The sequence below is a fragment of the Engystomops pustulosus genome, chromosome 3, assembly GCF_040894005.1.
Source record: "Engystomops pustulosus chromosome 3, aEngPut4.maternal, whole genome shotgun sequence".
Classification (NCBI taxonomy): domain Eukaryota; kingdom Metazoa; phylum Chordata; class Amphibia; order Anura; family Leptodactylidae; genus Engystomops; species Engystomops pustulosus.
Genome location: NC_092413.1, coordinates 27,948,573 through 28,020,661, shown reverse-complemented (window position 1 = coordinate 28,020,661; position 72,089 = coordinate 27,948,573). Strand labels below are relative to the sequence as shown.

General features: G+C 42.6%; 2 protein-coding genes across 6 annotated transcripts; one reads left to right on the top strand and one right to left on the bottom strand.

The window, feature by feature from the left end:
• Positions 1-34,541: 34,541 nt before the first annotated feature.
• On the bottom strand, positions 34,542-55,635 carry LOC140121116 (uncharacterized). Of its 5 annotated transcripts, none has more exons than XM_072140366.1 (11): positions 55,513-55,635; positions 52,599-52,734; positions 50,061-50,094; positions 46,008-47,942; positions 45,750-45,890; positions 45,571-45,636; positions 44,980-45,071; positions 44,823-44,887; positions 43,677-43,828; positions 43,229-43,381; positions 34,542-34,877 (listed from the first exon to the last, which is right to left on the bottom strand). In XM_072140366.1, the coding sequence occupies exons 2-11, from the start codon at positions 52,701-52,703 to the stop codon at positions 34,579-34,581; spliced, it is 3,042 nt and encodes a 1,013-aa protein (XP_071996467.1). In that variant the 5' UTR covers positions 52,704-52,734; positions 55,513-55,635; the 3' UTR covers positions 34,542-34,578. The 5 variants fall into 5 exon arrangements, with proteins under 5 accessions (XP_071996467.1, XP_071996465.1, XP_071996466.1 ...); XM_072140369.1 differs by adding an exon at positions 37,648-37,719 and having other exon boundaries at positions 34,725-34,859; positions 45,750-47,942; XM_072140367.1 differs by adding an exon at positions 37,648-37,719 and having other exon boundaries at positions 34,743-34,877; positions 45,750-47,942.
• On the top strand, positions 38,760-40,694 carry LOC140120772 (posterior protein-like). Its single transcript, XM_072139716.1, has 2 exons — positions 38,760-40,125; positions 40,675-40,694. Exons 1-2 carry the CDS (start codon positions 38,760-38,762, stop codon positions 40,692-40,694), a joined length of 1,386 nt encoding a protein of 461 aa, XP_071995817.1.
• Positions 55,636-72,089: the final 16,454 nt, after the last annotated feature.

The following is a 72,089-nucleotide window of genomic DNA, read 5'->3' as shown; positions in this document are numbered from 1 at the left end:
ATTGAACTAAAGACATTTTGGAAATTGATGTAAACTAACTAATAAATGTCATATTGCAGCTCAAACTAGTGGTCCTTCAACATTGAGGCTTATTTACTAAGGGTCCACGGCCGCACTTTCTGAGATTTGCGCCGCTGTCACACATATTTAACTGGGGATTGTGTTGCGTTCGATTGGATTGTGGCGCGGCTGTATCGGCTTTCATGTGACAGTAATCAGGGGGCGGGCCGTCAGATGATCCAACTGATTCGGACTGAGCGTGAGATTTAACTTTCAAATTGTGTCGCAAGACCAAGCACTTACATGCACCAGGAAGAAGAAGGTGAACGCCAGCGAGGAAGCGACACATTCAGGAAATCGGGTGCATGATCGTAGTGAATCGGGCAATGCACTTTCTGGGAACGCGTCAGGACTGGTAAGTAAATGTGTCCCATTGTGCTAAAGAAATCTTGAAAATGAATGTGATATTTTGTGGCTGTAGATGCGAGATTTTCCATCAGGTCACTGAAATCTCGTTTCTGTGATTTTCTGCGATGAGGTGTTCTTGGACATTTACAGTGGACGCTCCAACAGTCATCAGACATCTTATATGTGTATTATTATGGAAATGCTCAACATCTCATGAACTAGAGCTGCTAGAGAGAAGTGGAAGGTATTTTCAAAATCAGCAGCTCAAAAATACCCCAAATCAGGTGAAAAACTCCAGGCACCATGACATTTTTTATTTTTTTGCTACCCAATGGGGCACATTTACTAGGGGTCCTGCGGCCGCGATTCCCTCGGGTTTTCCCGAATATTTGCACTGAATTGCCCCGGGTTTTGGCGCATGCGATCGGATTGTGGCGCATCGGCGCCGCAACAGAAATCTGGGAACTTATCCGTCGGACAACCCGACTGATTCGGACAAACCGCGGAATTTAAAAAAAGAATTGTGTCGCAAGATCAGCACTTACATGCACCAGGAAGAAGAAGGTAAACTCGGCGCAGCAGAGACACCTGGTGGATATCGGACGCACGACCTTAGTGAATCCCGGCAGACCCGAATCCTTGTCGGACAACGCGCCGCGTGATCGCGACTGGACCGGGTAAGTAAATGTGCCCCAGTGTTTTTATTTTATAATTGACCTCAGGTCATGTTGAAAAAAAAAAAAGAAATAATACTTACCTCTTTCCTTATCATCAGAGCACTGAGGTTTCTGCTTTCTCTTCTTGGTGTTCTGAGGCTCAATGGTGGCGTCATGTTGACAGCGTGAATCAACTACATCCTGATACATAATCTCTGGCGGGTGTGTGATGTCCATACAACCTTACTGCTTAGCCTCTGAATATCAACGGAGACCTCCAGTGTAGGTGAGTCTTCCCTACAACTAAGTACTTTGTACAGCCCAAGCTGCACGGATGATGAACAGGCAGCTAATACTGGGTGACCTCAGATCAGCGGCGTGCAGAATTGTGAAGACATCTTTGGAATAAACATGGTTATAAAACAGGCCATAACTTAGGATCAGTCGAAGATATAAAGCTACAGAGCCAAAATAATGGTGGAACATTTTATGTAGATGATTTTACCACTTGGGTGGAGATGTTCTTTAAGAAATACTTCAAAGCAACTCCTCAGTTATTACTATAAGGTCGGAGCAACTCGGAGGCTTTTTGTAATGATGCAACTTACTGATTGATTGTAAGTACTTAGCTGGAGAGGCTGTTTATAGGAATATATTTAAAGGAAACCTACCACTGCTAATGGTAGGTATTAGCTGTAAACACCGGGCACCAGCTCAGGGTGAGCTGGTGCCGGAGCTTACCTTTGCCAGTGTTTTAAACCGCTATATCGCGGTTTAAACACATTTTGATGAACAGTTCCGAGGTAGCTTCAGAGCTTGATGCGCGCGCCTCCATAGGAAGTGCCGGAGGCGCTCATGGTGAGCTGGTGCCCAGTGTTTACAGCTAATACCTACCATTACCAGTGGTAGGTTTCCTTCAAAGGAAACCTACCATGAAGATTTTGCTATCCTAATTTAATAATCCTGCAGCATAACCTAATTTGTTAAAACCATTATTTTAGCAAGATGTAAATTAACAGCAGAGGCCACTGGGGCTTGAAGCAGCCTTTAAGGGGTGTTCCCATTTCAGCAAATTAATGTTATTGTTTGTATAATGAAAAGTTATACAACTTTCCAATATACTTTCTGTATCAATTCCTTACAGTTTTCTAGATCTCTGCTTGCTGTCTTTCTATAGAAAGCTTCTATGATTACCTCCAGTGGACAGAAATCTGACCATGGTCACACAGGTGCACGAATCGTTAGTATCAGAGCCGTGTGATATAACTAGCTGTGCACCTGTGTGACCATGGCCAGATTTCTGGCCAGTGGAAATAAACAATGAAGCTTTCTATAGAATGACAGCAAGCAGAGATCTAGAAAACCGTGAGGAATTGATACAGAAAGTATATTGGAAAACTGTATAACTTTTCATTATACAAACAATATCATTTATTTGCTGAAATGGGAATACCCCTTTAACTCCCAGTCACCGGCCAGGCTATACACGGCTAGTAGCCTCTGCAGTTTATATTTACATTTTACTAAAACAAAGTTTTTAGAAGGTTAGGTTCCAGAATTGTTAAACTACAGATTAGGGCAGAGACACCCAGGAATAATCTACCATCACATTTACTTCTCATAGTGGCTTTCTCATGGTAAATTCCCTTTAAGTGGAACTTAAGGGTCCGCGGATCGCATTTTCATCAGACTTCCCAACGTTTTCGGGGATTGCACAGCTGGGACAGTTATTTAGAAGGATTTTGGAGCAATTGCGCCGGCTTTCATGCGACACAAATCGAGGGGGGGCGGGCCGTCGGACGATCCGACTGATTTGGTCTGAGCACGGTATTTAACTTTAAAATTGTGTTGCAAGACCAAGCACTCACATGCACCAGGAAGAAGAAGGTGAACTCTGTCGGACCTGAGCGGGGAAGCGACACATGCAGAATATCGGGCGCACGATCTTAGTGAATCGCGGCAGAGTGCATTAGCGTCGGAACAATGCACTTTGGGTGAACTCCTCGGACAGGTACGTAAATGTGCCCAAATGGATATTTGCTATTTCCAACCATAGTAGCTATGTAAGTTACTATAGTAGTAGTAATAACTATGTAACATTGAATCTTGAGCACAGCAGCTTCAACACTGTTAAAATTAACAACTACTGTATGCTTTAAATTGTGTTAAAAAAAAAAAAGTTAAAAGATAGAACGTAATATAAAAATGTTCCTTATAATATTGCAAAAAAATTACTATGGTTTGGATGTAAAAAATGGGGCTAATTGCTTATTATACACTGTCCAGGAACCCCCTCCCTATAATACACTGTCCAGCAGTCCCCTCCCTATAATATACTGTCCAGCAGCCCCCCTCCCTATAATACACTGTCCAGCGGCCCCCTCCCTATAATACACTGTCCAGCAGACCCCCTCCCTATAATACACTGTCCAGCAGTCCCCCTCCCTATAATACACTGTCCAGCAGCCCCCTCCCTATAATACACTGTCCAGCAGCCCCCCTCCCTATAATACAATGTCCAGGAGCCCACTCCCTATAATACACTGTCCAGCAGCCCCCCTCCCTATAATATACTGTCCAGCAGCCCCCTCCCTATAATACACTGTCCAGCAGCCCCCCTCCCTATAATACACTGTCCAGCAGCCCCCCTCCCTATAATACACTGTCCAGCAGCCCCCCTCCCTATAATACACTGTTCAGCAGCCCCCTACCTATAATACACTGTCCAGGAGCCCCCTCCCTATAATACACTGTTCAGCAGCGCCCTCCCTATAATACACTGTCCAGCAGACCCCCTCCCTATAATACACTGTCCAGGAGCCATTATTCCCCCACTCTTTAAAATATACACTGTATGAGGCGGTGGTGTGATGATGTCATCACGCCACGGCCCCACTGTAAAGTGAACACATGCCTCTGCATCTTTCCCTGAATCAATTCTATGTGTGTCTCATTGACACACACATAGAATTGATTGTTCTTTCCTTGTCTTAGCCTGCATCTGTCACCCGACAGGTCTTGTGGATAGGGGGAACTTACGAAATTGGTACAACCAAGATCAATGGTAAGATTACAATCCAGATTGATGTTTTACAATGCAACCAGTTTTTGTTGCAAATAATCCAGGTTAGGATCATGTAACACTACTGCTCCTTCACTCCGTTCCTTCCCATTGTTAAAAAAGTAAAGAATAAAGATGTAACAGAGGTTTAACGGATCACTTAAAAATCCCATTGACATCAATGTAAATTTTATGTCATCCATTATGTTCCGTTTAGGCAGGGATCTATTATCCATGCGTTTTTTGGATGGGAAAAATCACGGAGGCTGCAGTACTTTTCTCTGTTTCAAAAAACGAATGGATAACGTATCTGTTCCAAAATATAACGGATGACATAAAATTTACATTGATGTCAGTGGGATTTTTAACAGATACGTTAACTTCCATTCTTTACTTTTTTAACGGGAAGGAACAGTAGCTTTAGATTTTTTGAACTTTATATAGGGAATAAAGAAAATAATAGTCACCAGGTATAGAAAAAAATTATACAAAACAAAGAAATCTTTTCTCTGGTGGCGATTAGACCCGGCTGTATTTTATGGCAGTGCAGTGTGATTATGTGAAATTTATAGACTCTTGTTAATTCCAGCGATCCCTAGGAGTTATAGGGTTATAGTCTGGGACGGATGCCACCACTGTCAGACACATGTGTTAGGCAGCAAAGTATTTGAGGGGTCATTTCAGTTTTCCAGCGATTAACTGGATATTCTAGCTTCCTACTTTTAGGTCATATTCATCAGTTATACACAGACATCACTGCTTACCCGGTACATAGAAATTCCATTTAGACGGAAAATTTGGAAATAATGATGACATTAGAAATGTAGAACTTTTTAGCTAGCATCCTAAAATCTAAATAACGGATTTGTATATAAAAATATAAAAAATTGTGAATTATCATGGCAAGCATGGAGCAAATGTGTAGGCGCAGACTGGAGGGTGTCACAACTGGAGGGGGGAGTAGGATGTAGCGCAGATGCAAGAGGCAGCTTGACTCGCACAGTGGTATATGTAACTACAATGGTAGCAGCCATAACAGCCTCTATGGGGTCCGCAGTGTCAGGGGGCCCTGTCATCCAACCGAGAGAACGGAGGATGTGCACTATTGTATACATAATGGGGCACATTTACTAAGGGTCCGCAGACTGCATTTCAGTCGAGTTTCCCGACTATTTCCGTTTAGCCCTGCATTTAGGGGTTTTTGACACACGCCGACTTTCATGCGACACAAATCAGGGGGGCATGGCCATAGGACAACCCGACTGATTCGGACTAAGCGCGGGATTTAAAATTCAAATTGTGTCGCAAGACATGCACTTACATACACTGGGAAGGTGAACTCCGGCGGACCTGAGCGGAGAAGTGAATCGCGGCAGACTTCATCCTCGTCGGACAACGCACCTTGGGGACCGGGTAAGTAAATGTGCCCCATTATGCTGCACATTGTACACCATAATATGTATATAACATATATGTGATGTATATGCTGTATGTGTTTATGTATGGTATATGTCTGTATGTGTTTCTATATGTGATGTATATGTGCTCTATATGTGTGTGTGTATGTGTATAAGAGTGTGTAAATGTGTGTGTGTATGAGTGAAGAACCGTATGTTTATGTCTATCGGAATATAAATGTATGTGTATTTATGAGTGTAATATGTATATTTTTAAGCATGGTGGGGGCCCCATTCTCTAGCCTGCTATGAGGCCCTGTCTCTCTTAGTTACACCCCTGCATGCATAGTAAGATTGTAAACTCTTCTTTATGTGGATCTGCTGCCAAGATTTTTTAGCCAGAAAAAGGGTGCCAATTAGTTAAATGGATGCCATGGGAACCTGTCACTAGCTGTAAAGGGAACCTGTCACCAGGGACCAGATTGTAAAAGCTCATGACACCTGCAGTGCAATAATGCCTCTCTGCCTTTTCTAAGCATTTGCATTACAATATAATTGTGTGTTATAACTTACTCTTGCATCCTGACAAAATCCTGGGGTAGTCACGGGGGCTGAGCTTTGATTTGGATGCATTTCAAAAAACAACATGTGCCTTGTCTGAGCTGCAGGGTGCCTCCATCTTTGTGCTCCTGTACAGCTTGTCCCTCCCCCACTGATGTCATCACACCAGTCTGTGACCTCTGAGAAGGAGCAGGAGGGAGGAGCTGTACAGGAGCACAAAGGTGGGGGTCAAGCTCTGAGGAGTGAGTAACACAGACAAGTCACATGTGGTTTTTTGAAATGCATCCAAACCAAAGCCCAGCCCCTGTTACTACGCCAGGATTTTCTCAGGGTACAAGGTATGTTATAACAGACAATTATATTGTAATGCAAATGCTTATAAAAGGTAGAGGTGCCAATTTGCACTGCTGGTGTAATGGGCTGCCGCAACCTATCTTTAGTGAAAATTAAGTCCTTGGTGACAGGTTCCCTTTAATAGGGAAAACACTGGTGATAGGTTCCCTTTAAGTATGAGCCTAGTTTAGTTTGTTCTTTGCACTGTTTTAGGAAGCGTAAGTTGTCTCTTCCCTAGATGAGGAGACTAGTTCTGCCAATGACATATCATAGTTAGGGGGCCCAGTACAGATTTTGCTTTTAAATTAAGTCCCTTAAAGGAGTTGACCCCTTTAATCTACTTTTCTGGAAGTTTTTTGGCAGGTTAACAAACATTTATGTTCCTGACCTTCACACAGAATTCTCCCGATCCTAATGATCCCGCAGCCTCTTCACCTTCTCCTGTTGTCTTGCAGTCCATCCTTCCTTACTAGAGGGACACGTGATCTTCCTCCCGTCCTCTGCTCACTCTTGTGTCCATCCTCTGTTAGAAGTGTTGAGAGCTGTGACACACTGCGCATGTGCAGAGCTAATCTCGGTAGATCCAAGCTGCCGAGACGCCCACTGACCTCGCCCCGGTCAGGGATGCTACAGACAACCAAGGAGAGAACCAAAGACCCAAAGAATGGAACGGGTGTGTGGGTTTATCACCAGAAACTGGGACTGGTGGGAGTATTGACTTTATTTGAATCCAATGGGAATATACTGTATGTAAAGATTTCATGTGGTCAACCCCTTTAAGTCATTATAGAGTTAAATTCATTCAGTGATGTGCAGCCTCTTATGTTGTGACAAAATTTCCTTGGACATATCATGTAGTTCTCCCAACCTTCATTATAGGTTCTATTATTCACAGATCACTGGAAGACAGGACAATGAACTTTGCCAGCTAAAAGCAGGACATGATAATTGTAGTGTGTTTCCAGCTGGAATTCATTTCACAGAGCCATAAAATGTTATCTCTTTGGGTGCGGTCACACGTCGCGTTTAACGCATGCGTTTAAAAACGCATTGGAATAGCTGAAGAGTGATTTGCCTAATTAAACACCTCTTAACACTTGTGTTTACAAAACGCATGTGTTAACCGCGATGTTAACGCATGCGTTAACAATGCGTTAACAACCGCATGCGTTAACCGCGATGTTAACGCATGCGTTAACAATGCGTTAACGGTTGCGTTTTGTAAACACAGGTGTTAGCAGCTGTTTAATTAGGCAAATCACTCTCCAGCTATTGCAATGCGTTTTTAAACGCATGCGTTAAACGCGACGTGTGACCGCACCCTTTGGGTTTAAAGATAATTTGCTTTTTCCCACCATGTGACAAAATTCTAGCAGTCAGAAAGCAGAGCAAACAACTTGTATAGTACACAGATGCAAGACGGTATGCAGGGTAAGCTGAAGACCAGCTGAGCAACTACTGGACCCAAGCAATGATAGAGAGGAAGGAGAAGTAGCAGACTTTATAGAAAATGTCCAATGAGCCCTGAACTTGCAGGTCAACAAGCAAATAACAAATTACTACATTTATGTAGTTGGTTAACATAGATCTACAGTTCTACAACCTATATAGCAAAAATTATGCATTACACACCATTGTAAGTACATTGTTAAAGGAAATCTATATATTTGTATTAAATTATATAATTAATTATATAATTAATTAAAAATTAGATTGTAGCCTTATCTACTAGGGACCTTTTTCATATGGGACCGGACACATCAGTATGTCTAATATTGATGTGGCATACACTTTTTGCTTTTTAAATAATAGGAAATTACACAGGATGCAGCTTTTTTGGCAAATCAAAAAAATTTCTGCCACATCTGCAACCCAGATACATGATATTCAAATTTCCGACATAGACACAGGCATATGGTAAGGTTTGTTGTTAACCTAACCATGTAAACTTCTTTATTTATATACTAGATAAATATTTGAAGATTTTTCTTTTCTTATTGGTTTGATTCTTTTTAAAACTTTGGAGGCTTTTTTTTCCTTTGCAGTTTGTCAGCCTCAACTTTTTTTTTTCATTTTTCTTTCATTTTCCTATCCAGGGCTTAATTCTTTTTTTAGATTTTTAGTCTAGATTTTTTATAACATGTAAGCCATAATTAATTTTTGAAAAATTGTTATAACTGTATAACTGACTCCATTGTGCACGGTCTTATGTGGATATAAATTTCAAAAATTCTTACTGTTTATTGAGCTTTATGTAATGTAAAATGTAACACACAGGGAAGCAGCACTCTGTGGCCTATGAAGCTTTAATCACCTTTGGTACATAGCTCAACTCCGTAATGGAGCCATTTTCAAGCAAATAAACAGTGTTACATGGTGGGTATTTATCCCCCACAGGATGTGACATCAGAAGTGACATCATCATGTAACGTCCGGCCAAGACCATGTTTGGAATGATTGAGCCACACCCTGCTCTCTGCAGTTCAGCTCTGTCCAGCAAAGGGTTACTAGTCTGACGGGCAGCTTCTCCAGTCGGTTGCTGGTGAAAAGTCCAGGATCTGCTTTATATACCTGCCCAGTCCCATCGGATGACGCTGGTTATATTACATATCTAAGCTTGTTTCTCGCTGGTGTTATCGCTTATTCTGGCTAATGTACCTTCGACTACACCTCTTGGAATCCGATTCTGTACTGTTTACACTATTTCTGTTGTGACCCAGACCGCTGACCACACTTTCTGTGTTGTTATTAGTCTTGTTTCGTGTCTGCACTGTGGCAAAGGGAGGGAATGTCCTCGTGGTTGTCCCGTATCACCTAGGACACTGGGCAGGTGACAGCTTTGGGGGGTTCAGCTTAGCGTTCACTGTCCTAACTGTCCTTTCCTGTGCCCCTTGCCACCTTACACATCAATAGTAAATTTTGTGTCAAATAAGACCTCAATATACAGTATATACAGGCGGTCCCCTACTTAAGGACACCCGACTTACAGACAACCCATAGTTACAGACGGACCCCTCTGCCCCCTGTGACCTCTGGTGAAGCTCTCTGGATGCTTTACTATAGTCCCAGACTGCAATGATCAGCTGTAAGGTGTCTGTAATGAAGCTTTATTGATAATTCTTGGTCCAATTACACCAAAAATTTTGAAACTCCAGTTGTCACAGGGGCAAAAGAAAAAAAATTGTCTAGAACTTCCATTATAAAATATACAGTTTCGACTTACATACAAATTCAACTTAAGAACAAACCTCCAGACCCTATCTTGTATGTAACCCGGGGACTGCCTGTACAGTGATATAGACCAGTGATTTTAAAACTTTTTTGAGCCGCGGCACACTTTTTATACTTAGAAAATCCTGGGGCACACCACCAACCAAAATGACACTAAAACAGTCATATTATACATATAGTTAATAATATAGATTATAAATTTATTTTACTCACTCATTGTGAAACCTGGGCCTGTTTCGATAAACACAAAAGGGATATCCTGGCAGGAATGGTGGAAAGACACACATGAAGCTCTTCCTCAACAGTTCTCAGTTTCTCCCTGTTTTTAGTATATGGTGCTGATTATTATGTGGCTCATATACTACAAAATAAAGGGGTACAATGAGAAGTACTATGGCCATGAGGCCAGAGTACAAGTGCCAGCTCATATACTCAGCATATGAGCTGGTACTTGTAGTACTCCAGCCTCATGACTATAGTATTTCTCATTTTACATTTCTCATTGTTATATGCAGTATACTGCTGGACCAGCAGCTCATATGCTGAGTATTTTGCCAACAGTTCATATACTCAGGCAAAAGCTCATATAGTCAGCATTATTGGTGGGCATTACCTTGGCGGTGGGCAAATGCGGGAGTCTCTCCGCTCTCAGGATGATGCGCCGGCCTCGGTGACGTCATTTTGTCGCACGAGGTTCAAAGCTTGCACATGTGTTATTGTACACGTCTCCTACATTGTAAGAAGCCGTGACTGCGCATCGCTGCGCATTGCCGGGAAACAAAACACAGGGGGCACCATAGTTTGGGGAAATTTCCCCGCGGCACACCCGACCATGTGTCGCGGCACACAGGTTGAAAATCACTGATATCAGAATCTGCGGTGGTTGGATAACCAAATGTTACATACCAGGGGAGAGGGACTGGTCACAAGTACCCAATGATTGCAAAGCATAGCCCATCGGAGTCCGTCACCAGCTAACAATGACATTCCTTGTGACAGTTTTTATATTAAGGGTTTTTCCCATAAAAGAGAGTTCCCAGATTTGAATCCCCTACTGATGTTTTCACAATAAGGATCATTTTTAACCCTATACTTAACAATTTGACTCTATTTTATTCTTGTTTCCACTCCTATAACTCAGTGATAATCAGTGTGGGCGGGGACTCTCTAAGCAAACACATTGGGGCTTCTCCCCAAAAGTGCATTGTCTGACGATAATGTACTGTGCAGGGATTCACTAAGATTGTGCGCCCAATATCCTGCTGGTGTCGCTTCCCCGCTCAGGTCCGACAGAGTTCACCTATTTCTTCCCGATGTTTTCGATGTGTTCTTGATCTTGCAACAGAATTTTAAATTTAAATCCCACGCTCTGTCTGAATCAGTTGGATCGTCAGACGGCACGCCCCCCGATTTCTGTTGCATGAAAGCCAGAGCAGCCGCGCCACAATCCGGTCGCGTGCGACACAATCCCCAGTTAAATACCTGTCACAGCGGTGCAAATACCGGAAATGTTGGAAAATCCAACAAAAGTGACCCACGAACCCTTAGTAAATAAGCCCCATTGGCCCACATTTTTCAAAAGCTTGATCCAACTGTGCACTGGAACGCCCCTTTTGGTGCACATTTTTTCGGTCTTGTCTGACACAGTGTAGCTATGAAACAAAACTGCTGAAAGCACTTCTTCAATGAATGTGCAAGCAGTTTGCTTTTTCTTTCTAGTGCATAGTCAGAGAGAAAACACTTTAATAAATGTGGGCCATTAAGATCCCTGTGTGTTATGAGATGCTGTGTGCTGACTATGTGCTTAGATTATTAGGGCACCGGGTTTATCTACACTTTTATTAAACTTCTGAACGTTGTACTAGTATCTGACACATAAAAAAAGAGAGATGAGATCAGAGTCATGACATAATAATACACTCCAGCTCTGCTATCTCACCTTTAACACACACAGCTTTGCTATGCCTCCCCCTCCCCTAGGATAAAGACCTTATCCTGTCTGTAGTTTGTAAAGTAAGTCCCTGCACACTGCTGCTTACCGTCAGGAAGTGCCTGTGTCTGAACTGGTCTTGTAATGCAGGGGGAGGGGTAGGACGCAGAGAGCACTGCAGTGTGCAGACAAGAGAAGCTATTCATGAGAAGAATGTGACCATAGTCAGAAGATTGTAAACACCAGGACTGATAGAGACAGGTTGGAATTATATCTGTTTACTGCTATATTTTTGTTGATAACAGGGAATTAAAGAATATGTTAATTTGTTATCCTGGATATACTTAAGAATCTTGTCTTTGTGGATATACCCCTTTAATCCTTCCTTATCTATCAGGTGTCTGTGTGAGTACTAGATTGAGTGCCCATTTATACACCCTGATAAATGCAATCAGAAAGGAAGGAAAAAATCATGTCAAACACACATTTTTCAGGAATAAAATGTCAATCTGAATATTGAGATATGCAATTTGGCTGTAAAGTTTAGTCATGCTTTAAAAATTCTTGACAGTGTAGGAAAAGTTTTAAAAATTGTTTTGTTAAATAGGACAAACACTTAATAAATAATGGGTTCTCTGGGTTGTGTTAAAAACATCATCCCTTTTTTCTTTTTGGAAATTCTTTGATGTCTGTATAGAACAAAACTTTGGTGCCTTACATTTATCAGGAAGACAAGTGACTCCTTTCTTTCCCAGCACATTGCCGCTATAATTAGGTTCATTATGGATATCTGTGTGTCACATTGGTGTGCCTGTATATCATGCCGAAAATCACATGCTCTTATCTCACTTTGTCTGTGACCAGGGAATTTCATTACTGTTATTCAACATGAAACCCTTCTATAGCATGTACAGGAAGACATTTTACAGCATGTCAGCGTCTTTTTAGGCTTCAGTTCAGAATAAAGATCCGGATTTAGGCTGCCTTTTTGCAAAATATAGGGTTTATGGGAAGAAAATTGAGTTTTGCACAGGTCTGCCACCGTCTGCATATGTTGTTACATGATCATGTTATTATTAGGCTACTACACTCTTAAGATCCCAATGTGGTTCTTTCTATTTAGGAAAACCAGTGGTAGATAGAAGGAAATGTAAGAACACAGAGCCAGGGTCAGTCCATATTTTGAAGCTTTGTACAGTCCATTTCAGGTGCAGAGTTTTAACTCTCAAGCCAGTTTCCCACAGTAGAGAAATAACTCTCCATGCGCTGAAGCAGTGACGTAATAAGACACTAGTGGGCCCCAAATGCAATCAGGATTGAGGCCCCATATACCTAAACTTTTGCTGCACCCCCATCCCACACATTACAAATTGATAATACACATATATGCTGCACAGACATATGCACAAAGCACGAAACGCATATACTCAATATATACTATTTAGCAGCAGGCTCATGTATGAATATACTTTTCAGCCACCCCCTCATTAATATACTTTACAACAGCAGCCCCCATATATCTCTACTGTCTATTCACAGCCCCCCTTATTAATATACTGTCCAGAATCCTCCCCATCTTCATTAAATGTCCAGCAGCTTCCCCTTATTAATGAAATGTTCAGCAGCCTTTCCTCACTAATGAAATATCCAGCAGTCTCCCCTCACTAATTTAATGTCCAGCAGGGGCCTTCCCTCACTAATGAAGTGTCCAGCACACCCTTCAATTATAAAATGTCTACAAGCCTTCCTTCAGTAATTAAATGTGAAGCAGTTTTCTGCTTGTCCAGCATTCTCCCCTCACAAATAAAATCCCCAAATCCCCATTGACATAAAAACAAAAATTAAACATACCTCTGGCGATCCCGGCAAACTTCTTTTCTCCCTTGTCTTCCAGCAGCAATGCACATCCGTGCGTTCTGCCCACGCACAAGGTATAATGAGACTGTGGGGCGGCCGGATGACCTCATAGAGTGTGTGCAGGCAGAGCACATAATCGATTGTATATTTTCTCTCCCTCTCTGATGAATTCCCTGCAAATGCAATTGTTACGCCCCTGCGCAGGAGGGTTGGGAAATCCCTCCAGTGCATGGAGAGTTTTTCTCGGGCTACAATCATCCACGGGCAACTGGCCTTAAGATAAGAGTATTACACTCACCGGCCACTTTATTAGGTACACCATGCTAGTAACGGGTTGGACCCCCTTTTGCCTTCAGAACTGCCTCAATTCTTCGTGGCATAGATTCAAAAAGGTGCTGGCAGCATTCCTCAGAGATTTTAGTCCATATTGACATGATGGCATCACACAGTTGCCGCAGATTTGTCGGCTGCACATCCATGATGCGAATCTCCCGTTCCACCACATCCCAGAGATGCTCTATTGGATTGAGATCTGGTGACTGTGGAGGCCATTTGAGTCCAGTGACCTCATTGTCATGTTCAAGAAACCAGTCTGAGATGATTCCAGCTTTATGACATGGCGCATTATCCTGCTGAAAGTAGCCATCAGACGTTGGGTACATTGTGGTCATAAAGGGATGGACATGGTCAGCAACAATACTCAGGTAGGCTGTGGCGTTGCAACGATGCTCAATTGGTACCAAGGGGCCCAAAGAGTGCCAAGAAAATATTCCCCACACCATGACACCACCACCACCAGCCTGAACCGTTGATACAAGGCAGGATGGATCCATGCTTTCATGTTGTTGACGCCAAATTCTGACCCTACCATCCGAATATTGCAGCAGAAGTCGAGACTCATCAGATCAGGCAATGTTTTTCCAATCTTCTACTGTCCAATTTCGATGAGCTTGTGCAAATTGTAGCCTCAGTTTCCTGTTCTTAGCAGAAAGGAGTGGCACCCGGTGTGGTCTTCTGCTGCTGTAGCCCATCTGCCTCAAAGTTCGACGTACTGTTCATTCAGAGATGCTCTTCTACCTACCTTGGTTGTAACGGGTGGCGATTTGAGTCACTGTTGCCTTTCTATCAGCTCGAACCAGTCTGCCCATTCTCCTCTGACCTCTGGCATCAACAAGGCATTTCCGCCCACAGAACTGCCGCTCACTGGATGTTTTTTATTTTTCGGACCATTCTCTGTAAACCCTAGAGATGGTTGTGCGTGAAAATCCCAGTTTCTGGCACCAACAACCATGCCACGTTCAAAGGCACTCAAATCACCTTTCTTCCCCATACTGATGCTCGGTTTGAACTGCATGAGATTGTCTTGACCATGTCTACATGTCTAAATGCACTGAGTTGCTGCCATGTGATTGGCTGATTGGAAATTAAGTGTTAACGAGCAGTTGGACAGGTGTACCTAATAAAGTGGCCGGTGAGTGTATAGTGCAATTCACTTTTCTCAAACCTATTGTCCAGCTGTAATTCTGACAATTATTCATTTAACTATAAGGTTACATAGTATGCCTGCTGATGGTGTTTGATGTATGGACCAGAAAGTTCCAGACATATATGTAAAATGTATCCATAGTCTCTCAAACACCTGTATTCATTTGAGATCCACCAGAAAAATACTCTATACTCATATAGAATAGCGTAGTCATTGTCAGCATCAACTTTGCATCCAGTCAATTGTTATACATGCCATTATCTTCCTATCCCATGTAAAGTACTATGCAAAAAAAGTGTGAATGCACCCTTACACTTCATATTTGTTTTCTTACACATAGCCCTGTTATCTCAATAACCTGCTCATTTAAAGTCAATTTGCTAAACTAAACCTTGTGCAAGCCTGTTAGCATTCCTTCATGTGACGGCTTAGCAGTTAGCGAATTCTCCCCTTTTTACATAGCTCGGAAATTTAGCAGTTCACAATAAAATTAAAGTATAGTATATAGATTTTATAACTAAATGCAGTAGATGTGTATGCAGTATATCCCCCCCCTAGTGGTGGCCAAATGAAGACTTAATTTTATTTTTCAGTATAAAGGTAGCAGGTACTTTACAGCTCTGTATAAATGCTCAGCATTATTTAAAGAAAATCTACGATTAAAATCAGGCATGATAAACCAGGGGCACCTTGACTTTGGTAATTTTCCTATGTTTGTAATTTATGTCCTCCTTTCATCTAAAATCGTCTTTAAAAATGAGTCTAATAAGCTAGAAGTATATCTTGTTTCCCACAAGGGGCATTTGGAACGCAACGAATGGCGCTGATCAGTCACTTTGATAAATTAGAAATAATTTATTTACCAAATGGAGATAAACTAACATGTAATAAAAATTCCTTAGAGAACAATACGTTTCGCGCTTGGACCTGGTTCATACAGTACACATATTATCATTGACAAATAATAAAGCACGTTCGAGATCCCGTTACCGGAAATGGCCAGAAGTTCCCGGACATCTCCTGGTTCATCATACATCATACATACAATTGTTCAAAACTTGGGTAAAATGTAAGTGTATTAAAGAGGACCTGTCACCCCGAAAATGACCCCCACAAAATGTGCCCCTCCATACTCCTCACCCCAGCCCCTTTCTCCCCAGACAGTTTTTTAAAAAATTTATTTGTGTTAAATTGCTTTAAAGCGATCCGACCTCTTACTAAATAAGAGGTCGGATTCTCCTATCTTGTGCCCGGGCAGTTGGCCTTATTCATTAGGGGGCTGGCCGACACACCCCCTCCACGCCCCCTGTGGACTGAATAAACCACTACCAGTATGTTGTCAAGCAGCTAAGCAGTTTCTATAGCATGTATCTTTCATGGTCCATGGTGGTTGCATCATCCAGAAAATCAACTTGGAAGTGAGATGTTAATTGGATGTATAAAGTCAGGGAGGCGGAGGAGAGTTTAATACTGAAGCTTCCCTGCCTCTAAACACCTTCATCTATGTAAGTGACATCATCCCCTGGACTTCAGGAGATCAGCTCAATGGTGTCTCAGGGCACAGGACCATCATCAACAGTCAAGAGGACGTTCTAAGCCAGAGAAAGGTTGACTTCAGTGTTTAACTCTCCACCTCCTTGACTTCATGAAACCAATTTACATCTCACTTCAAAGTTGATTTTCTGGATGATGTCATCACACCAGACCGTGAAAGAAACATCATCTAGAAGCTGCTTGACAACATACTGCTCGTGGTTTATTAGGCCAATTTCTGATGACAGGTTCCCTTTAAAGACTTTCTTCCCAGTCTTAACCCTTAAGTTCTACAATCAAGAGTGGCCAATTATCTTTCACCCTTCCTGTTACCCCTCCAGTGGCCCCTATTACAACACATTAGACAGACTTGTATTCAAGGAATGACAACTAGTAACCAAGGATTTGTCCCATTTATACATATATTTCTTTAGAATAAGTAATGACAACCCAACATTCGGCAGTTTGGAATAAATATTGTATACAGTTTCTCTCCTTTCCAGAAGTCTCTGGAAAAAAATTCTATTAATTAAAAGCATTTATTCCTTGAATGGTCTTATGGCGCGGCTCACATCAGGGGTTTCTCACAGTCACTTATTTTAGAGCATTAAGACAAGCTCTATTGTACTCCTGAAACAAAGAACAAATGGAAAGAAGCAAGAAATTCCTAATGCTTATAACTGCAAGCCGCAGAGAATTTTATACTGGATTCTGAAGGTGGGTGGCAAAAAAAAAAAAGACGGTTAATGCTCGGAATTTGTAGTATGGATAAGAATATCTTTTATAAGATTATCAAAGCTCCAGCTGTTCCTTTTTTCTGCCTCTATGTAATAATTCTCTGTCCATTATAAGGCAGGTTTATTCCTTTCTGTTCACAAGAAGTAGAATGGTGCAACATAGGAAGCAAGTGTGCAATGCCACCTGCATGGTGCATGATAATAAATCTGGGTCCCGTATTGTGGGCTAATCTATTCTGTGCTGAAATATTGAGAAACCTATGAATCAATGCATTAACAAATTTTGCAAATGCATGGAAAGTCGACCAAAAGTATCATAAATGGTAGACCCAATGAGGAATTGTGCAGCTCTTCCTCTCCACCAATACACATAATTTCCCAGATTTATACCATCTTACAGGAAGAATTACATCCCGAGGACCCCGGGTACGTAGATAAATGGCAACAGGACATAGGCATAGAACTAACTCAGCAAGACAAGCAGAAAATGTATGTCTTCACTCATAAACTTTCATCGGCATGTATTGCCCAGGAGAAAAATTATAAAATAATAACAAGGTGGTATCGGGTTCCAGCAATCTTACATATGTTTTATCCCTCCGTACCTGACTTATGCTGGAGATGTGGTGAGCCGGGAGGGACAATGCTACACGTGTCTTAAACCCTTTTGGGACAGAGTGTTCTCCACCTATAGAATGGTCACGGGCCGCTCTATTTCCCCCTCAGCCAAAATAGGTCTCCTTTCCATCCTCCCAGGCACGATTGGGACACAAAAGAAAGACTTGTTGCGCTTTTTTCTCACGGCCGCCCGTGCGGTCATTCCTCGACACTGGAGATCCCCGGTTACTCCCTCTTTCACAGAATGGGTTCATGAATTCTCTAACCTAAGCCGTATGGAGGAACTCAATGCTGAGGTACATCAGTCTATGGAAAAATTTACTCGTATATGGCAACCTTGGTTCCTGTTTAAGAACACCCCTGCTTACACTCAGTTATTTACTGATCAGCCGTAACGTGTCCTCCCTTTCCTTGATGTCTCCTTTCCGTCCCCTACATCTCCCCCCCCCCATCCCCCATGCAGCCCTCGACCCTCCTCTTATACTACTCACCTTTATATCTTCTTCCGCTTTTTCGGTTTCTCTCTTCTTCTTTTTTTTTTTTTTTTCTCTCTTCCTCTTTATCTCTAGTTAAATACATACGTTATTGTTATTTACCTCGGAGTTCAGCGAGGTGACCATAGGGTTGCCTGATTGGTTACACTACTTCACCTAAACTCTTCTTCTTCCTTTATTTTCTGCCATGAAGCAGTTCACATATTCTTATACTTGTTTATGTTTCGATATCCCCACGGGACTTCCGTGTTTCATGTTGACTATGTCCATAAACATGAGGGAAGTGGTATCCCCACCCTGTCAGATGGTCATTTCCTCTCAACTATTCTGTTCAGGTCCTGCGTGACCTATATTGATATTGACCTGTATTCTCTATATGTATTGGATTGTTCATTCTTCCTTTGCATATTTTTTTTTTTATGTGTGTGAACTTCATTACTCCTTAAATAAACTATATTGAATATAAATGATAGACCCAAGAAGTGTTGATGTGCAAGAATCTTAAAAAGGACCTTCCACCGCCCCCCAACAAATCGAAAGCATCATTTTGTAGGTGTAATCCACAGATTCTGGGGAAGTTAGAATTTTTGTCTCTAGTTCCCACCATTGCTGAGCAATCATTGTTGTTAGTTTCAACACCCAATAAGATAATTTGGCTGTCAGCCTTGCACCGCCCACTTGACAGCATAGATTCTAATTTGCATACTGTTTGTGAAGACTAATAGCAGTGAGTTCTAAGAATTATTAGGGGTAGAGAAAATATGCAAATAAGTCTTCCTTGTAGATGTGTGGAGACTTGTGCAAATAAGTTTTCCAGGATGGGATAAGGAAAACCACGCCTCTTTTAGCTTCCTTGTAAGGCAGCTCCCTTGGCATCAAGCATGACCTTCAGGAAGCCTTGTGACATGATGCAGGATTAAAGCCAAACCAGTATATCTATCCCAGAAGGAACAGATTCCCAACTGTAGTCAGTGTTGTTTTGACCTGGTTAAATCTCTTCCGGAAGTAAGAGCTCTCCATATGGAAACTTTGACAATTAAGGCCGTCTTGTAAGCGTGAGGAGAGTTATAGCCATTGACGCTCCACTAGGGAATTCTGGGAAAATATGCAAATAAGTTTTCCAGGATGGGATAAGGAAAAACCACGCCTTTTTAGCTACTTTGTAAGGCAGCTCCCTTGGCATCAACCATGACCTTTGGGAAGCCTTATGACATGATATGGGATTAAAACTAGAGATGAGCGAGTATACTCGTCCGAGCTTGATGCTCGTTCGAGTATTAAGGTACTCGAAACGGCTCGTTGCTCGGACGAGTATTTCCCCTGCTCGAGATCGAGCATTTAATTAAAAAAACACAGTGAAGAACAATGAAGAATAGAATAAAAACAGTGAACACAGGATCATTTAAGTGAAAAACACAGTGAAGAATAGATTACAGATGTTCGGCACATCTGCTTACTTGTCGGGAGATACGCGCGGAACGGTGCGAACAAAATAGTATGTGAAGAACAATATATATGTGTGAAGAACACATTGCAGAACACGGTGAGCAGGACAGAGACAACGAGGAGCAGCACAGAGACACCGGGGAGCAGCACAGAGACACCGGGGAGCGGCACGGAGACACCGGGGAGCAGCACAGAGACACCGGGGAGCAGCACGGAGACATGGGGCAGCGGCAGCACGAAGACATGGGGCAGCGGCAGCACGGAGACATGGGGCAGCGGCAGCATGGAGACATCAGGCAGCGGCACGGAGCGGCACGGAGACATCGGGGCACGGAGACATCGGGGCACGGAGACATCGGGGAGCGGCGGGGAGCGGCACGGAGACATCGTTGCACGGAGACATCGGGGAGCGGCACGGAGACATCGGGGCACGGAGACAGCGGGGGACGGAGACATCGGGGAGCGGCGGGGAGCCGCACGGAGACATCGTTGCACGGAGACATCGGGGAGCGGCACGGAGCGGCACGGAGACATCGGGGCACGGAGACATCGGGGCACGGAGACAGCGGGGCACGGAGACAGCGGGGCACGGAGACAGCGGGGCACGGAGACAGCGGGGCACGGAGACATCGGGGCACGGAGACAGCGGGGCACGGAGACAGCGGGGCACGGAGACAGCGGGGCACGGAGACAGCGTATCTCCCGACAAGTAAGCAGATGTGCCGAACATCTGCAATCTATTCTTCACTGTGTTTTTCACTTAAATGATCCTATTCTTCACTGTTCTTCACATCTGCTAACTTGTCGGGAGATAATATACGCGCGGAACAGTGAAGAATAGATTGCAGATGTTTGCATACATCTGCTAACTTATCAGAAGACATTCTTTTTCAATTAATTAACACATTTTATTCCCGAACCATGGTCCCTTTGAAAAATGCTCGAGTCTCCCATTGACTTCAATGGGGCTCGTTATTCGAGACGAGCACTCGAGCATCTGGAAAAGTTCGTCTCGAATAACGAGCACTCGAGCATTTTAGTGCTCGCTCATCTCTAATTAAAACCAAACCAGTATATCTATTCCAGGAAGAACATGTTCCCAACTGTATAAAAGTTCCAACTGTACTGGATTTGGTGGAGCAGCATCTATTACCGGATGCAAATAGTAATAGATGGAGGTAGTGAGTGGTCCCATTTTAACTCGAAGCTGACTGTCCACTAACTTTAGCTGGTGCAGGGCTCGAGTCTTCAGCAACATCTTCAGAGACAGCAGAAGACCCTAGGTAGAAGGTAGAAGGCTTCTGTCTTCTCGAAAAGCTGGTGCTGCTGCCGGTTCTATAGACATGGGAGTCATGCGATCACTGGGGCTCATTTACTAAGGGTCCGAATCGCGCATTTTAGTCGGGTTTCCCGAATATTTGCAACTAATTGCCCCGGGATTTTAGCGCATGCGATCGGATTGTGGCGCATCGGCGCTGGCTTTCACGTAACAGAAATTGGGGGGAGTGGCTGTCGGAAAACCCAACGGATTCGGAAAAAAAGCGGAATTTAAAAAAGAATTTGTGTCACAAGATCAGCACTCACATACACCGGGACGAAGAAGGTGAACTCCAGCGAACCTCAGCGCTGCAGCGACACCTGGTGGATATCGGGCGCACGAACCCTAGTGAATCTCGGCAGACCCGAATCAGCGTTGGAGAACGCGCCGCTGGATCGCAACTGGACAAGGTAAGTAAATGTGCCCCACTGTGTTTGAAAGTGATCAGACATCAGCCCCTTCCTGGGGTCATTTCCCCCTGTAATTACATAGGTGCTCAGGTTACAGTGGAAAACTTTAAACAGCATTGAAACATCAACACAAAAAAACTGAAAATGTCCCCAGGAGGTCTTCTATGACACACTGCACACACACACACACAATTAATATTTCCTAATAGAATTGTGCGTTGCCATTTTTAACCCCTTTGGGGCTTATTTACTAAGCGTCGCGGATCGCACTTTTGTCGGACTGTTCATGATTTTACGGATTTGCGCCACTCGAACAGGTATTTAGCAGGGGTATGAAGCAACAATCCAGGATATCGGGCACACGATCTTTGTGAATCGCACCGGAGTGCATTATCGTCAGAACAATGCACTTTGGATGAACTTCTCAGCTGGGTAAGTAAATGATCCCCATTATATAGAAAATTGATAAGGAATAAATTTATAATGGTCATTTTGAGTTAATATATAAATTTGACAAAATAGTACTACACAATACATTCTAAAAAAAATCCTTTTTTTTTTTTTAACTCTTGTCCCCAAAAATGAAAAATATATAAAAAAAATCCTCATGAAAAAAACACAGCAAAAATTAAGGTACCATGTAAAAATAAGAAGTTATGGCCCTTAAACCATTTCTTACAAAAAAATGCCCTCGTCATTGAACATTTTCATGCCTCCTCATAAAGAGTTAAGGTTATTGTCCTCCTCTCTCCCTTTTACTGTGGTGGTGTTAAAGGGAACCTACCACCACGAATCTACCTATAAAGGTAGATCGGGTGGTAGGTGGATGTATGGGACGTGAGGATAGCCCTTTTTAGAGCTAATCCTCACGTCCCCGCTAGCATACCATAAACTTTATTGCCCTAATATGTTAATTTAATTAAGCGGCTACCGGGGCGTGGAGTAGCCGGACACGAGGCTACACGGCGCGGCTACTCCACGCCCCAGTAGCTGCTTTCCCCCGCCTACCCTGTGATCTTCGGCGCGCAGCTCCTGGCAGCTGCGCGCCCTCGTCCGAGAAGCCGGAGTTCTGCGCATGCGCAGTAACTCCGGCCAAGATGCGCGATCTCGGGAACGAGGCCGGAGTTACTGCGCATGCGCAGAACTCCGGCTTCTCGGACGAGGGCGCGCAGCTGCCAGGAGCTGCGCGCCGAAGATCACAGGGTAGGCGGGGGAAAGCAGCTACTGGGGCGTGGAGTAGCCGCGCCGTGTAGCCTCGTGTCCGGCTACTCCACGCCCCGGTAGCCGCTTAATTAAATTAACATATTAGGGCAATAAAGTTTATGGTATGCTAGCGGGGACGTGAGGATTAGCTCTAAAAAGGGCTATCCTCACGTCCCATACATCCACCTACCACCCGATCTACCTTTATAGGTAGATTCGTGGTGGTAGGTGCCCTTTAATCAAATGCCGCATTTCTATATTGTTTCCATAACTCCCATAGAGGTAAATAGGAATTACAGAAACAGTGTATCACAGAGAGTTATACTGTTACCGTTATTCCCGCAGCTCAGTGCTTCCATAACTGGCCAATCACAGCCTCGGCTAGTAGGTAGGGGCATTAATTTGCTAGACCGACTCCACGGTAATATGTCTGGGTCGCATGGGACGCACATGAACACTGGCCTTGAACTTTAAAAGGAATCATCTCATCATCTCTAGTTCTATGGGTTTTAGTGTTTTTTAAAGACTTCTATGAGTTGGGGCCTGTTCCGTCCTCATTCGTGCATGACAGCTGCATATGAAAACATGGAAACATCAGCCAACTCCAAAAGAGTCAGGAAGTCTCTCCGTTTCATAGAAGCAGATGTCCAAAAAAGGGCAAATTAACTTCTGGATATTGTCACTTTCCGGATAATGCATGAGCTGAATTATCAAGTGGTCCTTCTGCCAGAACTGGCTGTATGGTATAATATATAGAAAACTATGGAATGCTAAAAATAAATGATGGAGGAAACAGTTGATTTTATATAACACAAATGAATTCTTAGCTTTTGTTGGAAATATCCTATTAAGAACTTTTAACACATACAGGCAGTTAAGGACACCCAACTTACAGACTACCCCTAGTTACAGAAGGACCTCTCTGCCCAGTGTCACCTCTGGTGAAGCTCTCTGGATGTTACGTTCCCATGTTCCCATCCTTGTTCCCATGTAAACCCTACATTTTAAAAATCGTATTGTGACAGGTCTCAATAACAATTATTTGCTGGAGTGACACTTACTAACTGTACCTTACATACATACATATTCCAACCTACATACAAATTCAACTTAAGAACAAACCTAAAGAACCTATCTTGTGGGCCTGTTGTAGACAAAGTGGAGCCCTGGGCAATACAAAAAGTGGGGCCCCAAACTAAAACTATTTTATGAACAGTACAGTAAGGCAATCTGTAATATGGGACTGTAGGAAAATTTTATAGCAGGTAGACAGATGATAGTGAGATAAATATACAATAGATTATATATAGATAGATGATAGAAGATAGATAGATAGATAGATAGATAGATAGATAGATAGATAGATAGATAGATAGATAGATAGATAGATAGATAGATAGATAGATATAGATAGGAGATAGATAGATAGATAGATAGATAGATAGATAGATAGATAGATAGATAGATAGATAGATAGATAGATAGATAGATAGATGATAGATAGATACAGTAGAAGATATGGAGGGTCTCAGTTATGAGGAAAGAGTAAAACAACTAGATTTAGTCTGGAAAAAAGACGACTAACAGGAGACATGATTAATTTATATAAATACTCTATATGAATGAATGGTCCATACAAAAAATATTGTGGAAAGTTGTTCTAGGTTAAATCAAATCAAAAGACGAGGGGGCACTGTCCCCATCTGGAGAAATCAAGGTTTAATCACCAGAGGTGACAGGGCTTTTTTACTATGAGAACTGTCAATCTGTGGAATAGCCTGCCTCAGGCGCTGGTCACAGCAGGGACAGCAGAGAGCTTCAAGAAGGGTCTAGACACCTGTTTACATCAAAATAACATTGATAGTTATGTTATATAGAATTGTTTCCCCTAAATCCCTGCCTCATCCAATCCCTTTCCTTCCTAGGTTGAACTTGATGGACATGTGTCTTTTTACATAAACTATGTAAACTTTGTGAGAGGGATAGAAGATTGATTCATAGATAATAGATAGGAGATAGATAGGTAAATAGATATAATATAAATAGATAGACAAAAGCTCGATAGATAACAGATAGGTATAGGTATACAGATATATAGATAGTTTATAGACAAATTATAGGAGATAGATAACTAGACAAATAGATCATAGATACATAGACAGAAGATGGATGATAAACATTTCTACCCGGGCATTCAACCATGGAGTATAAACAGAGCAATACATCCTGTGGCCACAAAAGTCCACATGTAGGTTGCCCCTTTAGGACAGGGGGGCCCTGGGCAAATGCCCAGTTTGCCGTGCCACAACTCCAGCCTTAAAAGTTACATCTTTAACATGGGCTCTAATGATTATAGGTACTATAGATCCGAATATATGGACATCTGATGTGGAGGTGATATTTTGGAGGTAAACAGGTGAGATTTTCCATAAAAGTACGTATTCAATAAAGGATTTTCCATACAACACCAAAAGATGCTGGTGACACGCCTGTCATTCAGCGCCTTCTACGTGCTGCAGTAAGCTCCTGGCTTTTAGTAGGAGTCAAGAGTTTCCTCTCCTTTGGCACAGTACTGGTGCAATACACAATGCCTACAGCAGGGATGGCATCACGTATTGGTACATCATGGCACTGCCAATGGAAAGGCCCTGCACACAGAATACTATCTATACCAGGATTATAACTTATTACTATAGGGAGAGACTCCAGACACTTTTTGTTAGTGCAACACGGTATCAATTTAATCCTTTTTGCAGACACAGCAGAGCTTGATTTTTACATTATGTTGGCATCGGAATTTCACTCTAAATTGCTCTGTGCATTGCCGGCCGTGTAAGAAGGAGACAAAGCTGCTCTTTGTGAGACTAGGCCCACACACATTCCTATGTAGGGGGAAAAAAAAGATCTGGAAAACACAAGAGCCGCAGGCATTAGATGGTTAATTTGTATTCTTAGAATACACAATTCCCAGTTCTGGAATTTTCTCTCGGCACAATAAAAACCTCGCAAGTGTCTGCAATGACAAGACGTAATCCGCTCGTCTGCTGTGTCATCCCAGCTGCTTCCTTCCAAATCCTTCTGTACTGTCACATTACCCGAGCGAGAGAATCGCGCAGCTTATTTGGAAACATCTTCTGTTTAATTGAAATGCGGACGGGAAAGCTTTTAGAAGTCGAAAGCTTCAACATGGCAAAACCCACGGATCTCTTCCTCTAAATGAATCATTATTTATATTACGGCTCTGACAGGAACGTCTGAGTAATGGATCCGTTTCCATTACAAAACACCATCACATGGAAAGGGATGGGGAATATCTCTTGTTTAAAGGAATTGCATAAACATAGTAGTCTTTAAGGGGTTCCTCATAGGCTTAAAGGGAAACGGTCACCAGATTTAATCCCATTAAACTACAAATACAAAAAAAAAAATCTAGAATTCTCTCTTTCATATGAAATGTTTCCCATTTAAATTAAAAAAAAAAATCTCTTGCAAAGCAGAGAAGAGTCAGATTTTGCCTGAGATGAGTCAAAGTTACAGACAAGGTTAGAGTCACTTCAGATGCTCCTTACGTCTGTTTTATAGTGCCGAGAAATATGCTTTTGTTTTGAAAGTAAACATTACAAATCTAATTTTTCAGATCCCATCTGGCATATGGTTCTGTGAGTAAGGGCCATTCACACGGCCGTCTGTGGGGACGTACATGTTGCCCCATAGGCAGTAATAGCGGCATGGCGGCGATACAGTGCCACACCGTGTGCCACTATTTTCTATGGAGGGAGGAGGGGCCACCTCTTCCTCCTCTCCAGCACTCGGTGGGCATACACCCTTACAGCCAGTAAAAAATTGATTTTTAAAGATTCTTATCTTTAATATTTAACTTTGTTTCTAGATGCTGAAGAACTGAATGGTCGTCTGAAGTGATGCTCCCCTGCAGCCTATAAAATTGACTCATCTAAGACTTGAATTTCAAGGTGATTTTATTTATAGGTACACAGGTGAGATTTCAAATAAAAGAGGAAATTCTTGAAAGGACATTTACGGTAATTTCAAAATTAGTCATGTGAATGTACATGGGTAAGAGCTATGATATGAGTACTGGATTGTGATGTTTAGGGCCCACCAGTAAAATCCATTCTTAAGCCCCACCACTATCTAGTTTAGCTACGTACATATATTTTTGACCCCCATTGGAAATTCCAAAAATGCAAACATCTTTTGGTAGTAACTCGTCACCTAGCTACCTGCATGCAGACATGGTCCTTGTTTTCCCTGTAATACTGGGCAACTGAAAGTATACTGGATCGTCTGATCTTAGCCATGGTGCAGCTAAATGCTTACTACCATATAAATAAAATGGGAATTTTCAGCATTCAGAGAACAGATTTTCTCCAGAAAGTCATAATTTTGATGCAGGGACCTTCACGCAAGAGGCCATACGCTCCCTTCAAAAAGGTTTTGATTCTAAAACCATATTTAAGACTTTGAGAAATCCATGTTCTTTAACTGAACTCGGCAAAAATAAGAGAACAACCAAATCAATTTTTGAAGGGGTCCTAGATTTTTACAAAAGAGAACTTGGTGCCTACCCCTTGATTAAGGACCAGGGCCAGCTCCAGGTTTTTGTAGGCCCCTGGGCAACAAAGCCTTAGTGGGCTCCTTCATGGGCTGCCCTCCAGTAGCCACACTGTCCCCCTCCCCCTGTGGAAAAAATGTACCCCTCCCTACTCCCTACTCCCCTGTCTTAAAGCAACACTGATACAATTGATCCGGGGGGCCGAGTGGGCCCCTCCAGCACCCTGGGGCCCCGGAATTTGCCCGTTGGGGCACATTTACTTAGAAAGTCGTAGGAGAGGCTTCTGTCAGCAGACTGATAAAGCCCTGACTGGTGGAGGCCACAGTGAAAAGTGACTTTGTGGAACGTTCTCCAATCTCCCTACTACATCTCTGGAGCTCAGCCACAGGGATCTTGGGGTTCTACTTTACCTCTCTCACCAAGGCTTTTCTCCTACAATTGCTTAAGTTGGCTGGACGGCCAGGTTGAGAAAGAGTTTAGTTGTCACAAACTTCTTCCATTTTGAGGACTATGGAACCTTGAGTACTGCAGAAATTCTTTTGTAACCTTGGCCAGATCTGTGCCTTGCCACAATTCTGTCTCTGAGCTCCTTGGGCAGTTCCATAGACCTCATGATTCTCATGTGCTCTGACATGCACTGTGAGCTGTGAGGTCTTATACAGATGTGTGCCTTTCCTAATCGAGTGCAATCAGTTAAATTAAACACAGCAGGACACCATTGAAGAAGTAGACCCATCTCAAGGAGGATCAGAAGGAAATGGACAGCATGTGAGATAAATATGAGGGTCATAGCATAGGGTCTGATATTTACAAAAATATCTACATTTCAGTTTTGGTTTTTTTTTGGTCAAGTTGGGGGCAAAGTATACATGACTGACCAAAAGAAAAGAACGATTTTGATCTTACCAACTGACTGCAATGAAACAAAGAGTGAAAAATTTAAAGGGGTCTGAATATTTCCAGTAGCCACTGTATTACATGCTGCCTGCACATAGGACACTATACTGCCAACTTTATAAAATGTTGCCTGTAGATATGACTGCATTTACACCAGGGCACAATCCCTTTAAGGTAGAGTATTCCTTTTCACCAGACTGCAAGATCAGACTATTATACACAAGTAGTTGTTTTGTGCAAAAAGATCTAAAAGGTTGACAATTATCAGCAGGAAGACGCAAGTAATGATGTTAATGGGACAAGATGCCATTTGATTGGATTCATCAGTTTAAGAGAAAACCTCTTTATGGGAAGATAATGTATGATTACCATACTTCAGAGGATGTCACACTGGGACAAGAATGACTGTGAGCGCTTCACAGATAACTGGAGAGTCAGATGGGAAGCATTTCCTGCTATCTCTTGTATTCAGCAGAATGTGGAGACATTTGTACAGGATTTCTTTCTCAAAAGAAACAATGATTTAGCAGGGAAATAGAGCAGACGCATCAAGATGAATGCAATAAATCCATAATCTTGAGGCTTGTGTGTTCAGGAAGTGCTGTCCACTTATTGTACTCCAGAATTAATGCACTCAGTGCATATATAATGCCAGCATATATCACTGCAAAGCTATATTGCAATCATATCCCTGTATATGTCACTACAGAGCCACATTGTATTCATATGCCAGTATATATCTCTACAGACCCCCATTGCAATCGTATACCAGTATATATTGCTACAGAGCCATATTGCAATCATATACCAGTATATATCATTACAGAGACATATTGCAATCATATACCAGTATATATCATTACAGAGACATATTGCAATCATATACCAGTATATATTGCTACAGAGTCGAATTGCAATCATATACCGATATGTATCGCTACAGAGCCCCATTGCATTCATATACCAATATATATATAGCTAGAGAACCATATTGCAATCATATACCAGTATATATCTCTACAGAGCCATATTGAAATCATATACCAATATATATATCGCTATAGAGCCAAATTGCAATCATATACCAGTATATATTGCTACAGAGCTCCATTGCATTCGTATACCAGTATATATCGCTACAGAGCCATATTGATATTATATACTGGTATATTTTGCGACAGAGCCATATTGCAATCATGTACCAGTATACACTCACCGGCCACTTTATTAGGTACACCATGCTAGTAACGGGTTGGACCCCCTTTTGCCTTCAGAACTGCCTCAATTCTTCGTGGCATAGATTCAACAAGGTGCTGGAAGCTCCTCAGAGACTTTGGTCCATATTGACATGATGGCATCACACAGTTGCCGCAGATTTGTCGGCTGCACATCCATGATGCGAATCTCCCGTTCCACCACATCCCAAAGATGCTCTATTGGATTGAGATCTGGTGACTGTGGAGGCCATTTGAGTACAGTGAACTCATTGTCATGTTCAAGAAACCAGTCTGAGATGATTCCAGCTTTATGACATGGCGCATTATCCTGCTGAAAGTAGCCATCAGATGTTGGGTACATTGTGGTCATAAAGGGATGGACATGGTCAGCAACAATACTCAGGTAGGCTGTGGCATTGCAACGATGCTCAATTGGTACCAAGGGGCCCAAAGAGTGCCAAGAAAATATTTCCCACACCATGACACCACCACCACCAGCCTGAACCGTTGATACAAGGCAGGATGGATCCATGCTTTCATGTTGTTGACGTCAAATTCTGACCCTACCATCCGAATGTCGCAGCAGAAATCGAGACTCATCAGACCAGGCAACGTTTTTCCAATCTTCTACTGTCCAATTTCGATGAGCTTGTGCACATTGTAGCCTCAGTTTCCTGTTCTTAGCTGAAAGGAGTGGCATCCGTTGTGGTCTTCTGCTGCTGTAGCCCATCTGCCTCAAAGTTCGACGTACTGTGCGTTCAGAGATGCTCTTCTGCCTACCTTGGTTGTAACGGGTGGCGATTTGAGTCACTGTTGCCTTTCTATCAGCTCAAACCAGTCTGTCCATTCTCCTCTGACCTCTGGCATCAACAAGGCATTTCCGCCCACAGAACTGCCACTCACTGGATGTTTTTTACTTTTTCGGACCATTCTCTGTAAACCCTAGAGATGGTTGTGCGTGAAAATCCCAGTAGATCAGCAGTTTCTGAAATACTCAGACCAGCCCTTCTGGCACCAACAACCATGCCACGTTCAAAGGCCTCAAATCACCTTTCTTCCCCATACTGATGCTCGGTTTGAACTGCAGGAGATTGTCTTGACCATGTCTACATGCCTTAATGCACTGAGATGCCGCCATGTGATTGGCCGATTAGAAATTAAGTGTTAACGAGCAGTTGGACAGGTGTACCTAATAAAGTGGCTGGTGAGTGTATATCACTACAGAGCCATATTGAAATCATATACTGGCATATATTGCTACAGAGCCATATTTCAATCACTACAGACCCACATTGCAATCATATACCAGTGTATATCGCTACATAGCCATATAGGAATTATATACGAGTTTATATTGCTACAGTGCCATATTGCAATCATATACCAGTGCAATTATATAGCATTATATATAGCTACAGAGCCATATAATAGTAATAATAATTCCTTTATTTATATAGCGCACACAGATTACGCAGCGCTGCACAGATCTTGCCGAATTGGTCCCTGTCCCCAATGGGACTCGCAATCTAATCAACCTATCAGTATGTTTTGGAATGTGGGAGAAAACCGGAGGAAACCCACAATTGCAATCATATAGCAGTATATATCACTACAGAGCCATACTGCAATCCCTACAGACAGAGTAGATGACCATATAATGGAATTAGGCTGCAAGTGGAGTGCTTATCTTATCAACATCCAAGGTACAAAATACTTTCACTCCGATTTAAGTCTTAATTATCTTTGGTGTTGTGCAAATTCATGATGAATTTAGGATTTCCCTATGATAAATGTATTAATTTGTCCAGTCTGATTTTTGACTTTACTATAAGTTGGTCACAAATTTTTGCACTCCCCGGTTCCAGCACGGACATATAAGCCTCCTGGCAGCACTCCCCTGCTCTGCACCCGTACTATAGCATGTCATTTATTAATAACAGCTGACCCCAGGGGTCTGACCGGAGTGAGCCTCATCAGCAGTGGCCTTCTGTCTTCTCCTGGCCACACACCTGCAGAGGATGACTTGCTTCCCACCTCCTTCAGGATAGGCGGAGGAGCAATAGCGGTGGTGTTATCCTCCAGTGTCCGCAATGGAGGATACCTCCAGCAAATGTATTTCTCCAGGCTGCTACTTCCTCACTCAGAATCCCCTCTAGTGCTGATCTTCAGGCTGCAATTCTGAGCAACATTTCTCCTCAGGCCTTAGTTTGTTGTAGGAAATCTACCACCACAATGCATCATGTACCATAAACCTGTCAATCTTCTTATATTTGTTATTCATGACCTCCTTCCTTCCAAAATCAAAAATTATGTTAATCTGCCTGAAGCCCCCCCCCCCCATCCTTTACTCCATCAGCACTTCCCCCCTTCACTAGCTCTGGCCTGAAGTAAACTCACAGCAGCAGAGGAAGAAAGGGGGAGTGTGAGAGAGCTCCTGCACAGTGTAACAGCCGGTCAGAAAAAATATCACTATCACTGAAGTTTTAACTCATTTAAGAAAAGTTGGGAAAATGAACTTCCAGCTCCACCAATTTATGCTATGATTGACACGCCCCCATAGAAGGAATGTGAAACACCCCTGCCGATGCAAAGGGTTAGGTAGGCGTTGCGAAACTCATCCCTCTCCATGTCAGGAAATGCTTGGGAGGGGAGAGTGGAGGAAATATGCGCATTTTTTAAAGATTTTAAATCGATGCATGACGGAGCGGTTTCCCAAAGATGGGGGGGGGGGGGGGGGGGAGGGGGACCACTCCTCATTGGCCAATCCCATGGCACTAGGGACAAAGCTCTGCAAAAACTTTGATCTAACCTACTTTTTTGTTCAGAAAAAGCCAGTTTTACTATAAAAACTCTTTGGCAATGTGTAGACTATTCTCTATAGAGACATGAGGGAGCCAGAAAAAGGGCTCCTAATTACAGGTCCCCTTTAAGGATCATCACAGACCAGAAGTGTAGGCAGGGCTTTTTAAGTTTTCTTGTCTTCTCTCTTCCTAGGACTGGTCTGTGGAACAGCGGAGGAAGAATCCACCATGTGCTGACAAGCGCTTCTCTGAACCGTCATTGATACAAACAATCAGATCATTTAGGCAAACAAGTAGCTGGCGGCAGATCTGACATCCGGAGAAGTCAATAACAGCTGCATTCATGGAGAATTGTCACTGTATAATAGAGAAACTACTCGTACAGCTTTGTTGTGCGGATCTGTAAATTCTGGAACATGTGTACTAAACCGAAACTTCTATTTCATCAGGAAATACATGATTTTTGTACTCTGAACCTCAGGAAGTGATTAGATACACGAAATATACATTTGTGTTTTAAAGGAGTTTTTTTTTTTTATTTATATGGATAACCCAGGGGTAGGAAAAAAAAATATGTACTTCTGCTCTGACATTTACTATAGTCCCAGGCTGCAATGATCACTTGTAAGGTGTCTGTAATGAAGCTTTATTGATTATCCTTGGTCCAATTACAGCAAAAAATTTTGAAACTCCAATTGGCACTGGGGCTAAAAATGTTTTTGTATGGATCTACCATTATAAAATATACAGTTCCGACTTACATACAAATTCAACTTAAGAACAAACCTACGGAGCCTATCTTGTATGTAACCCGGGGACTGCCTGTACTTGGTTAGACGGGGGACCTAAGTGGGAAGTTTGAGTTTTCTTTATTTATTGCCTCAGTCATATTTATGGACACATCTTTATATACCATGGAGTTTTTTTAAATTTTAAAGCAGACCTTTCATCACCTTGACCAACCTCACAGCTTTTCATCCTTTCATTGTTCCAGTGATTTCACGAACATAGGAATTTTCCCACCATATGTTAAAAAATTAACCAGCCCTAGATGTATTAATGGCAGAGAGGCAACCCTTTATTTTTGCTTCCTGGTGACTTATACAATAAGCAAAAACCATAAAATGTGGATTCGTGAACTCAGCTTTCATATTAGTTCTTCATGATGGAATAACATTGCAGGAAGCAGCGCCATCTGGTGGTATGAGAAATACCAAAAACACCAAAATCCTTCCTGTACTGTTTTGGATTAAATTAATGAAAGTCACACTAAAACTGGGAGCAGTTCCATACTATACAGTTGTAAACACACCCCAAGGAATCTGCTGTTAGTTAGACCATTTTCTGATCTCTCTGATTTGTGATCTACATTGACTCTTTCCAACACTACAAATGTATAGGAAGTCGAGATTTATCAGAAGTTTCTGAGGTAAAACTGTTCTAGTTGCCCATGGAAACCAATCAGAGCTCAGTTTTAATTTTATAAACAGCTGTGGGAAAATGAAAGCTCAGCTCTGATTGGTTTCCATGGGCAACTAGAACTAGTTCTGCTTTAAGAGACTTTTGATAAATCTTCCCCTCAATGACTGTGTGTTAGCAGAAATATATATATACGTCTGTACTTTCTGACAATATCCTGTTATCAGCAATTGGCCTAATAAACCACTACCAGAATATTGTCAAGCTGTGTAACACCTTCCAGTTTTTGTTTCTTTCATGGTCCCGTGTGGTGGCATCATCTTTGAAGTGAGATGTAAATTGGTTGTATAAATTCAAGGAGGCTGATATTTTAACACTGAAGTCAAGCTCTCTCTTCCTCAGAAAGCCCCTTCACTGTAATTGATTGTCCTGCATCCAGAGACATCACTACCAGATCTCCTGAAGTCCAATGAATGACGTCAATCACAGAGGAGGAGGCGTTCAGAGCGCTGCATCCTGACTTTAGTGTTACACTCTCCACCTCCTTGACTTTATACTTACAATTTACAGCTCACTTCAAAGTCAAGGAGGCGGAGAGTGTAACACTAAAGTCAGGATGGGGAGCTCTGAACGCCTCATCCTCTGTGATTGAAATCATTCATTGGACTTCAGCAAATCTGGTTACTGATGTCTCTTGATGGAGGACCATCTATTACAGGGAAGAGGCTTTCTGAGGACTTCAGTGTAAAAATCTCCGCCTCCTTGACTTTATACAACCAATTTACATCTCACTTCAAAGTTGATTTTCTGGATGATGCCACCACAATCGGTCATGAAAGAAACATGATATTGAAGGTGTTCTGCGGCTTGACAACATACTGGTAGTGGTTAATTGCTGCTGACAGGTTCCCTTTAAGTCTGAGGACAGTTAAGACAACATTTATTAACATGGAGGCATAGCACAAAATGTTCAATCTTTATTAGAATATTTATTAGCACGCAGCCTGTTCAATAGTTATTTTTGTTAGCTCGAGTGTGCTGGAGGTGTCCCTGGCAGTATGGTGCTCCCTGCTATGCCGGGGTGGTAAATGCCTACTGGGGCTGGAAAGTGGTTGGCCGGGATGATGGCCTCCGTGCTCCCTTGTTGGCGAGTCTTGCTTACTGAATTTTACTTTGGCTCGTCTCTTTTGTTGGACAACACAAAGGATAATGATGATAAGTAACACCGCAACAGCGACCGTAACAATAGCAGCAATGAGAATCTCCAAGTGTTCTGAAAGAGAATGGGACTCTGTTTATAGGGAAAGAAGACGGTAACAGTGTTAACAGATGAGAACTGAGCATACAAGGCACGATACACAGAGAAGAGTATGACTTATGGCAAGCGAAACCAGGGAGAAAGCATCAGGAAAGAGCCAACGGGGACATTTACATAGAATCCAGTAATAATGATATTTTTAAAAATAACAAAAGCAATATAAAAAAAAAAAATCAATAGCTCAAAGTGCACTTATGATGTAAATAAAAAAAAATTAACCACATTTACGAGCTATCAGGTGTGTAAAAGGGGTTTTCCTGGACTTAATTTGAAAAAAATTGGGAATTTTCTGGTGACAGATTCCCTTTATGTGATTGTTGCTAAACTGCAATACCAAACAATGCCTGTGTGTAGCGCTGTACTAGTGAACAGAGAAGATAAAAGGGGGGCACTATGTGATGGAGCCACAATATTAGGGGGAACTTAGGAGGTTGCTTTTTAGAAGAGATCTTGCCTAATGCTGGACCTTAAGGCCATGTTCACACAACGTACTTGAATTGTCTTTTGAACTGCATTTCATGTGCATCTGGAGAATCTCCTCTCCTATGCATTCAGAGCTTAAAGGAAACCTACCACTTGTAGTGGCAGGTTTCCGATGGCAATACCGAGCACCAGCTCAGGGTGAGCTGGTGCCGGAGCTTATTTTAGTTAGTGTTTTAAACCGCGGTATAAAGTTTAAAAAGTGTTTTAAACCGCGATACCGCGGTTTAAAACACTAACTAAAATAAGCTCCGGCACCAGCTCACCCTGAGCTGGTGCCCGGTATTTCCATCGGAAACCTGCCACTACAAACACAGGCATGTTTGGGTAGGAGATACTCCAGATGATTGAATTACATTTCAAGCACATTGTCTGAACATGGGCTTATGCATACATTTTCATTGCATTTTAAAACGCATTGCAAATCACAACAGGTAAAAAGGCTCAAAATACATCTGAGTTTTTACCATCATCAATGACGATGTGTTTTTAGGATGTTTTTGCCTGATGCATTTCTAATATTCCCACTTAGTAGTAGAATCAATTTCACAGGTGGGCTTTAGATAAGTTAGATATATCTATGTCCCAGAAAACCCCTTTAATTAGTTCAAATAAAAAACAACAATTAAAATTGACTAACTTAAAGGACATCTACCACCAGGATGAAGGATTGTAAACCAAGTACACTGACATACTGGTCTATGCCCCCTCTGGCAGCATACGCTCTTCTTTAAGCTTCTTATGTCCTAATTTTTAAAGAAAAATATCTTTACAAATGATCGAAATTAGCCTGAGGTGCTACAGGCTCCATTAACACCTACGGAACCTAGAGCCCTTCAGGTCCATTTGCATAATTTTAAAATCCGTTATTTTGTAAAAACCAGGACATAAGAAGCTAAAAGAAGAGCCGATGCTGCCAGAGGGGGCACACACCAGTATGTCAGTGTGCTTGGTTTACAATCCTTCATCCTGGTGGTAGGTGTCGTTTAAGGAAACCATAAAAGTACACTCTCAAATTTTAGTAGGCTACAAAACATGCAAAATTTTCGTACTTTTTTCATAGTGAATATGCCCCAATTTGCCGTGTAGGTACTACCCTCCACCTTGTACATCCCTTTTTATTAATCAGCTGGAAAGTGAATAATCACAAGAAAAATGTTGTATAATGTAGGTAGGGGTCTATCTAGGAGAGACAGGGACGCATAGCAGACTTTTGAACGCCCCCCCCCCCAACTGCTTAAAAATATACATATTTGTATACTGACACATGTGAGTTACAACAACACACATTTATTCTCATATTTATATACACATATTTACTTAAACATGGAGTTCTTCACTCATATACAGATGTATGCACTCACAAACACATATAGAGCATGTACACATCACAGATACACACATATACAGCATACATACATCAGATATAGGTTATATACATATTATGCTGCTGTGTAATATGTTTATAATGGTGCACATCTTCCATTTTTTAATGTCAGGTTGGATGACGGGGCCCCCTGACACGGTAGGCCCCAATGGCTTGGCTATGGCTTCTACCACTATAGTTACGCCTCTGAGTGGAGGATAATAAGGGGAGCCGTCAGAAGTTATTAGCTTTTTTTATTACATGTCTATTAAAGATGAGAGGACCCAACATCCCAGTTTGAATCCGCGACCGGGACATATTACCGGATTGGAAGCTGAACAGCCAATCCGGCAAACTGACATGCTTAGCAACTCTCTATGGCTGCGATATATCTGGGTCATGTGATGGAACCCAGATGTCGGGTCCACTCATCTATAATCTCTAGATAATTGCTGCACTTAGCCATGGCAACCAATAAATTTCCATCTTTGATGGAGATAAAAAAAACCAAAACATCAGGTTGCCATGTCTACTTTTTCATTGTACCAGTTTTCATATAATTAGTGCTTTCCACAAAAAGGAGATAAGTGGGAGATTTTTTAGGGATTCACATTTATGAAAAGAAAAAATCGTGGCCCAGTAAAATAATAAACTGGCTTACTGCTTCCTGTTTCTTGCTGACATCACAGGAAACAGTAGGAGGGGCCTCTCAGCCAGTCATGATGCAGCCAAATTGAGAACAGTACTGACTGGGAGAACCCCTCTTTATTCAAGTTTCTTTTACTTGACACCCCACCATTAATACACCAGTAGTAGGATGTCTGCACAGATCTATGGGCTTTGCACCTAACCAATTTACACAAAAATTTTATGTACTGTAACAAAAAAAAGGCCCACCTTATAAATTAGGAGAATTTTATGACTCTTCTAAACACTTTCCAAAGCTGTTGAGGTTGGTGCACAAATAGTCTAAAAACACAACAAATATGGTGTACTGCATTTGTTCAGCACAGTATGCAGCAGAAGTCATCATTTATATCACCTAAATTCTGAAACTGGCAAGAGGGAGTGTTGGAAATATGACATGATGTGGCTTGAGAAAGTTTAAGGGTCTTTGTGGACAGAGGAAGAACTAAGCCATAAATGCCTACATTGCCCCTAATAAAGATTGTAGAGACAGCTGCATGTGATAACAATGGACTGTGCTATTACACCTGGAGGCCATCGCCCCCTGGAGATTCTACCAGATCCTATGGGAAACAAAGACTCAAGTTACTTGTCCTGCAAGGTTGTGGGATAAGAATGTATTGATTCTACATCATCATTGGATTGGCCAAGACAGTGGTGGAGGTGGGATGATGGGCAATGTGTGTGAGCTATGTGTGTGTGTGTATATAAGATGGTATACAGATCTTTAGTTAGAGCACTTCCTTCCCCACCATCTCTCTGTCCCTTAGTTAGTTTACCCTCTATGTGTATTTCCCTGTATTGTACCCTTAATAAATCCCCTGTAAAGATCCATTGAATATTATTGTTAATTTAATATTAACTGGCACCCCAAAACCAAGCAGATTTTACATTTGGCACCCCAGTCTGGACCTGTAATTTAAATTCTACAGAGAATCCACGTCAACATATCTGCGCTATTTCAAGCTTTGAACGGAATTTGGATCTTTGGTACAGAGAAAATCCTGGTAAGTAACAAGTTTTCATATTACATTACTATCTTTGATAAGCCAGGTTGTTTTATGTGAATGTATAGGAAGTCGCTTGTTGAGATTGTAGGTTAACGTTAAGTGTGAGCGGTTGTGTTTAGTGTACAGAGGTAAAGTTGTAGGGAAAAGGGTATTCCTTGATATAGCTGTACATTTTCCTAGATTGAATGAGTCTAAAGGCTTAAGCAGTGTGTAAAGTAGCCTTTCGGAACATTAGTGTAGTAGTTAATTACACAAACTGTATTTGCTCAGTTTGTCATTTTGTGTGTTTGTTAGTGTATTGTGGTAACAGAGATGGAACTTGTTCAAAAGTTTGTGAAAAAGTATGCCTCTGCTAGATACCAGTCATGTGCAGATGGTTCACTAGAGGAGCAATATAAGGAGCTGATGATGCAATGTAAGGCCCATAATGAGAAGTTAGATAGGAAAGTGCTCACTAAGAGAGGGAAGAAAGAAAGGTTGGGCAATGAAATCATGATGCTCATTAAGATGAAAGAATTGGCTGAGGTAAAGGAAGTAAATTGGTACATACAAAGGCTCCAATGTAAGGAAAGTATAGACAGAATCAGTGACTCTGTGATTGAAATTTCAGCAAAAACAACTAGCGAGATGGATAATCTACAAGCAAAGGTGGATGAGCTGTCTTTAAGAAATCATGAGTTGGATAAGCAGCTCCATGAGTGTAGATTGAGTTCTGTATCTACTGAAAGGCATATAAAGTCCTTAGAGAGGGAGATCCATCAGAGGGACGTGTTAATTACCTCACTAGAGGGTCAGTTGTCTGAATCAATGGCCCAACTGTGTAAACAAGAAGAGCAGATCCGGTCCCTCCAAGTACAAAACCAGACCTGCTATAAAGCAGCAGATGTTTGCATTGTCACACCCGGGGGTTGGAGTGATGAACACAATCTAATACCTGCAGAAAAGTCTCCAACACTCACCATCCAGGATAGACTACATCTGTGTCAGGTCATTGGAGAATGGGATACAAATGAATCACCAATAATTGTATCCAATAAATTTGAAGCTGTGGTGAAGCAATACAACTTATGTAATAAGGATGCCTGGTCTCTGCTCCGAGCATGGCTTCCTGGGCCTCTGGCCACACAATTGTCATCTACACACATGGGAGATGATGATAGTGGTGCAGACTTAAGAAGGAAGGAATTGCAAAGTATCATGGGAGGGAGAGACATAAGGGGTGAGAATACCCTGAGAAGATATAGGTTCAGGACAGGTGATGACCCCCTTATCTTCTGTAACAAGTACCTGACCTTATTTAGGAGTGTTTACAACTGTCCGGATATGTCTCAGGATGACTCTGATTTCCTCTTTTCAATGGCAAATCAGTGTAATGTGAATTACACCACAAAGGTTGCCCTTAGAAATGCCACATCCCTAGAGAACTTTATTAATATACTCAGGGACTGGTGTGAGGAGTCTAACAATAGGGATGAACCATCAGGATATCTGTCTACAGAGTACAGAGCTAGGAGGACGAGATATGTCAGGTATTGCTATGGATGTGGGAGGCCAGGACATATTAAACGTTTCTGTAATGTAAATAATGCAAACCATGAGACACATTATAATTCATTGCATGCAGAAATTGATGCCATTGAGCCTGAGACCAACCAGAACACAGTGATCACAGAGACATGTGAGGAGGCCATGACACCTCCTGGAAGTAGCCACATAGAGACATGTGAGGAGGCCATGACACCTCCTGGAAGTAGCCACACAGAGACATGTGAGGAGAACACATCACATGCAAATAAGATTCCCAATATACATAGGGATAAGAAAGAACAGCCTCCCCCTCATGGCAGGGAGCACAAGGAGGGTGCTAATGTCCCAGGGTACAATCCATGGGCAGGGCTGCCATTCTGGCTATTCTGGAGCTGGTCACAGATCGCCCTCCCCCTGCTAATAAACAGTGCACAGTACAGCAGCATGGCTTATTAATGTGTAGATATAGTGATATACATTGTGAATAAATGGACTTGGAATTGTGTTGATGGTATGAATTGCAAGGTTTCTAACTATGTTTTCTTTCTCTTGTAGACTGGATTTCTTTTGTCACATGACTCCAGGACAAAGAAATTAACACTTTGTTTTGTTTCTACAGGCTCCATTCTTTGATCTCGTGTTTTACATATCTGTTTTAAGTATTGTTTGTGTGATAACTGTCATTGTGTTTTTGTTTTAGGCAACAAGGTGGTTGGCTGAAGAAACAAGTTATTAATATTGACATTTTTGTTTACAGGTCATAAAAAAGGTAGTATGTATACAAATAAAACCACGTGGTGTAATGAGCTCAAAATTTATGAGGGTTAATTGTTTGCAAACAATTAAAAAAATGAAGTAACATCCCATTGTGATGTGTAGGTCCTGTGTGTAATATAATTGTTGTTTTTTTTGTGCTATGTCTGTTCTTTATCTTGTCTCATAGATGACCTTACTTAATCATTGACAGAAGAAGGATTGGAAACTGCCTGTTGTCCCACCCTAAGATGTGTAGAAGCTGAATTAGCTCTCATTGTTTTATGTTGTCTGTTTTGTGTTCTGTTAAATGTAGTATGTAAACCGTGTCAATACACATTTTTTGTTTTTGTTCCTGATGCTCAGGAATGTTGGATTTGTTGGATTTTTTTTTTTCCCCATTTTTTTTTAAATGGAGCATTTTTTTTTCTTGATTCAAGTATTATTATTTTTTTTTATACAGTGTTTGGTACCATTTTGTGGTACCAAAGGGGTATGGTTTTAGAGAGTAATGCAGTACCAAAGGGGCAGACTATAGTGAATTCACATAAATATTTAATTTTTTTTTATTTAAGGTTTTTTTCTCTGATACATTTGTCTCACTGGCAACTTAATTTTAAGTTTCTCAAACAAACTGCACGCTCCTTTATACCAGTAAAGCATCTAAATGAAGAACATAGGGTATTAAAAGCAGCATTCAGTTTGAATTTTTTAATTTTAATGTTCTTAATCTATGTGTGTGTCTTCAAGGTTGCGTAAAACATATAGTAATTAATGGCTCAGTATACGGTTACTATATTGTATAATGCACAAGTAAGATTACCAATATAAGAGGTTAGATGGACACCTACTCTAAAGGTTGATTAGTGGAATGACTTATAATTTTTTTTGCTATGTGTTTTATGCACTTGATATACTTTTGGTTAATTTATAAGTCAGGACGATGGGAGACATATATAAGGTGTGATATGAACATTTCTATGGAGTGTAAATATAAACTTACAGAATTAGATTTGGTAATGGGAAAAAGCTAAATGAAAGTTTATGTTTAAACTAAACATATTTGAAGTCAAGTAAATCTGGAAACCCTTAGATAAACCACCCTGCAAACTTCTACTTGAAATCAATCCTTTGATTTACTATTGGTAATGTTTTATAGTTCTGTTTGGGTTTCCTTTTATGTAATTTCATATCTATAGCTTATGTTGATATCTACGATGTTATTGCCAGCTTGCATTCTATATGACGTGGGATTTATATTTGCATATTGTAAATATGACAGTTACTAGCATATATGGAGATCTATATTTGTTGGATAAATGGTATAGATGAAAAATGTTATTCAAGAAATGGATATGAGAATGAATGTGAGTGAATGGTGTGATGACCATTGGTGCCCTATTCCTTACCCATACAACCTTCAACTACTTTGTCTTGAGGAAAAGCCAGAAGAAGAAAGATCATTTCCACACCCAAAGAAGATAATGGAGGAGAAATGGATTTTATTTCTGTTCTAAATATGGTCTAATGGTGTGTGGGCCTTTCAGGCCCAAAGGGGCATAATGTTGGAAATATGACATGATGTGGCTTGAGAAAGTTTAAGGGTCTTTGTGGACAGAGGAAGAACTAAGCCATAAATGCCTACATTGCCCCTAATAAAGATTGTAGAGACAGCTGCATGTGATAACAATGGACTGTGCTATTACACCTGGAGGCCATCGCCCCCTGGAGATTCTACCAGATCCTATAGGAAACAAAGACTCAAGTTACTTGTCCTGCAAGGTTGTGGGATAAGAATGTATTGATTCTACATCATCATTGGATTGGCCAAGACAGTGGTGGAGGTGGGATGATGGGCAATGTGTGTGAGCTATGTGTGTGTGTGTATATAAGATGGTATACAGATCTTTAGTTAGAGCACTTCCTTCCCCACCATCTCTCTGTCCCTTAGTTAGTTTACCCTCTATGTGTATTTCCCTGTATTGTACCCTTAATAAATCCCCTGTAAAGATCCATTGAATATTATTGTTAATTTAATATTAACTGGCACCCCAAAACCAAGCAGATTTTACAGGGAGTATATAGGCCCAATTCAGAGGGACATGCTCAGTCCTGTAGACCTGAGCCAGGGAACGGGGGCTAGGCTGAACACGCTACATCAAAGTGATTTGTGATGGATAACAGCCTAACGGCTGGGCTACTGGTCTGTACCCTCAACGTCCTGCAAGTACATTACAGTATATTGGGGGTCAGGCCTGAATTTTCAGCATCATACAGTGGCTGATCAATGTTAGTTACAGGAAATCCAGCCATCAAATGGGCCACGTGTGGTTTTCCAAACTGTTGACCTCTGTCTGAATTGGCCCATTGGTGTAAAGTTTGCTGAAAATGGTCCCTTTGCCAGTCATAAGTACATATTAATGTACAAATATACACTAATTGTCTCTGTAGATTGAAAACCATGTAATACAACAAAATTTGTGTATAGTAAATAAACTTACCCTCCATCTTAGAAGAGATACACAGAGTCCCTGGAGCTGTGGCAGAGAGGTCCTCATACCCTTCCATACAGGAACAAGAATAAGAGCCGACCATATTGAAACAATGGGCATCCTTATGGCAGGACTGTATCCCTAGCTCACATTCATTCACATCTATTTTGGGATAAAAAAAACAATTTTGGAAAATTAAAAAAAAAAAAAGAAGGGCTAGAGTTGAAAGGGCTGGAACTATGGAGGGGGCAGAGAGAGAAGTTATACCCGTGATCCTATGCCCCATGAGCATACACTGGCATAATACATGGTAAACAGGAGAAGACCATGTTACTCTTAAAATCAAGGAGCATAAAGTGACACCTCTGTGCCAGTATTACTAGATAAAGTCTACCGTATGTTCCGGGTAAACAATGAGAATTGTGAATAGTAGATCTAAAATGATCGTGTCGTATACCTTCAATGGTGAACGCTACCAATGTAGCATTGGATGACCCAAGCGGAAAGTTTTCTAGAGATTTTAACTGAGTTATTAGAAAGTTTCTCATTTCTTTTCCTCCTTGAAACAGTTGCAGCCAAAATGTTAGTGTTACTCTGTTATCATTAGTCCTGATAAAGACGAGAGAAGCAAAGAATAAACAATGCAAAACATCTCATATTACCGTAATTATTTTTTTTTTTTAATATAGGTGGCACCTTTTCCTGGTTTGATGGACCAGGGGTGGATTTGGTAAGATTTTAAGCAAAATTATGAATGTAATGTAGGAGTGTGAAACTCATTTTTATGGAGGCCACATTAACCTCGTGGTTGCCCTATAAAGGGCCAAATGTAATTTTATTACTGTATAAATGTATCTACTCAAGCTGTTAAGTAATTACATTTATACCATACAGCCTGCCATTTGAGGGCAACCACAAAGCTGAACATATTGTAAGGTGACCGGAGACACTGGCATAGCCAATATATGCCCCTACACAGTAGCCAATAGTAACAGCCCCTCTCACCCACAGCTGGCCACAGAGTACCCCCAAAAGTAGCCAAAGTGTGGCCGTGGAGTTACCCCCAAAGAAGCCAGAGTGACCCCCACAGAGTACCCCCAAAGCAGGAAGAGTGACCCCCTCAACAGCCAAAGTGGCCCTCACACCAACCAGAGTGCTTTTACGTACAGTATGTTGGCTTTAGCGTACAGCTGTCACACTTAGATGATGAGAAGACTGCTGTCTCAGGGGCATGGGAAAAGGCGATTATCCAAGTACCTCTCCAGACTGGAGCAGCATAGGGGCAGGGCTAGATAACACAATGCTGCGGATGGATTTGGCTCTTGATCTTTGCGTTTCACACCCGTACCCTTATGCATATCTCCACTCCAAGCTTAGTATAGCTTTAAACTATATTGGCATGCCCCAAGAGATTGGTATTGCTTTATGGGTAAATCAACCCGACATCTTAAGTCTACTCTTTGAAATTGCAGTGCCGGTATCCAGTCCTATGGAATTTTTCAGAGTTTCATAGTTTATATGGTTGAAAAAAGACACTTGTCCATCAAGTTCAACCAAGGAAGGGTAGGGATTGGATGAGGAAGGGATTTTGAGGAATACTTACCATCGGATTCCCTTTAAGATGAGGGAATTCACGCCACTTGGGAAGTAAATCATCCTTTCTGTAATCTTATTAAAATGCGACAAGAATAATAAAAATGAGAAATCCTCATAGTTCACCTATTGAACAAGATATTTTTCGTGCATTATGTACTTTTTACCTTTTCTATGACGGCCTGGACAAGATCTTTTTCGAGACCCTTCAATACAAAATCTTTGTTCTCAATTTCCATGGTTATCACAAATAAGGAATCTGAAAATAAAACTACAATTGTAGTCACACAATCTCACTAAATAGACCGAAAAAAAAAATTGTATTAAAAAAAAAAAAATCTCAACATGCTGGCAGAATGTTGCAGAGAAATACGCTCACGGAGATATTCAACATATCTTTATTCCTTTCTATAATGCCATTTCCAAAGTATCACGAATTTACTCTCTAAATGCTAATAAGGTAGTTGGTGCACTCGGAACACTGCCTCTCCCATTTAAATCATTTATGTACTTTATTGTCTCCCAATGCCACAAGACAAATTTTATCTTAATCTGATGGAGAGGGGAGTGGTTCAGGCAGGCAGGAACAGAAATATTCCGAGTTCTGAGGACACATCCTGGTGCACCAACTTCCTCATTATCATAAGGAATAAACTGTTATATAAAATTGTTGAAAAAAAAAATTAAAAGAAGTTTCAAAACACAAATTACAAAATAAATTATTTACTGTTCTATATGGGCAATGACTTCTTACTGACCTCCTGGTTCATGGAGAAATTCTAATTCAGTCTCATTCCCAAGGATATAAGTTATGTCCTGTTCATCTAATAGAAAGAAGTATATTTTCATTATAAATTATATTTTTAACTTTTAGAAATGTTTATCACCAAACCTTTAAGAGCTTTTTCCTTATTACCATAACTGATGTTATACTTACTCAAATTGCCGCCTCTTGCTTGACCTGCTGTGTTTTCGTGAAGATCAAGATCTGGATTTGTTTGATAGGAATATGTTGTCTTCTCGTGCTCTTCACCGAACGGATCTATAGTGGATATACTGGTATCCATGTCTGAATGATCTGTCCGTGGTAGAAAAAGGTGGGAGGGGGGAGCCTGTGGTTGTATATCTTCTAACATATAAGAAAAGGTATTACTTATTAACTCTCTAGAAGAGGAAACATATGACTCAGGTTTACCGATGAGATCTGTGGATTCTAGATGATCTTTCACTGACCACTGGTCCAGCCGTTCTGTAGGTTGTACAGGAGATTTTGTAACTTCATAGTCACTTGTTGGTAAACCTCCAGTCTCTAAATTGGAGATGTATTCATTTATCATTGACATTTTAAGAATGCTCTTAGGATGAATCAATTTAGTGGGAACTTCAGGGATTGGGTGAGAAGCCAAAGCCCCTTCAAGTATTAATTGTTGTTCAAGAGTATCTAAAGTGCTTTGTGGAGATGATGGATCAAGTGTGGGTTCTACATTGGTCCAATATTTTGAGGGCTTTATCTGAAGCCTGAAGACAGAAGTTGTAGAAGTTACAATTGGAGGTGTAGTTTTAGGCAAAGCAATTTGTGATCTCATATGTGATTCCGCATTATCATCGCCCATTATCCCATCAAGTGACATAGGTGTTGTTAAGGGCGAAAGGAAAACACTTCTGTAAGTTTTTTGAACAGATGGTTTAGCAAGACTTGGAGTAAAAACTGCTTTTTGTGAACTGGCATGTGTCGAATAAAGATGTGACTTACTCAAGAAGTCGAAGTATGGGGCAGGAGGATAAGGTCTTCCGCCCCAGGGTTGCTCTGAAACTGTTTTCTTTGGATGAAATTGTACAGTATCTGTCAAAGGCAAGATTTGTAATTGTAGATTCTCTGAAGCATGGACAGCACTAAAATGCTGCATCTCAGGAAGGTCACCATTGTTGGTAACAGTCCATTGCTGGACTCCCAGAAGTTCTGTATTGTCATCTATGGTAAGGGGCTCACTTTCAGAAAAATCAATATGGTGGACTGTAGTGACTTTTGATGGAAAAGGCTCAATAGGTTTATCTACACTGTCTAACAAGTTCTTCTGGAGATCAAAAGCATGAGCGGTGTTTAAATATTGCATGTTGACCTTTACGCTTAGTTGTAGTTTCTTAATGGGCATAATAGTGTGTGTTTTATTAGAATGGGATAAATCACTTATAAGTGAAGGCTCTGCAGGTGTCTGAGCTGTAAAATGTTGGCTCCTTCCAATATCTTTTATATCAATTGTACTGGCATATATTGACTCACTAAGTATTAAACTACTTGTCTCGGAGAGATATTCGGTCTGAGTGGCTCTCCATGTCCAGATGGATTCTGACATAGGTTCCCATGTAAGACTTGGCTCTAGTTCTCCTGCAGTTTGCAGGATTTGGTGGCCTTCATCAAGAGCCATGGACTGTGTCACTGCTGCCAAGTGGGGCCGAGATGTATTATATAGGGTTGTTACTCTTGACACGTCACCATCATGAGTGATTGCATCCAGGAGTTGGTCTACCGTTGAAGTTGGCCTCAAAGTCTCCATTAGTTCTTGGGTATGATGAGCCTCATAAAAATATGGTTTACTGCTGGATGAAGATTTTGGCAATACAGAATTCAATTTAGTTGTTGGCCTTTTATCAGGTTTTGGCGCTTTAATAACATTACTTTGTGTTTTGCTTGATGAGCAGTTCCCAGATTTACTACTTGGTCCAAGTAACGGATCATTGAAGACATAGTAGCGTCCATCAAAATACCTATTAGAACCAATAGTTGAAAAGCTACGCCAAAGTAAAACAACACTGACTGCTGTGGCCTGGGTGGCAAACACATGGGTACGCTTATTCCAGCAGGCATACACAATGGCATTCTCTACGGATGAAGATGTGCCTTCAAATATAATTTCATCACGGTTATGGCTGCAGGTTTTATTGGTTTGGAATCCAGTGATGTAGATGACAATGTGCTTTCCTGGGGAGGCCAGTATAGTCCAGTTACACCATAGATTTACATCAACTTTTCCGTAGAATACCGGTGGGGAGAACGTGCCATGATCTCCAGTTAATTGGGAATGGCAGCTTCTTGCAGCCACAAAGGCCAACATTGAGGATGGATCAAACTCTGCAAAGGTCAAAAACAATAAAAACAAACAAAAATCACATAAAAAAAAATAATTACATTAATAAGGGCAGTGTAGGATTGTATGGCTCCTTGCACACTAACCTATGCTCGCTTGGACCGTAGACTGGGTGAGCAAACACCTGAGCAGGAGGGAGAAGCGAGAGGCCGGCACTGTAGCATGGCATAATATAGGACATGTCCTATTCTTTTCCGTGCACGGACACAGTGCGATGAGACAACGTGTGCTCACTGAACTGTGACCTGGCACCATAGGCGTCAATGGGGACCGATATCAAGATGCAAACTGTGCGGTTGGATACCCTTCCACCTCACTTTCGTGTCCATGAGGCCTAAAGCTGACTATTTACATTAATCACGGGTGCCATTGAGGAAAATCAGATAATTATATTCCATCTGTAGACAACCCTTTATTAGATTCTGTAATTTGCAATTTCATTGCAAGTCCAGCTCATTCTGAGCTTAGCGGTTCAGTGGGTGGAGCTTCTTAGAGATTGACAGTTACTTCTATACACCAATCTCTGATAAAAGTAATTAATGGAATCAAAGTAAAGAATGAACTGGAATTAAAATAAATTTAAAGTTATACAAATATTTCCCTCAAAACTGTACGTCAATCTGCTCAGCTCCTCCTTCCCCATTATCATATATCTCACTGTTTCTTCAATTTTACAGGTTTGGTTAAAAAAAAAAAAGTTGTTAATTAAAAATATAGTCAATGAATTAGGTATCATCGGCAGATAAATTTCTATTGTGCAACAGCACAATAGTCACATCAAAGAAAATGTCTTATTCCGGAGGACTTGCCAGTGTAATGCTTCACGATACAATACAACTTTATTGATCCCCTGGGGGGGAAATTCTTTTGTACATTGTGTTCGGGCAATTGTAACACATAACACAGAGATAGGCTTAACGTTACAGTTACAGGATTGCATACAGTTACAGGACATTGCGATACAGCACAGTACATGTTAACATGAACCCATTACATTACAAATGATTACGTTACGGAAATACAAACCAGTCACAATAACAAATAGGCACAAGCTACACAGACATGCATAAGGGTTCACTTTCCCTGGGGTGGTAGTGGTGCTGCTGCAGGGGAACTGGAGACTTGTTAAAGGAAACCTACCACTTGAAGTGGCAGGTATAAGAAGGAAATACCGAGCTCAGGGTGAGCTGGTGCCGGAGCTGATTTTTGTTAGTGTTTTAAACCGCTGTATCGCGGTTTAAAACACTTTTTAAACTTTATAGCCGAAGCTGCTTTGGCACAGGGAGGTACGCGCTCGGCGCACCATACGCGCGACCGTGCCCGCGGCTCTCCTTCACTTCCTATGTAGCTGCGCGCACAGCAAGCGCCGAGCGCGTACCTCCCTGGGCCGAAGCAGCTTCGGCTATAAAGTTTAAAAAGTGTTTTAAACCGCGATACAGCGGTTTAAAACACTAACAAAAATAAGCTCCAGCACCAGCTCACCCTGAGCTGGTGCTCGGTATTTCCTTCTTATACTTGCCACTTCAAGTGGTAGGTTTCCTTTAAATACTCAATAAATGTAGTCAACTAAAAATCAGGGATTTTGTTAATATATTACCATGTTTAAATCTAAAATGTAGTTAAAAAGTTAGCTTTTACTATGATTCTATTAAAAATAAGTTATAAAATGTTGTGATGAACAGTGTACAAACAGTAGGATTTTATTACTTGCTTAAATGGTGGAATTTGCCTTACTGATAAAAAAACAAAACAAAACCAAAAAACACAATAATACAAGGGGGGGGGGATTTATGATTTTTGGCACTAGAAGGTGTTATTCTTTGGCACCAATTTTAGCGTTAACTGTATTGGTATTTTATACTGTGGCTGCCTTAGTGTATTTGGCGCAGGATAAGAAGATCAAATGAGAATTGTCAGAAATGTAGGTCAAATTGTGCACCAAAATACCGCAGGAAACTAGAAGTGCCGGAAAAGTGTTTGGTTTGAAAAACTGTGCCCAAATTAAGCAAAAAAAAAAAAAAAAAAAGCAGTGTGTCGGAAAAGAAAGTTAATTGTGAGACCGACATAAATAAAAGTCATTTATTTACAGAATAAACACTTACCAGTATAGAAATCAGTTTCTGCAGAGTGATTCTCCTATGAAGGAAGCAAAATAATTCAGAAAGTATATTTTGTGGCCCTGCTCCTAGTGATGAAATTATGGACCTGGACTGGACACAAGCAGAACATCGCCTATAACATCTATATGTGATTGAGGGGAATCAGAGGAGGTCCTGAGGTTATGTCTCTGATGTGAGCCCCAAAAAAAGCTCCATTTTATGGAAATCTGAGATTAGTCCCAGGACAGCTTGACACCGTAATACGCTGGTCAGTATTTGAAAGCCAAAACCAAGAATGGCACCTACAGGGAGAACATATCTGTGTGGATTCATTAATGGGTTTCGGTTTCTAAACAATGGTCCAAAAAACTGCCCAGAACACTGCCATGTGAAACTCGTCCTAGGCCAGATCCCTATGAGTGAGTTTGGCCCAAGAAACTTGCAACATTTCCTGGACCGAACCTCCCCTCGTTGGTCCAGTTTACACCTGTGTTTGTACCTCCAGATAATAAAGGAAATCATTAAAAGTCCATTGAATTCATGATTAAAGAGGACCTGTCACCACACCCCCCTGATTAGCAATGCATGCTGATAAAGGGTTACAAGTCCTCCTCATATCACCTTAAATTAGATGCCAGTGGGTCACTGTACCTCAATTACAGATGTTTTTCTGACATGCAAATTACATTTTCTGACTCGTATCTGCTATCTATGACTCTTCTCTCTCTCAGGCTGGCACTCCCCATTATTCTTACTGAAAGCTCTGTGTCTCTTCAAAACCCTGCTCTGCCTCCTTGTACTTATGGACCGTTTGATAATATTCAACTACAGACATATAAACCTATGTACAGATGGGAAATATTGTGTCAATCTTTTTACACCGTACCTTTTGTTACATTCAAGACATGTGATCAGTGACATCATCTCAGGTCCTTCTGCCTTCTAAGAATAGCAAACTATAAACCATGTATGTGATTACATAAAATCACAGCAGCCTCCATGGAGGATGGAGAGGAGTAGAAAAGTCTATGGAGGCTGCTGTGACTTCATGTGGGCAGAGATACATACATGGTGTACAGTTTGCTATTATTAAGAGGCTAAAGCACCTTAGAGGATGTCACTCTGGTCACATGATATGAACTGGGACCAGTAAGGAGGTAGAAGGCAAGAGGAGGATTAGATGGGAGGGGCTGGCCAAGCAGGACACGTCCCCTCTGATGCCAGGGAATATAAGATAAAAGGTGATTTATGTAGATGTAAGCAAAACAATGGTGTCAGTCAGTAAATAGAGCTCTATAGGAACCTGTCACTATCTGTATATGTGCAAATGTGGTGACAGGTTCCCTTTAAACCAGGGGTCAGGAACCTTTTTGGCGGAGAGAGCCATGAACGCCACATATTTTAAAATGTTATTCCGTAAGAGCCGTACAATATGCACATGCCCCCCAGTAGATAGGTAGTCTCGGATCTCAGGCACACCCGTGCCCCTCTCCGTGGTGGCACCTCAGTGCTCACTCACCTCTCCACATTCCTGCTCCCGTCTCGGCTGGCCAGCGCGCACACCGGCACTCACAGATTTAAAGGGCCAATACGCTGCTGATTAGCGCTACCCACTTACCGGGTTCCTATAAAGACTGGCGGCTCCCAGCATTCCCACCTGGATCTTAGTGCTTCATGCCTATGAGGAAGCTTTCCACAGTGTTTCCTTCTCAAGTGTTGACCTCCTGTTGTGACCTCGGACCTGTTCCTGATTCTGCTCCTTTGCTGCCAGCCCTGACCTCTTGCTCCGTCCCTGACCTTGCATTATTGCCGCCTGCCTTGACCGTCTGCCTGTTCCTGACCACGAGACTGCCTAGTTATCCTGTACCTCGACCTTGGCTGCCACCGTGGACAAGTTGCGCCTGTGGAACGACCTGGTGGTACCACGCTGCAGCAAGACCATCCTGCTTTGCGGCGGGCTCTGGTGAAGACCGGGTGCCACTTAGATTCCGGTCCAGAATCTACTCCCAGTAGATAGATAGCCACAGCACATGCCCCCAAGTAGATAGGTAGCCCCAGCACATACTCCCAGTAGATAGGTAGTCACAGCAAAAGAAAAATTGAATATTCACTTACCAGCGCTCCCTGCAGTACACTCCTCATCGCTCCCACACTCTTCTCTTTGACCTGGCTTATTCGATGGCGCCTGGGTCTTACAAAGGACGTAGGCAGCGGTAACATAGATGCCTGTGTCCAGTGATCAGTCTAAGACACACACAGCAGCCATCACTATTTATTAAAGATCTGTCTGAGAGCCAGATACAGCCAAAAAAAGAGCCATATCTGGCTCCCGAGCCATAGGTTCCCTACACCTGCTTTAAACCTAAAAGTCCATTGAAATCAATGGACATATTAGTGGATCCATTAGTTAATAGATTATTAACATTTTAATTACATAAGATAACTCAGGTCTGAGCACATGTGTGAACAGGGCCTAAGAAGTACCACTGAAAAAATAGGACTTAAGGACAGTTGATCCTGATCATCTCATCTTGTACTTACAATGTGGTCAAAGTTAAAGCCAAGATTCCCAAACGAGTCTTCCTTAGTGTCTCCCTTCAGCACACAGAACAGCAAGAGCTGATACACCACCCAGCGTGGTCTCATTGTGAGGATCTTGTGTGTTCTTCATCAAAGACTACAAAAATTCCAGAAAAATGTTAGAATTTTGTTAGATGTGCATTTAACAAACTTTTTTGGTTTATCTTTTTCTGCGACTTTTTAGCGATTTGCTCCTTTTTCAGATGTGGACAACTGAAAAAGTTGCAAATTTTGGCACAATTGCAGCAAAAAGTCGTATTTGTTGCGCAAATAACAGCCAGTCCAGAGCAGGCGTAGGCAAGAGCTTCCTTAAACATTTAAGACTTTTGTGCAACTATTCAGACAAAAAGCTCAAAAAAACCACCAGACTTACCTGCCTCATTTATTAACCAAAACATGACAAAAAAAATCCCAAAAACCAGATGTTTCCAGACTTCAGATATATGTCCCCCTGACTGCCTCTACGGAAAAATAAATAGAGGGCAGCTCATTCATCCCAATATATATGTGGTTTACCGATTAAAACCAGACAGATGCATGGTAAACATTCAAAGACGCATGCGTTTTCAGTCTGTTTAAAACGGACCAAGAACGCACTGTGTGACAGCATCCCATGCGGTTTTTAACAGACTGCTTAAAAACAGGTTCAAAACGTCATGTATACACGTGGCGTTTTGAACCCGTTTTTGGCCCATTTTTAAGCAGTCCGTCAAAAAATGCATGCATTAAAAAACGGATGCGTTTTTGAAAATGTATCAGTTTTTGACCAGTTTTAATTAAGATAATTGGTAAAACCTGTCAAAAATGGATGCGTTTTCAAAAAATGGGTAAAACTGGCCAAAAACTGGTTCAAAACGCCATGTGTGGCATCACCCCAAAACGCCATGACATACCACACATGTCGCATCCTTGGCCCGTTTTAAACACATGGGGGGACATTTACTATGGCGTTTCCGCCAGTTTTGTGGCGCTCTCACCACATGTTCTGCTCTCAGACCTATTTATTAGCTGGCGGCGTCAGAAAAAATGACTTTTTCCGTCTGCTCCGACTCTTCTCCGAAAAGGGGCGTGGCTTTGGCGGAGTGGAAACTCAGACAGAATTAATATGTGTCACAGCCATTTTTGGGCGCTGTAAACTGGCGGAAAGTAGACCAAAAGAAAACTGGTCTAGCAGGGACTGTTGGACACATTTCTGGTGTTCGGGACAGATTTTGGTCCCAGGGACAGAAAATGGTCTCGGCGCCAGAAATGTCTCTGTACAGCTACACAATATTAAATGTGCATCTTCTTTCCCAGAGCAGGTCGATAACAAAGCCAATGCAGACACCGACACTTTATGTAAATGTCCCCCCATGGGTTTTGTATGTTTACCATACGTTTGGCTGGTTTGAACCTGTTTATCTCAATTTCTAGAAGTGTAGGCAGATGTGAAACAGATCAAGACCAGCCAAACACATGGTAAGCTTACAAAAAAACGCATCAGTTTAAAAGTGGTCCAAAAACAGTCCAAGAACTTAATGTGTGGCATTACCATCTCAGGCTGCGGTCACACTTGGCGTTTTGAACACGTTTTTTCCAATCTTTAAGCAGTCCGCCAAAAACGCATCTGTTTTTGATCGGTTTCTCATTTCACACTACTGTTCCTTCACTTAACATATCACCTAAAAATCCTATTGATATCAATGTAAATGTTACGTTTTGGCAGCGATACGTTATCCATGTGTTTTTGTATGGAAAAAAATGACGGAGGCTGCAGTACTTTTCCTCCGTTTGAAAAAAATGCACGGATAACGGATGACATAAAATTTACAATGAGGTCAATGGGATTTTTAACTGACACATTTAATGTGATGCCACACGTGGCATCTTAAACCCGTTTTTGGTCCGTTTTTAAGAAGTCTGTTAAAAAAACGCATTCATTTTTTGACAGGTTTTACCAATTATCTTAATTAAAACTGGTCAAAAACGCATGCGTTTTTGGACAGACTGCTGACTACAAAAACGGGTTCAAAACGCCACGTGTGGTATCACCCTAAACCTCCGTTGAGAAAGGTAGTGGGAATTTTTTTTTTTAATGATTCTCTTTTGTACCAGCTTTTTCTTTTAAACGGATGCGTTAAAGGTCTGTCCAATCATCAGTTTAAATTATCATCCGTAAAACGAATAAGAAAGTCAAAAAGCACACGGAACTGGTCCACAGTATAATATCAGCCATATGTCATATGTTTATATATATATCTGTAGACTGTGGGCGCCTTCCCACGTGACGGTTTTCTCACGTTTTTAAACACATCCAAAACGCAAGTGGGAGAGGGTTTGACCAAAACGCATATGTGTTTGCAATGAAACGCATGCGTTTCAGACAAACCCCCCCTCCCACTTGTGTTTTGGATGTGTTTAAAAACGCAAGAAAAACGCCACGTGGGAAGGAGCCCTGTGGATTTCTTTCCCTATAACCACAAGTATAGCAAAGAATACATGTACTTACATTCTCAAAGCACAGATTTTTTTTTTTTTTTTTGCATTTTTTTTTTTATAAAGCCAAAAGTGTTACATTTCTTTCCAATTTCCAGGACTTATAAGGGGTGATCCATCTGATGTCATATATAAGATCCACTTATTCCCTGGAGCTACAATGATGAATCTATCACATGTGAACACAGCCCAGCAATGAGGGATATTACAGATGGGAAAATATAAAGGGAAATTGGAATTTTTTTTTTTATTTCAATGACCAAACTCGCGCTGCGTGACCCATGACCTACAGGAGGTTATCCCAGATCTCAGATTATAAAATCTAAGTTAAACCTATTAATAATATTATTACGTATTATAATGTACTATTTAGTGCAGGTTCTCATCTTGGCATACTCACAGAAATGGAGGAATGTTCATGTTTTTCCTGATGTTTCTTGGGCCCTTCTGACCTGATGAGCAGCGGAGTCTCCACACCTGATCCATGTAATGTCAGGACATCCTACCAACCTTGGAGGAAGCCATTAACCCATTAAGGTTGGAGCTACACAATCTTTTTGCAGCAGGTGTTAGGCTGCGTTCACACATGGGGGGATATTTACATAAAGTGTCGGTGTCTGCATTGGCTTTGTTACCGACCTGCACTCGGAAAGAAGACACACATTTAATATTGTGGAGCTGTGCAGAGACATTTCTGGCGCCGAGATCATTTTCTGTCCCTGGGACCAAAATCTGTCCCGGTCACCAGAAATGTGTCCAACAGTCCCTGCTAGACCAGTTTTCTTTTGGTCTACTTTCCGCCAGTTTACAGCGCCCAAAAATGGCTGCGACTCATATTAATTGTGTCTGAGTTTCCACTCCGCCAAAGCCACGCCCCTTTTCGGAGAAGAGTCGGAGCAGACGGAAAAAGTCATTTTTTCTGTCCCCGACAGCTAATAAATAGGTCTGAGAGCAGAACATGTGGTGAGAGCGCCACAAAACTGGCGGAAACACCATAGTAAATGTCCCCCATGGTGTTTGCAACGCAAGGCAAAACCCTGTGGCCGGGGCTTGGGCCGATCACATATGCATTTCCATGAAATCACATGTGAATAGTAACCAGCGCCCGATGTCCCGATCTTTAATACATTCAGAAGCTGCGTCTCAGAACTGTCTGACAAGTTTTAAACACATATTTTTTTGGTTGGTTTAATATTCGCTTTTTAAAATATACAAATAAAATTTAGGGTGTGTTCACACATTGCGTTTTGACCTGTGTTTTCATTGTGTTTTAAAACGCATTACAACAGCTGAGATGAGGGGATTTGCCTAATTACATTACTATTAACATTTGCGTTTACAAAACGCACTGTAAATGCAATGTTAACGCATGCGTTAACAAATGTAAATAGTAATGTAATTAGGCAAATCACCTCTTCTCAGCTGTTGTAATGCGTTTTAAAACGCAATGAAAACGCAACCAAAGTACAACGTGTGAACACGTTCTCACATTTTAGTGACTAATGGATATAGACGTCCTTGCTGGACTATTTTTTGTGTTGTGACTTCCGATGGTTCTTAGGGCGCTGTCACACGTTTTGGCTGCGTTTGCATTTGCAAAATTACTTTAATGCTAAACACCAGCATGCTCATTCCTGATCGTAGGCATTTCCGTAGAAACGCCGATGCGATCGGCCCGAGCCCCGCCCACTGTGCGCTAGAGTTGTGTTATGAAATCCACACAAGAACCCAGAAACAAGTCACTGCATTTTTACAAATCCCAAGAGACACTTGTGTATTCAGTTAGGCCGGTGGCATACGTGGCGTTTTGAACCCGTTTTTGGGCCGTTTTTAAGCAGTCAGTTAAAAAACGCATGTGTTTTTGACAGTTTTTTTCCAATTATCATAATGAGGATAATTGAAAAATGGACAAAAACAGTCAAAAAACGGATGTGTTTTCAAATAATGCATGCGTTTTTTTAAAGGACTGCTTCAAGAAGGCCCCAAAATGGCCCAATGGGTTCAAAACGCCACGTGTGCCACCGGCCCTAGGGTGATGTCAGACGTGCCATTCGGTCTGCGTTTGCAAACGCAAAGTCAGACAAAGCCGCACCAAGCGGGGGGGAGGGGGGGGGGCTGTCGCGGCCCGATCACATCACCGTTGTCTTGCGTTAATTTAATGCATTATAACAGCCGATCTATGGGCGCTGGTGCACTTAAAACTCACTATAGCAGCACTTGCATTGCTTTTCTCTCACAATTCTCCAAAATTTTGGCTCATTTAGATCAGCGCAGGGCATGTAATTAGTTCTTTTAATATGAAACAGTTCCAGTTCCATCGCACCATGTCATTTTATTTCTATGCCACTAGATGGCTCCACTGACTGAAGCTTTGGTAGAACACCAGTAAATTCATGTTTCGCTGTCTACCTGTGCCAATGTGTCATAGAGGAGAATGAAACAGCTGAAGACTGACATGATACGACAATATATACTGTGCTGCTTATTATCTGTAACTGCACGGCCGCCCTGGATGTAGCTGCGGGTTATGGGGATGGGTGCAGGTGCTTAGAGGGTGGGGACCGTTATACCTGAAGTCTTTGTAAACAATTACATTGGAGGTGAAATATGTGTGTATATGCTCCTGCATTTTTGGTAACAGAAAATTTTTCCTTTTTGGTAGAGGAAAATCTATTTGGGAGACAAATTTGGTGGTTCCAGAAGAACCGGTGTGGTACAATGGAGGAGGATATGTTGAGTATGTAAGACTTTAGTTTAGTCATGCAAGGAGTCGGAGGCTACATGGAGTATATAAAACTTATGCCCTAAGACCTCATGCACATGAATGTGGGTGCTAAACCATAGGTAATGAGCGGCCGCACCACAATAAGCTGGCCCCTGGCCAGATCAAGGCCTGGCTGGACTCTTTCTTAAATAAAATCTATCACCAGCATGAATGACTGTAAGCAAATGAGCCTGAGGGGCTCCTGGTTCCATTAACACCTTTGGAGAATGGAGCCCCTCAGGCTACAGTCCTTCATCCTGGTGGTAGATACCCTATAAGGAAGTAGTACAGACCACCCGGTGTCCTGGAGTGTGGGGTCTTCTTCCAATATGCTAATATTCTAGTATATTATACATGAAAAATTAATAAGAATAAAAAACACACAACATCAGTATTTTCCCCAATATAGTGGGATATAATATCAGATAGTTTGATTATCATTGGGATACAAAACATATAAGTAAACCCAGTACAGATATAACACAGCACTGTCTTCTCTGCCTTGAGGTCTTCTCCTTTCCTTCTCCATCTGACCCAGACCTTCATGATGATGTGTTCGGACCATAACTTGTCTTTGCAGAGTTTTCTGTATTTTTTCATCCCTTCTGTAAGGCAAATACACAATTAGATGGCGATTTGGATAATCTTTATATGATATAAAGCAATTTAAACGGAAAGTTTTCTACCAACATATTTTCTATTCTGTGTATTATGTATAAAATTACGGCTGTCAAACACAAGACCCATGGCTGTGCCCTATCCAGTCCATGCCACATAGGGTCTAGGATCATGTCTGGCTGCTTCAGAGCCGCATACAGCAGAGGAGAAGAAAAGAAGTCAGCTGCTGCTTTGGGGGAGCGGAAGAAGGTGAGTCATTTTTTTTTCACAGTGAAATATATATCGGCACATACATCAGGGTAGGGGATTCTACAGACAGGGGATATTATAATGCACTGGGGCTTGGCTGTTGTGGGGGCACAGTGAATACTGAATACTGAGAGGGTCCTGGAGAAACTGAGAGGTGAAATATGTGAACAATGTCCAAGATGGTCTAGTCTAAGTTTACATAAAGTTATCATTTAGTCATAGCTGTGATTATTGTAACGTTTTATCAATATTATATATAAAATACATGTAATACATATAAATAATATATTATTACATTAAATGTCTGAAAGAAACACTGATTTTGTCCTCCCCGTTAGAATATCCCTGTAAATAGTTTCTTACATCATTTAGTAATGTCTGAGGTCAATTCAAGCACCGTGACATCTTCATTGTAAAGCGGAATTTTCTTTCAGGTCTAAAATTAAAGATGAGAACAATTAAGTTACATTTTTTAGAATAAATATATCCAAGCAAATAAAGAAAATCTAGAGAAGAGTCTGTGGTTACCTACCTTTTTCCGCTACCTTTGGGTAGTCACTGCAGCTCTGCTGCACATATCCAACAAGGGTCAGGCCCATCAAAGTCTCAACACGTCTCTTAGGACATGGAGTCAGCCAACCTCTTTGGGAAATCCTTCGATCCTGCCCATCTCTAGGCAGGATAAGAGATGGTCTCTTATCTTCTCATGCTGAAATCTCGCTGTAGGATCCCCATTGTTTTTAAGAAATTCAAAAGCAAAAGCAATTGCGAACACTCCGCAATCATAGTCATTTTTCTGCTGATCCACATTCAGAAATTTTAGGTGTTTTAGGGGCTCTTGGACCACAGCACCATAGAGGTTACATATCTGCTCACGGATAGATGGAGTCAAAAATCCGGTATTGATGCTGTCAGCGACCAAGATGTTACCATTATGAAAGCACGTGGTGACCCAGTGTTCCCGGTCTTCATCATAATGTATCTGTACAGCCTTCTGTCCTACGCTGTACCCCGGTACAAGGAGAGCAGCAGGATGCTGGAGGCCATCAAAGTTCTCAAACTGCCTTTGCAGGATCTCCTGGGCCATGCTGATGATGTCATCATCTAACATTCCTCTCTGTCCTTTGCTCTTTAGGGTGGTTAAATGCTCTGGAGATAGTTTGGTGATGTTGTTGTCGCTCCAGGTATGAGGCATCTCTACTTCTTCTGTCTCCAGCATTGGGCTCCCTAGAATATTTGTGGACACATCTGGAATGTCCAAAGCAGCCCTTTTCGGTGGTGAAAATATCCACGGCTCACTGTCCGTGGAGGCTGGGGCTTGTCTTTTGAAGCTGAAGGTGGAAGCTTCTCCAGATGCCATCACAACATCTTCAGCAGATGCAGACACTTCTATGTCCACTTCTTCTGTCTTCAGCATTGGGCTCCCTAGAATGTTTGTGGACAGATCTGGATTGTAGTTCAAAGTCGCTCTTTTCGGAGGTGAAAATATCCAAGTCTGACCGTCCATGGAGGTTGGGGCTTCAGCAGATGGGGCCATTTCTATCTCCACTGGTTTAACAGTGTCTACATCAAGAAAGGAAGCGTCACCTTTCGCCAGTTGTTTTGTACGGTTTTTGACATTGGAACGCCTCTTTTGTCTCTTTCTTTTCGCTCTCTTTTCAGCAGGTGCTGACTTCTGGACATGAAATGGCTTTACAGCATCAATAGCCTGTGGTCCTTCTTGCAGTATAAGGAGCCCCTTATCTGCAACTTTTCTATCAGCAGTAGTCTCTCCACTTTGTGCATTGGTGGAGGTGGAGTCATGTTCACCTACTATGTAGGTTGGTGTCTCCTCACCTTTGTCTTGGCAGTTGATCTGGGCTCTACGTCCTTTAAGAGAAAGTGATTTGAAGAAGCTCTTGACCTTTGAGACATAGCTCGCCTTTATGGCCAGAAAGTGGGAAGTTCTCATCAGTTTTCTCCAATTTCGATAGATTTTTCTAAATCGAGGCAGAAGCAATGAGCCAATAGACTTCAAGGAGGAGAAAGCGGTGACCAGCAGCAGCCGATTACCGCGCTGACGCCCATGGATCCCCATGATGGCGTTTACTCTCAGTAAATTTCTCTCTTCTTATTCTTCACCTTGTGTTCATCCAACATAGATTCACACTAGAGTGATAAGTGCTCTGTGCAAAGGGATCTTACAGAATATGACCACTGTGATGTCATCCAGTGACATCACTGCTTTACTTCCATTACATAACATTCCATGTAGATTGTGGTAAACAAATGGGCAACTTATGGAATCTGCTTATATATAATAATAATGATAATAATGATAATTAAAGACTTAACACAATTATTCAGAAAATAGGAAAAATGTTTATTGATACTCAGCTTCGGTTGGTATAATCAAATCAATGCCAAAGGAGTCCCAACAACAGCTCCTTAAGATAACTCCGCCCACTGCGTTTTAAGAAAAAGTTTTGTGGCCTAGGTCACTAGGGATCAACTTGGAGGCAGAGCTCTTCAGTCTTCTGCTCCTGTAGAGACTGGGTAATGCCAGAAACCATAATGGTTCTTATATCCCATTTCTAGGTGACGGAGCTTTCAGAAACTGAGATCTGTGAATGACTAAACATGGAAGTGCTAAGTACACAGGAGGATGGCTAGAAGTGTAGGCAAATAGTGTAAGGGAAGGTGGGGGCTTAGAGAGGGGTCTCAACCATGACCAAAACTGTATAGACAATAAATAGAATATGGGAAGATACAGGACCGACCACCTGACTTACAATGCATCTTACCATACAAAGTTTTTAACATAAAAATAGGTTTAAAGGGAACCTGTCATCAGCAATTGACCTTATAAACCACTACCAGAATATTGTCAAGCAATGTAACACCTTCTACCCTGTTTCCCCTAAAATAAGACAACCGCCGAAAATAAGACCTAGTACAATTTTGTTCAGGAATATAAGGCCTCCCCTGAAAATAAGACCTAGTGGCCGCCATTGCAGCAGCTCCCCCACGCCGTACATTAGTATTAGTAAATATTTAAGATGCTGCAGAAGGTTGTGACATGGGGAAGAATTCATGGAAGTAAATCACTGATTGTTGTGCTGCAGATGTGATACCAGCCGCCACCAGGATAAGAAGGGTCATTTATGGAAAGTGCTTTTACTAAACATGAGAGATTGGGGCCAATGATTCCTATAGAAATGGAGTCACAAGAAATACAGCATGAAATTCTGAGTTTGGAGAGTTATAAGGATGGTAGAAAAGTAGATTTATTTGTTCAAAGATAAATGTAAATTCTTGTTCATGGAAAAATAAGACATCCCCTGAAAATAAGACCTAGTGCATCTTTAGGAACAAAAATTAATATAAGACACTGTCTTATTTTCGGGGAAACAGGGTAGTTATTGTTTCTTTCATGGCCCAGTGCGGTGGCATCATCCAGAAAATCATCTTTGAAGTGAGATGTAAATTGGTTGTATAAAGTCAAGGAGGAGGAGAGTTTAACACTGAAGTCAAGCTCTCTCTGCCTCTGAACGCCACCTCCTGACTGACATTGGGCATCAGACTTCAGAAGATTTGGTTAGTGATGTCTCTTGATGCAGGACCATCAATTACAGTGAAAGGAAATTTCTGCAGAAGAGAGAGCTTGACTTCAGTGTTAAAAACCCCCACCTCCTTAACTTTATATAGCCAATTTACTTCTCACTTCAAAGTAGATTTTCTCAATGATTCCACAACACTCATGGAAGACACATAATCTGGAAGGTGTTCAGCTGTTTGACAACATGCTAGTAGTGGTTTATTAAGGCAATTTCTGCTGACAGGTTCCCTTTAACAAATGTCAGCAAAGTAATTAAATGACTAAGTAATAACAGCATTAAACTATTTCATATACAATACAATACTTACAACACTCGACTTACATACGACCCCTAGTTACAAACGGACCTCTGGTAATTGGTAATTTATTGTGCTTTAGTCCTAGGCTACAATGATGAGCTATAACAGTTATCACAGAGGTCTGTAATGAAGCTTTAGTGTTAATTCTGGTTCTTATGACAACCCAACATTTTTAAAATCCAATTGTCACAGAGACCGAAAAAGTTCTGGCTGGGATTACAATGATAAAATATACAGTTCCGACTTACATACAAATTAAACTTAAAGAGGACCTGTCACCCAATGTATCGGCACTAGGAGCTGCTTACTAAAGTAAGCAGCTCCTAGTGCTTGATCAAACACCGCAGTGTTAGAGTGATAGCGTTACCGGAAACCTCCGGTAACGCTATCAAACACTGCGGCGGGGTAAAATGTAATTGTCGGACAGCTCGCAAAGCTGTCCGACGAATTCATGAGGGGGCGGGCTGGGATGTAGCTGTGTCCAATGTTGGAAGCTTCAGCTTTGTCCTGGCTGTGCTGTGTCACTCTGTGTGTACTTGATGAGGCCTAGGAGGCCTGTGGACAGAGCATGTGCTCTGAGGTGGTGCTTCTCTGTCAGAAGCTAGATCCTAAGACTAGGTCTGCTCACTAGAAGAGCTGGGCCTGAAGAGAGCTAACTCCTCCCCTGACTAAGGGTTTAGTTAATCCCTGGTCAGGTGGTCTCCTTCTCCAATCACACTCCAGTTCACAATTAAGTGCATTGAGGCATATCATTGGATGAGAACAATAAACAGTATTTATCCCTTGCCTATCCAGGCAGAATCTGCCGCTGCACAATTACTTAAGTATATGTGTAGTGTCCTACAGAGGAGCTGATCAGACTCTCTATTAGGGGAACACACATATTAGGGGCTTATTCGAAACAACTCCTCTGCCTTGCATTGGCAGGGATGTTGCATATGTATCATGAGGTTCTGCAGCAGCTGAGGTATGTATGATGAGGTTCTGCGGCAGATGAGGTATGTATCATGAGGTTCTACAGCAGCTGAGGTATGTATCATGAGGTTCTGCAGCAGCTGAGGTATGTATCATGAGGTTCTGCAGCAGCTGAGGTATGTATCATGAGGTTCTACAGCAGCTGAGGTATGTATGATGAGGTTCTGCAGCAGATGAGGTATGTATCATGAGGTTCTGCAGCAGATGAGGTATGTATCATGAGGTTCTACCGCAGTTGAGGTATGTATCATGAGGTTCTGCAGCAGCTGAGGTATGAATCATGAGGTTCTACAGCAGCTGAGCTACGTATCATGAGGTTCTACAGCAGCTGAGCTACGTATCATGAGGTTCTACAGCAGCTGAGCTACGTATCATAAGGTTCTACAGTAGCTGAGGTAAGTATCATGAGGTTCTGCAGCAGCTGAAGTATGTATCATGAGGTTCTACAGAAGCTGAGGTATGTATCAGGAGGTTCTGCAGCAGCTGCAGTATGTATCATGTGTAGAGAGGAGCGAACATACTCGTCCGAGCTTGATGGTCGTTCGAGCATTAGCGTACTCGAAACTGCTCGTTGCTCGGACGAATACTTCGCCCGCTCGAGAAAATGGCAGCTCCCGCCGTTTTGCTTTTTGGCGGCCAGAAACAGAGCCAATCACAAGCCAGGAGACTCTGCACTCCACCCAGCATGACGTGGTACCCTTACACGTCGATAGCAGTGGTTGGCTGGCCAGATCAGGTGACCCTGGGATAGACTAGCCGCTGCCCGCGCTGCTCGGATCATTCTGTGTCTGGATGCCGCTAGGGAGAGAGCTGCTGCTGGTCAGGGAAAGCGTTAGGCTGTTCAATTAGAATAGTGTTAGGCAGGAGTGATTCTACAAGAACCCAACAGCCCTTCTTAGGGCTACAATAACGTTTTATTTTCCTTTTTTTTGTTTGCTTGTGGCTGGGCTTGCTGGCATTAGTAGTGCAGCTAGTACCATATTGTGAGGAATTTGCTGAGAGACTTGCTACCGTTGTGTTTAGCTCTTAGTGACATGCATATCCACCTCAAACACCGAAGTGGGACAATTTATTAGGGGTTTGATTTGAATTAGGCAGAGTCTGCTGATTTATTTTTTTTTACGTTTATTTCTTTTTAGAACTCAAAGTAATCTGGCAAAGCAGTGTGCTTTGAGTGTGGGTTAGAAAATAGCCATAGGAGAACCCCAATGGCTTATTTAGGCCTACAATAGCGTTATATTTTCCTTTTTTTGGTTTGCTTGTGGCTGGGCTTCTTCCACTAGTAGTGCAGCTAGTACCATATTGTGAGGAATTTGCTGGGAGACTTGCGACCGTTGTGTTTAGCTCTTAGTGACACACAAATCCACCTTAAACACCGAAGTGGGACAATTTATTAGGGGTTTGATTTGAATTAGGCACAGTCTTCTGATTTATTTTTTTTACGTTTATTTCTTTTTATAAATATCAGGCACAGCACAAAATCCAGTTGTGTGCTGTCAGTGTAGGTTAGAAACTAGCCATAGCAATAGGATAGCATCGTTTTGTTTAAAAAAAAAAAAAATTTAAAGTTTACACTTTAATTTGGAAAATGTTTAACCCGAGGGCTAGGGGTAGAGGACGAGGGCGTGGACGTGGGCGTACAACTACTGCAGGTGTCAGAGGCCGTGGTCCTGGGCGGGGTGAGACACCACCTGCTGATGAGGGAGCAGGGGAACGCAGCAGAGCTACACTCCCTAGGTTCATCATGTCTCAAGTTACTGGGACTCGTGGTAGAGCACTGTTGAGGCCAGAACAGTGAGAAGAGGTGATGTCGTGGATTGCGGACAATGCTTCTAGCCATTTGTCCACCAGTCAGTCTTCCACGCAGTCCACCCATGTCACCGAAATCAGCACTCCTCCAGCTCCTCCACCTCAGCCTCCTTCCCCCCAGTCTGCCCCCTCCCAGCAAAATTTGAACCGGCATACTCTGAGGAACTGTTTTCTGGACCCTTCCCACAGTCACAAACCACTTGTCCGGTTGCTGCTGAGCTATTTTCCGATGCCCAGGTTTTCCACCGGTCGCAGTCTGTGGGTGATGATGACATTATTGACATAGTGGAAGAAGTGTGTAAAGAGGTGTCGGACGATGAGGAGACACGGTTGTCAGACAGAGGTGAAGTTGTTGTCAGGGCAGGAAGTCCGAGGGGGGAGCAGACTGAGGGATCGGAGGATGATGAGGTGACAGACCCAAGCTGGGTTGATAGGCCGGGTGAACACAGTGCTTCTGAGACGGAGGCGAGTCCTATAGCAGAACAGGTTGGAAGAGGCAGTGGTGGGGCCAGACGGAGAGGCAGGGCCAGAGCTGGTGCATCAGCGCCAAATGTTGCCCGTAGTCAAGCTCCCGTGGCGAGGGCTAGATTTTCAGAAGTCTGGAGGTTCTTTAAAGAAACACCGGATGACCGACGGACTGTGGTGTGTAACCGGTGCCAAACCAGGATCAGCAGGGGTTCCACCACTACTAGCTTAACTACCACCAGTATGCGCAGGCATATGAATGCTAAACACCCCACTCAATGGCACCAAGCCCGTTCACCTCCGGCCGGGCACACCACTGCTCCTTCCCCTGTGTCATCTGCTAGTCAGCCCCCTGCCCAGGACCCCGGCCCAAACACCTCCAGTGCGAAAACCCCATCTTCGCCTCCACGATCCTCCACAGCATCCACCAGCGTTCAGCTCTCCATACCCCAGACGCTGGAGCGCAAAAGGAAGTATAGTGCAACCCACCCACACGCCCAAGCCCTCAACGTCCACATCTCCAAACTGCTTAGCCTGGAGATGCTGCCCTATAGGCTGGTAGAGACCGAGGCCTTTCGAAACCTCATGGCGGCGGCCGCCCCTCGGTATTCGGTCCCCAGCCGCCACTACTTTTCCTGATGTGCCGTCCCAGCCCTGCACAAGCACGTGTCAGAGAACATCATCCGTGCCCTGACCAACGCCATTTCTGACAAGGTCCACCTGACCACGGACATGTGGACGAGTGCTGCCGGGCAGGGCCACTATATATCGCTGACGGCACATTGGGTTAACTTGTTGGATGCTGGGACCGAGTCTGACCATGGTCATATACTGCCGACGCCGAGGATTGCGGGGCCTACCTCGGTCCAGGTCTCAAAGGCCTACTATGCCTCCTCCTCCCCCCCCCCTCCTCCACCTCCTCCTCCGAATTACCATCCGTGGGCATGGCGCCATCAGTCGGTAGCTCTAGGCACAGCAGCAGTGCCATCGCTAAGCGACAGCAGGCGGTGCTCAAACTGCTGAGCCTAGAGCTATTACAGGGCATCACGGAGCAGACTGATCTGTGGCTGGCACCGCTGAACCTGAAGCCAGGCATGGTTGTGTGTGACAACGGCCGTAACCTGGTGGCGGCTCTGCAACTCGGCAGACTGACACATGTGCCATGCCTGGCCCGTGTGTTAAATCTCATAGTTCAGCGTTTCCTCAAGACATACCCCAATCTGTCTGATTTGCTCACGAAGGTGCGCCGCATCTGTGCGCATTTCAGGAAGTCCAGCACAGATGCTGCCACTCTCAGGGCAGTGCAGCGCCGTCTCCAACTGCCCACTCACCGACTGTTGTGCAACGTGCCCACGAGGTGGAATTCAACATTAACCATGTTATCCAGAGTTTACCAGCAGCGCAGAGCGATTGTAGACTGCCAGATGTCATCTTCCACCAGAACTGGTAGTCAGGTCAGTCAGCTTCCTCAAGTCTACAATGAGGAGTGGACATGTCTGAGATGTCTGATATCTGTCAGGTGCTGAGTAACTTTGAGGAGTCAACACAGATGGTCAGTGGCGATGCCGCCATCATCAGCCTCACCATCCCGCTGCTTGGCCTGTTGAAAAACTCTCTGGTCAGCATGAAGTCGGAAGCTTTGCGCTCGTCACAAGAGACGGGGGAAGAAGATTCCCTTGTTGATAGCCAAAGCACCCTTAGGTCTGTTTCTCAGCGCATATCGGAGGAGGTGGAGGAGGATGAGGAGGAAGAGGAGGAGAATGTTGGCGAGACATAAGAGAGGACCATTGTTCAGTCCTTCACTGTTTAGCGTGTATGGGCAGAAGAAGAGGAGTTGGAGGAGGAGGAAATGGAGAGTCAGGCCAGTGAGGGGAGTGAATTCTTGCGCTTTGGGACTAGGTTGCCTATCCCGTGACCCTCGCGTTCAAAGAATTTATTCCAGCACCGATTACTGGGTATTCACTCTCCTGGACCCACGGTACAAGCAAAATCTTTCCACTCTCATCCCTGGAGAGGAAAGGAGTGTGAGAATGCATGAGGGCGTACTTCTGCGGGACAAGTAGCGAGGGAGAGTAGGCAAGCAGGCAGCTTGTCCAGCACTGGCAGGGGTACGCTTTACAAGGCCTTTGCCAGTTTTATGTCACCCCAGCAAGACACTGTCACCTGTCCCCAGTCTCGGCAGAGTAGGGCTGATCTTTACAGAAAGATGGTGAGGGAGTACGTAGCTGACCATACCATTGTCCTAAATGATCACACAGCTCCCTACAACTACTGGGTTTCAAAGCTGGACATGTGGCACGAACTGGCGCTGTACGCCTTGGAGGTTCTTGCCTGCCCTGCCGCTAGCGTGTTGTCCGAGCGGGTTTTCAGTGCAGCTGGTGGCATCATCACCGATAAGCGTACACGCCTGTCGACTGACAGTGCTGACAGGCTGACGCTTATCAAGATGAATAAAGCCTGGATTTCTCTGGATTTTCATTCTCCACCAGGTGAAAGAAGCTCAACCTGAATAATGTGTGCACTCCTCCTCCTCATTGTCCTCCTTCTCCTCCTCTTTGTACACTAAAGCAGAGGAAGCTGGCTATTTTTTGCCAGGGCCAACTGGCTCTAGCTATAGTACTCTATGTATTTAATTTTTCTGGAGGGCCACCTACCCGGTCCTCTGTTTTAAACAATCTTTGGGAGTGCCACATACAGGCACTTAATCTATTTAATTTTTCTGGAGGACCACCTACCTGCTCCTCTGGTTTGAAAACTTTTTTGGACTGCCACATGCAGGCACTATCCAAATTAAATAGTCTCCATAGCAGCCTCCACACGTCGTCTTTTTAGCTGCCTCCACACGTTGTCTCCATTGCTACCTCCACACGTCATCGCCATAGCTGCCTCTAAAAGTCGTCCATATAGCTGCCTCCATACATGGTCTCCTTATCAAACGAACTGTGTCAGGCAGAATTTTGGGTTGTTTTCATGGATTCCACATCAAACTTGTTAACTTTGTCGCCACCCTGCTGTGTAATCCACAAAATATACTGGCAAACTTTTATCGTTTACCGATATTATTTCAGCGCTTCTTGCGCATCTGTTTACATTCCCCTCACCCGCCATAACCCAAACTTATAAGAACGCCACTACACTTGATCTTATACAAAAGGTTCTTAGAAGTGCTGTTTGGGGAGTAGCCGAGAGACAGGGGCTTGGATAGGCGAAAGCTCGCCTGGCAGCGCAGCGCCAGCTCCATCCCAAGATCCAACTAACATAGTTTTAACTGCAGCACCTTTAATCTACTACTAGTTCACTGCCTCCATACATCGTCCCCTTATCAAACGAGCTGTGTCAGGCAGAATTTTCAGGTGTTTCACCAGATACATAGTGGAACTCGGCCCATCTGTCGCCGCCATGCTGGAGACCTGAAGTTGCAATCATAGCAGCGCAATATGGATGCCCCATACTGTCGCTCTTAATCATGGAACCATTTCCGTAAAAACAATTAAAAATAGAACCACTATGCTATTCCATTATTCCTAGGTGAAATATTCAAACGACCCGGCCTGCTTTGAAAATTATAATTTTTTCAAAGTAAACGCTTCTGGCCCCCAGGCCCATTTTGGGTGGGGAGGAGCCGAGAGACAGGGGCTTGGACAGGCGAAAGCTCGCCTGGCAATGGACCGCCAGCTCCATCCCAAGATTAGGCAGCCTCAGAGGCATCCATGCATGCTGCCCCTGCTGTTTCCTGTCCATTTTGCCTCCACGATCCTCCACAGCGTCCACCAATGTCTCATTTCAACTCTCTATACCCCAGACGCTGGAGCACGAGAGGATATACATCACATCATCCCCTTATCAAACGAGCTGTGTCAGGCAGAATTTTCAGGTGTTTCACCAGATACATAGTGGAACTCGGCCCATCTGTCGCCGCCATGCTGGAGACCTGAAGTTGCAATCATAGCAGCGCAATATGAATGCCCCATACTGTCGCTCTTAATCATGGAAGTCGTCTCCATGGCTGCCTTCACATGTCGTCCCCTTATCAAAAGAGCTGTGTCAGGCTCATTTTTCGGGTGTTTCACCAGATACGTTATGGAACTTGGTCACTATGTCGCCACCATGCTGTGTTATCGACTAAATATACCGTCAACCTTTTGTTCACAGAGGAAATCATTTCAGCGCTTCTTGCTTACCTCCTTTGGTTCCTCTCTGCCACCCATTGGTTTGAAGCTTGAGTCCATTTAGGGTATGTCGCCATGAGACTCTCTAGCCTGCCGCTGCTGCCGCTGCCTCTGCATGCCGTCCCCTATAGTGTCAGGGTCAATTATTGCATGTTTTAGATGCTATCTAGCTTCATTCTGTCACTCTGTCATGGCCATGCTGTTGCCCATAATTTTGGCATAATGGTGCGATTATGCTGCCTCAGAGGCATCCATGCATGCTGCCCCTGCTGTTTCCTGTCCATTTCCGTGGTGTTTCCATCCTTTTCTGAGGTTCCCAGGTGTTTGGCCAAGCTTCCCTGTGCAGAGCCTTGGTCCCCTTGAAAAATGCTCGAGTCTCCCATTGACTTCAATGGGGCTCGTTATTCGAGACGAGCACTCGAGCATCGGGAAAAGTTTGTCTCGAATAACGAGTACCCGAGCATTTTAGTGCTCGCTCATCTCTAATCATGAGGTTCTACAGCAGCTGAGGTATGTATAAGGAGGTTCTGCAGCAGCTGAAGTATGTATCATGAGGTTTTGCAGCAGCTGAGGTATGTATCATGAGGTTCTTCAGCAGCTGAGGTATGTATCAGGAGGTTCTGCAGCAGCTGACTGTCCACTAACAACACAATGTAATGTAGAGTAATATAGTGCCCTATACATACCATATAGTCTCTGCAGCTTTTGAAATAAGACGGCTTTCTGCTTTCACCTACACAAAACCAGTAGGTAAAATCTGGCCTATCCCCTGCCTCTATACTGTGTCAGCAGCTAGGGTCCTCCAATACTCACCTTTTCCCACTTCCATGAAGCCATTAGACGTGATGATGTCATCACCGTGGGCCGTATTCATCCAAAGTATTGCACTACGTGCGGTTTTCCTGTGGAGTGTGCAGGGGGCGCCAGATTCATCTACCAATCCACAATCAGCTCCTGTTGTCCCCTTTCCCATGTTTCCAAGGAATATGATTCAGCAGGCTCAGATGATGGCGATGACAATGGGGCTCGACAAAAGGAGAGGAAATATTCTGACAAGGAAACTGAGATTTTAGTAGAGGAGGTATATTTTTGTTTGCTTTACTCTTATTGCTTTTCCCCTTTGTATTGTGTGTTTGGAGGCAACTACTTCAATTCTCTTTTTATGGAATTATTGCTTATGTGGCAAATACTTGAACAAAATGTTTTTTTAAACATTTTCTAGGTCTCTCAAAATTACTAACTTTTGTTTGGCCGGCAGGCTTCCGCTGTCATCAAAGAATCATGTATGGTCTGGTATCTAAATTCACAAGGGGTTGAGTGCTGTTCTCTTGCTGACATTAAAAAGAAACGGTACGATTGCAGGGGGAGGCTCAAAAGCAAGTTGGGTAAAAAAAACTGTTTTGCGTGGAAGACCAGCGGTGGGCCCAATCTCCCTCATCGCTTGACCCGGGCGGAGCAGCAAATTTAACAAACCCTTTGCTCCTCAATCAAGTTAGGCCGCGGTCACACGTACTGCTAGGCGTCCGTCATAACGCGATGCTAGCGCACAGGGGGAGGTCCTCGGCCCGAACGCACATGCGTTTCCAGGGATTGTTAAGCACAGGGGGAGGAGTTTGGGGCGATCGCATATGGGTTTCCAGAGAAACGCATGCGATCGGGTTATTAATCGCATGCGTTTCCTGGGAAACGCATATGCAATGGACCCGAGCCCCGCCCACTGAACGCGACGATAGCGGAACATGTGAACGCGCCCTTAGGCATCTGAAAAACTGAACGTGTGACATTACCCTCAGGGCGCGTTCACACGTTGCGTTTTGGTCGTGTTTTCATTGTGTTTGAAACTCATATACAAAAGCTGATGAGAGGTGATTTGCCTAATTACATTACCGTTTACGTTTGTAAACGCAATGTTAACGCATGCGTTAAGCGTTGTTAATGCATGCGTTAACATCACGTTTACAATGCGTATTGTAAATGGAAATGTTAACAGTGATGTAATTAGGCAAATCACCCCCCTCAGCTGTTGTATAT

Bases quoted from the DNA above. Each gene is read 5' to 3' on its own strand.
- LOC140120772 (XM_072139716.1), top strand. From the start codon at position 38,760: ATGGAACTTGTTCAAAAGTTTGTGAAAAAGTATGCCTCTGCTAGATAC. The intron at 40,126-40,674 runs GTGAGGAGGCCA...TTTTTGTTTTAG, and splicing joins CACAGTGATCACAGAGACAT to GCAACAAGGTGGTTGGCTGA.
- LOC140121116 (XM_072140364.1), bottom strand. From the start codon at position 52,703: ATGAGACCACGCTGGGTGGTGTATCAGCTCTTGCTGTTCTGTGTGCTG. The intron at 50,095-52,598 runs GTAAGTACAAGA...CTTCCTTCATAG, and splicing joins GCTTTAACTTTGACCACATT to GAGAATCACTCTGCAGAAAC. The intron at 34,878-43,228 runs GTAAGTTTATTT...CCCTATAAACAG, and splicing joins TATCTCTTCTAAGATGGAGG to AGTCCCATTCTCTTTCAGAA.